The following is a 61,991-nucleotide window of genomic DNA, read 5'->3' as shown; positions in this document are numbered from 1 at the left end:
TTTTCCTTCCTGTTTCTCGATGTACACGGCAGGGCAATCTTGACAAGATACCTTGTATACAACGCCTCGTTCTTCTTCCGGTGGTGTTCTGTCCTTGGGGTGGCTTAGTACGTTCCTCAGTGTTGTCGTGGGCTTAAATGCAGTTTTAATGTTCACCTGGGAGAGCACCCGTCTAATTGGTTCTGACCACACCCTTCAGGTAGGGGATGGTAACGTACATGGGTCTTTCTTGACTACTTTCCACCTGTTCCGGGCGTGTATTCATCATTCGGTGGTATGTATCACAGATAAATTGCTCGGGGTATGCCCTTCTTCGTAGATCCGCTTTGGCCTTTGTTATTTCTTCATGTCTTGTCTGATGGTCTGAAGGGATCTTCATGGCACGTGAAAGCAGGGAACGAACAACCGATCGCTTGTGTTCAAGAGGGTGCCCCAAACCATATTGCAGGACTGACCTGTGTCGCACGGTTTTCTGTAAACCGAGGTCTTCAAGTTTCCGCAAAGTTTCCTTCAAGTTTCCGCACTGTGATCAATCTCTCTTCCAAACGACTGGACGACGACCACACCTCCGTGCTAACTAAAGGTATGAACTACGCCATCATTCCCCGAAGCATACCTGTTAGCGAGATTGTGTCGGAAGTAGAAGAGACAGACTGCGGCAAGTCAAAGATTTAAACAGCAGCCATAGCGGCGAGGACAAAGTAATCGGAATACTACAGAACGCAAACCTTCCGCCTAAAAACATCACAAAAGCTGAACAGAATGCTCTAAAAGACCTTCGCAACGACGATACAATTGTTATTTTGCCCGCCGATAAAGGCAAAGCGACTGTGATACTGAATCGTGACGATTACGACAGCAAGATGGAGTCCATCCTTCAAGACCGCTCCCATTTCAGCGAACTATCGGGTGACCCAACAGCTGCATCTGAGAGAAAGATTGTTGCCGCGCTCAGGAAAACTCAGAACTAAGAAAGTAATTACGGACAGTCTGTACTGGAAACTTTTCACCTCCGACGGAGCGACTCGAAGATATTGGCCTACCGAAAGTTCAAGAACAATTGTCCTCTTGCGCCCCATTGTGTCCTTCATAGGTGCACCGTCCTATAACGTGTCTAATTCCTGGCTGAACTGTTGGCACCTTTAATGTACAAGAACGACCGGTCGGTGAAGAATCTGCGGAATTTTGTGAGCTCATCCGTGACATCGCATAGACGATGGCGACGTCATGATGTCCTTTGATGTACATCTCCTGTTTACAAACGTGCCATTGACGTAGCTCTGTCCGTAGTTCGAACGAAGCTGAGAGCTGACGTTGACTTAGAAGACCGCACTGATCTTTCAGTTTGAAGACATTTTAGAACTTTTAAAGTTATGCCTCGGACAAACCTTCTTCCAATTCAAGGAAGGTTCTTTAAACAAACCGACGGATGCCCCATGGGCAGCCATTTCCGACCATTGCCAACTTAGTCATGGAGTTTGTTGAAGACAAGGCCTTAGAGGACGCAGGACAATTCATCACCTTTTACAGACGTTATGTTGACGACACATTTGTGATTATTAAGAAGAATTTCAACCAATCCATTCTTTGACAAGCTGAACAACATTCATCCTAACATCCAGTTCACGTGCGAGGAGGAGAAAGAAAAAGATCGCCTTTTTGGATGTCCTCGTGCAAAGTGACCCGTGCGGAAACTTGAAGACCTCGGTTTACAGAAAACCGTGCGACACAGGTCAGGTCCTGCGTTATGGTTCGGGGCACCCTCTTGAACACAAGCGATCGGTTGTTCGTTCCCTGCTTTCACGTGCCATGAAGATCCCTTCAGACATCAGACAAGACATGAAGAAATAACAAAGGCCAAAGCGGATCTACGAAGAAGGGCATACCCCGAGCAATTTATCTGTGATAACATACCACCGAATGATGAATACACGCCGGAACAGGCGGAAAGTAGTCAAGAAAGACCCATGTACATTACCATCCCCTACCTGAAGGGTGTGTCAGAACAATTAGACGGGTGCTCTCCCAGGTGAACATTAAAACTGCATTTAAGCCACGATAACACTGAGGAAACGTACTAAGCCACCCCAAGGACAGAAACACCACCGGAAGAAGAACGAGGCGTTGTATACAAGGTATCTTGTCAAGATTGCCCTGCGTGTACATCGGAGAAACAGGAAGGAAAACACGAACAAGAATGAAGGAACACAAGAAAGATATCGAGAAATCAGCAACAAACCCAACAGAACTGTGTGAACACGCGCGCAAAAAGGACACGTGTTAGACCTTGACAACCCATGCATTCTGGCGAAAAAGAACAAATGGGGGGTGAGGAGACAACTGGAGTCATGGCACATAAAGAAAACAAAAGAAGCTATCAATCGACAAACCAGGCCCCTCCCAGAATGCTACGCTCCTCTTCTACGTAAATACCCGGTGACGACCAGGACAGCGTCATTCTGATGATGGGACCCGAATGGGACCCGAAACGTTAACTGTATTTTGTTATGTTTGTTGAAAGCCGGTGCGGTTCAAACTAGTAAAGATGTCTACTCCTGGCAATTGGACTATATTCAAAGGCTGGATCGCGCGTGGGAGAGGGATCGTTGGGGAGAGTCGTGCATTCGGGCCGCCATGTTGGAGGGCCCACTGGCGCCGGCTGCTCCCATAGGAAACAATAGGAAGCGATTTGATTTGGAGTATTTATTGCGGTGTAAACTGGCATGACATGCCCTTTAGTTTAAAGGAAATTTTAAAAAATGCGGGCAGCCCCGCTTGAGCTAAATGCGGACGACAGAATGCGTTGGGCCCACATTATGGCGGCCGGTGACCACGCTGTGGAGCACCCTATGCGCGATCCAGCCTATACTATAGAGATCAGTGAGTGCACCGTTTCAGGTTTTCCATTACGGAGATACCTCGCTCGCACTAACTCGGAAGTCCACCCACGGCAAGGGGGAGCGAGCCTAACCTAACCTGAAGGAGAGCACTGCGGGACATGGAGTTGGAGATTGAGAGTGCGGCATATACAAAGAGGTCCTCAGACAGAAAATTCGGGGGAGGGGGCAGAGCCACCGTGAAAACTCGAGAAACGGTGGACTGTTCCCCTTCCCCCACATTCCGATTGATACCGAAACTAAACAGGAGCAGCTTTCCAAGCTAGGGCTCCGGAACGAACCGACAACAGTAAAAAACGACAAAGAAAAAGAAAAGAAAGAAAAGAGAGGAAGGAAGCAGCAAAAAAGGTATATTCGCTTGAACCGCAACGGGACAAAAACCATTGCAAACACGTTTTTCTTGAGCCGGCCTCGGCATTTAGCAGCTTTTCTGAACCCTGATGTGGATTACAGGCCCAAATAATGACAAATGAGCAAGCAAGAATCCTCGTTGCTCACTTTTTGGTGTTTTACGTCGTTTGAAGTGCAAATTGTTGCGCCCCACCACTAGCGCCACATTCGCGTTCACCTAAAATTGCTCCTCTGTTGAAAACTGTCCTTGTCGGCTCGCATGGCCGCGCCCATGAAATCGGCAATCAGTTGTTCTTGTTTTCTGGAGTGTACACCAAACTGTTTACAGTTCAAGGTACAGGTACTTAATACGAGTGGGAAAGCCTAGGCGGTCTTCCTCTGGGTTCGTGGGTGCATCAACGATGCACCCACGAAGTTGATGAGCATAGTTTTCGGGATGGCTGTGTGTGCGACAGCTGATATCTTTCCTCTCGCAAGTGGACGTATGCTGTAGGTTAGGAGTAGTATTGGATAAAACACGACTTAACGAGCAACATGACACCTTCTCCTCTCTCACCCCCCCTGTTACCCCCAATTTTGCAATTTGCACCCCCACCAAATTTTTTTAAAATTTTTTTTTTTCAATTTTTTCACTTAAAATCGCTCATACACGCATAAGAATGTGATAATAGAGCGTAGAATATAATTTTCAATTAATAAATTCAATTACTTTCATTCCAACGAGAGAGAGAGAGGAGGAAAATATCAAATTATCGTTAAGTCGTGTTATTCTATAACGAGACACACGAAAAGAAGCGCACATACGCATAAATGCACTTTCTAAACTCATTTAATAAATTCAAGTCATTACTATACACATTCAATTCATTAATGTGTCAGTCCAGGTTCGGTAACAGCATCAGCCCATGGGCGCCGCCATTGCAAAGCGTCACACCAGGCAGGTCGGAAAGCATACGTCAGGTGGCAGCACCGCTGTCATCATGGGGACTTCCGTGGAATGCAGAAAGAAACAAAACAAAAAAGTGCTAACGAGGGGAAAAACACGCGAAAACAGGCACACACACACAAATTTTCACCATCGCGAATATGTGCGGGCATGCACCGACGAGTATAGCAACAAGGGTCATTGACAGAATGGCGTACAAGGGAATTGCGAACATGTTTGGGCATGCACGGACAAGAATAATAACAACAAGGGGAAGACTTTCTGCTAATCGCAACAAGGTAATCGACAAAATATCACTACTCCAATACACGCTGACAAGTAATCGCAGTTAGGGGGTAGGTAAACGCGTCAACAGAAGAGGAAGTATTAAAACGACAACTCACCGACATCCAAGCATATCTGTGTGCACACACACACCGCCCTCCATCTTCTCTTTACACGACTAAAGAGTTCACCAGCACATCAACGGTCACGATACGAGCGACGCGCCAGACGTCCGCACCCGACGAGAGGCAAACAGAAAACTGAATCTGGCGCCCTCTCGCGGAGCATACGTCACACGCGCGCGCTCGCAGCGCCACCACGTCTGCCGTCGGACGTTTCGGTTTTGGTCTCGTCGCCCTTCACGTCTCGCGCGCTCGCAGCGCCACCACGTCTGCCGTCGGACGTTTCGGTTTTGGTCTCGTCGCCCTTCACGTCTCGCGCATGCGCTTCGAGCACGTGGTGGTGGTGGGTGGAGGATTCGCTTTCGTTCTGACGCCCATTTCTTTACGTTTTTTATTTGGAAGCGCCGTATAAAGGGAGAGCGCGCTATCCGCGCGTTACATTCAGACCAATACTTGGAAAACACATGTGTGGTTTATTCTCCTGCGTTTCTCGCCGTCGCCAGGAAAGAAAAAACGAAGAACTTCGCGAATTTATTCGCGGCATCGTGGAGGAAGCTTTTCAAGTCCACCGCCTGGAATGGTTGCAAGCACGTCAAGAATGTGTCAGGACAAGATGAAGACGCTCGACCGCATCTTAGCGGCAGACAGACTGACGAGAAAAAAGTCACCTTTAGTCTGGATAAATCTGTTTGGGAACGCAGTTCGGACCTCGAGGACGACGACGACGACGATGTGTAAATAAAGCGATGTATTTCTCTACGAGTCTCAGTCTCTTCTTTTTCTTCGCGCAACGTGTGCACACACGTCATGTCTAACCCCGAACCTTTTCGTTTCCGCCATCCTTTTCGTTGTATTTTAAGCGGCCCCTCCATGTGCGGTAAATCCACATTCGTAACGAACGTGTTGAGGAACCTGAACAACGTCGTGGACAAGCCTCCCTCGCAAATATTCTACGTGCAGAAATATGCTTCACCGAGCATGCAGGACAAATTTGGGGACTCCGTAAATTTACCAAGGAGCTACCTCGCGAGTGGGATACGTCGCGCGCCACGCTCATCATCGTCGACGATCATATGACCGACGCCAATTCCTTGAAGGAGGTGACCGATCTTTTCATTCGGGGGTTCTCACCACGCCAACGCGTCGATCTTCTTACTCGTACAAAAACATCTTTTTCAACAGTAGCCATTTTAGAACTATAATCCTACAACGCCAGTTACGTCGTCCAGTGGCGCACCGTGCGCAGCGTGCAGCCAGATGGAACATTTCGGCCAACAGCTATTCGGCTAGAAAAAGATTAGAGTATTTTCTGGACGCATATAAACCAAGCGATGTCGTCACCCCACGCCTTATTTATACGTGGATCTTCACAACTATACGCACGTGGACCACAGGTTGCGTAGCAATATTTTTCCGGGAGAACGTCAATATATCTACGCTCCGAATGAATCTCCGTCCCTCATCTCACTTTACTCGAAGTACTTTCCACTTTACCCCCTCCGCGCCGTCGTCCACGTCTTTGAGACGTTCTTCCTCCTCCGACATGAAACACCTCTCCCGAAATTTGTCTCAATGTATTGAACGGAAAAGTGTCGTTGGCTCCAGATACGTTCGCGGCGTTTGAAGAAGCACAAACGCTTCTTACGCCGGCTCGCATACAAAAGATTCACAAGAATCCGCAACGTTCTGAAGCACTATCTGTCTCAGCAGCGAGGGCAGTGCGTTCTTTCGTCGGTGGTTCCTCTCCTGCTTTCCGCCGTGTTGAACCTTTTCGACAATGGCCAAGAGAATTGAAGTGACCAGTTCTATCGGAAATATTCTTTCTCTAAGGAGAGTGACGACGTCAAAGTGGAAACTCATACTGCAGGCACTGTACCGCATACTCAAGCAGTAACGGATTCGATCCCTACGACAATAAAAACAAGACGTCCGACGCTACAAATGACTTTGACTATTCGCTCCTCTCTCCAGAGGTTGACGAAGAGGAAGCGGAAATGAGTCGTACTCGGAATTAAAAAAAGTTATTTCCTGGATAGCGAGGGTTGTGTCCTCCGTGTCGGGCAAGCCCCATCAGGCACTCCTCCGTTTACGAACTCGTTAATTATTTGTTACAACGTAAGACGGGGAAGAAACCTTCCTGGTTCCCCAAAGTCTCGAAACTATTGCGCCTGATTTCCCTTCCCAAACCTCGCGAGTCTCAGCAGCAGCAGCAGCAGCAAGCCTCAATTGCGTGGACGACTTATGGAGGGATATGAGAAACCAGAGGGTGGTTTGGGGGGCGTGGACCGCTATAGAAAAGCGCGATCACTGAGCAAAAAGAAGGCTCTTGCCATTCTCAGAAAGCTGGACGCCTACAACCCTTCACCATCCGGTGAGAAGAAAATTTAATAGGAGACGCATCATCGCGCTCAAGATCAACGACGAGGGCAAATGGTTCTCGCCGACTTTTCAAATACAAGAGATATCAACGGTGGCTACCGCTACATTCTCGTGGCGATTGATTCCCTCTCCCGCTTTCTGCGCACCCTCCCGCTAAAGACGAAACGCCCCGCCGAAATGAAAAGGTCCATGATGCGACTTTTTCGGGGGTGGTAACGTACCTACACGCATCTTTTGCGACAGAGGCGGGGAATTCTACAACAAGACCGTCAAGGTGTATCTTTCACGAAAGAAGGTACACTTGTATTCGACCTTCTCTCCAGTAATCAAAGCATCGCAGGCAGAACGCGTGATACGCACTTTACGCGACAGAATATTCCGTTATTTTAGAGTAACGGGAAAATACCACTTTGTTTCCGCGCTTCCCAAGATCGTGCGCGACTACAACAACACCAAACACAGGACTTTGGGCATCAGCCCGTCCGAAGTCACACCCGAAAACGAATTGGAGCTGTTCAATAAGATAAATGGGAAGCCCGTCGTACCCTCCGTGAAAAAGAAGCTCAAACTGGGGGATAAAGTGAGGGTCCTACTACACAGAAAAGGTTTTCATAAGAGCTCGGAAGGGAGTTGGTCGCCTCAGATTTCACCGTCTCCCGCCTGAGAGACACCTCTCCTCCCGTCGTACACCTGGAAGATTACCGGGGTAAGGAAGTGGACGGATCTTTCTACCCGGAGGAGGTACTCGTCGTAACCCGAGACGCCAATCAGCCTTGGCCAGTAACGAAAGTGCTGAGAAAGAAGCAACTGAACGGTCAGAGCTTCTCCTTGGTTCGCTGGTTCGGTTACGACAAAGAACACGACAGTTGGGTTCCGAGCAGCGACGTGGTCAAGATTGGGAAATGACGTCAGACATCTACGTCCACCTCTCTCGAACGCCAGCATGGATAAGTTTCCTTCGAATAAACTCAATGCCTTCACGGTAGCTTTCGATACTCCCCTTCAACTCTCGGATCGCTATAAAGTCGGCCTGATGGATCTCAGCATAAGTAACGATTTTTTAAATATCGGATACGAAAAGCAAGATGCAAAAATCGAGGTTTCTTTCGAGGACACGGTCGAAGCCGGGAGAACTTTTCGCGTCACCTCGGATCTCGAGAGGGATTTGGGAAAAGCCCTTTCGGAATTTAGCGTTTCTTTCGTGTACAATAAATCGCGATACGACTTTGTATTACCCGAAGACGTGAAAGCCGTGGAATTGGACCCTCGGCTCGCACAGGCGCTCGACTCGTTACTGGCATCACGCGAATCAGGTCGTGCGGTGAAGCCTCTTAAAATGAGCGAGCGCGAAGCCACCTCCATCTTATTGGAGCACGCCGCACCCGTCGCTTTCGGCGACGTCACTTTGAATTCGCAAACCACGTCCCTTCGTAACACACTCAACAAGTATTTCCAGACGCACAAGATGGAAGCAACGCTAGAATTCGCGGATAACGTCTACTCTCTGAAAACACCGAAAGAGTTCAACATTCCAGAACCTTTTTTAAAGCTGCTACAGTTCACACCCGTCGAGGGGCAAGAAGGAACTCTGCGCACCTCGCTCCCTGTAACGCGTCAATTTTCTTTCGTGATCAAGACGAAAATTCCTCGATCATTGCAAGTACATCTACCTCCCGGCTATTATGCTACGCCCCAAGCACTTCTGGATGCGATTAACCAACGCGTTGGTGAACGCGTGCACTTCAGCTTCGATCGAGCCGAACAGAAATGTAAAATTCGGCTTTCCGAGGGAACCTCCACCCTAAGACTTTCCGAGTACCTGGCCGTGCTTTTGGGTTTCGAATCGCGTACCCTGTTCACATGGGAGGAGGAGGATGCCACGAGCTCAGTCGAGGTACTCCTGGAACCTCCATTTCACAACATAATCGTCTACACGGATATCGTAGAACCCACCTACGTGGGGAGCGGAAAAAAACCGATATTAAAAATACTACCCTTTTATTACGAGAAAGACAAGCACGTCGTTACCTACACGTTAGATAACATCCAGTATTTTAACCTGTCTCAATTCGAAATTCCCTCAGTGACGATCGTTCTCGCAGACGAAAGGGAAGACGTTTACCGTTGCGAATCTAAAGGTAGAACCAATCTAACGTTGCATTTCAAATATGTACCGTAATTCTTCAAAATAATCCCCGTGTATACGGGTCCCCTTTTTCAAACGCGGGGGGTGGCGGTGTGTTGAGCAACATATCCAAATTTATTGTACCATCTGGCAACAAAATAAAACCTATCGCCAAGAAAACGTTAAAGCGCTTGGCGCGAAATTTGGCCGACGGCGAAGGAATATCGCGCGCAGTAAAAAAAACAGCAATTGCGACGGGGAGAGTCGTGTTGGATTCCATGCAGGGCTCGGAAGAAGAACAATGGGAGGATTACGCGCAAAAGACAACAAAAGCCACACCTGTCGAAGCTCCTGCAGACATCTTTGGTTCTTTTTGAGCGAGAGGGTCACATATCCACTTCGCTCCCGTCATGACGTCAACGAAAGGAAAAATACAGACTCAACGGTCACCGCATTGTCTTACGAGTGACGTGATGATATTCGACCGCCCTTCTGTTCAATACGGAGTGGAAGATACTTCGTACCAACTTTTTTATCCGGTCAAGGAAAGTAAATAATTCCGTGATCGAGTTTTGTATTCAAAATTTACAAAGGGCGCACTTGGATCTCTACGGTAGCTTTGTGTCTTTGACCGCGCGCATTGTTCGCGACGACGGGGAAGAAATGGAAGAGAAAGATGTCGTTTTCCCAATAAACCATCTGTTGAGCGGCATGTTTTAAGACGGTCACCGTTTATGCGAACAACAAGCTCGTCAGTTCCAACGTGTTGTACGCCTACAGGAGTATTTTGGACGTCGTGCTACATTCCACGCCTATGGCTCAAGAAACAGTGCACGCGGCTGGACTCTATGTCGAGGACGGACGAACATTTAAAGAACGATACGACGTCTCGTCTCGCGGTCCGAAACAACGTTACGAAGCGACGAAGGGTGGAAAATACTTTAACCTGGTCGGTCAGATCAATACCGACCTGTTCCAACAGCCGCGACTGATGCTACCTGCCGTCGAAATTCGCATCATTTTCCTATTAAACAACGACGAATTTAAACTCGTATCGGTCCCCAAGACTAGAAAACGTACAATTACGAGGTGGACATTAAAGAAATGAGTTACACTTGAAAAAGGTGACGCTGGCACCTTCCCTGTTTTTGGAATACGAGCGGCGCCTTCAGAGCACACCTGCTATCTACGTCTTACGCGGATTGGAAACCAAAGTGCGGAGTTTGAGTGCCGGGAGCTTGGACGCTCACTTTTGAAAACGTTTATCCGAAAGGGTGCCTTCCAAATTATGCGTCGTCCTGCTCGCCACGTCCGACTTTCTCGGTGACATCCAGTCGAACCCCTACAAATTCCGCCATTACGACCTGTCTCATTCGATGCTCTCCGTGGACGGTCAGCAAGTGCGAGCCGAGTACGACTTTCAGAACGACCTCGTCAAAATTCCCTACTTTAACTTCTTGCAAGAACTGGGAGAGAAACATTTCAAGTATAGCTACGACCGATTTAAAACGAACGGGTTCCTTCTCTACTTCAACTTGGACGTGGACAAGTGTTCTTCTCCTTCGCATTTGAACGAGTGGCGAAAGGAAACGTTCACCTGCAATTACGTTTCGCTAAAGCCCTTCCACACGCGGTCACCGTCCTCTTGATTTCCGAGTGTCCCAAGCTCATGTGCGTCGACAAGGACCGCACGGTCACCTTCCATAGAACAAATGTACGAGAGCGACATCTTGGAACTCGTGTCCGTGAACCCCCTCGCTTCCTCCATGCTGAGAGGCATTTGCGCTTCCGACGAAGCCTTCGTTTTACGCAAGCCCGGCTATTAATCATCAATACCGAAGAGCGAAGAAATCGCGGGCAGCACTGGGTGCTTTACATGAAAAACTACGACGGGTCTGCAGTGTTTTTCGACAGCTACGGACTTCCCCCCATCGAAGCAAACCTTCGAAGGACTTTACTAGTGGACGAGTATAACGACCAGTGTATTCAATCACCCTTTTCGCCTTACTGCGGGCTTTTTTGTATCTACGTAGCCACGCGCATGTCGAAACGCTACAGCTTGAAAAATTGTGTATCCATACTTTCCTGTAACCTCGAAGAGAATGACGAAACAATAAACGTCTCCTCGTGAGCGAACTCGTTTCGTAAAAAATAGTCTATTTATTCACGACATACACAAGACCCTTGCGAGACGATCTTCCAACGTGCTGACCCGACGCTCGCCGTCGTTGCCGGTCACCGTGACGTCGAGGGATGTGTGGAGAAGCCAGTAGCGACGGACGATAGGTCGGTTGAAACCCGCGTTGATGAGACACGGGTCAATTGACAGTCCTCGTTTATACTTTTCCAACAGCTCGAGCTTGTAATCTACGAATCGCTTCATTTTCTTTGTAATCCTCCCACTGGTGCTGAACAGACGTAAGGGTATCGTCTTGAGAATCGAGCGAAAGTCACCCTCGCAGCCATCACCGTGAATATAATCGCGTAATCGTAGCAAGTCCCGATACATTCGCATTTGCACAAAGGTTGCAAACCGCTGCTCGGGCGTCATGACTGAGACATGAATGAGAGTAGACAACCGTTTTTTTTTTTTTATTTATCGTGAGAGGTTACATGAGAGAGAGAGAGTTAGCCTCCAGCTTTGGTTTCGTAGCCGGGAAGACAGCCCAAATACGGGCGAAGGCTCGAGTCTAACCAATGGCTGGGGTTTCTCGACCAAAGTCCACCGCAACGACAGGTTCTCAGCTGATCACCAATCCGCAAAAAGAACGTCTTCGGAGGAGGCTTGAAGGTTAGGACCAAGGGCAGATCTCCCGTCAGTAGCCATTCGTAATCTGCACGAAAGGAGTGTAAGAAGCACGTATTTAAAAAAAAAAAAAAACAGATACACGCACAGTCTTCTTCAGTCACAGAGTGACACTGATGATCCATCTCCTCCATCTTCTTCTTCTTCTTCTTGTTCTTGTTGCTTTACGAGACGAATTCCTTTACAATGCACGTCGAACGGTACCGTCCGACAGCCGAGAAACGGTCGAATCAATCGGTCCGTCCAATGCTTTTGCTCTGAAAAAATGTGACTGGTTATAGAACGCATTAAAAAAAAAAAAAAATAACGAGGAAGCGTACCTTTGGACCACAAACCACCGCAGTTGGTGCAGAAGAAGCGTGCGCTGCCAATCTCCCGAAACACGTGAGGTGGGAAGAAACCGACTTCACGAGCCGCAAAGTTGTTGAAAACTGAAAACGAAACACTTGAAACAAACTTTTTTTCTCAAAACGGTCATCACTTACGAGGATCTTCCAAGCTGAGCATGGTTTTCTATACAATTGCTCAAACTGTCGCTACTGCTTCGAAATTTATACTAACGTTTATTCCCTCTCTCTCTATCGTCCTTGAACGTGTTGGGACATGTTTGGAAACAGCGGTCAGAACCATCATTTGGAAGCAACGATAACAACTGTCTTATTAACATTTGAATTTGCGCGCGCGCGCGTCATATTGAACGAGAAAATGGCGGTTTCCCGTAAGCGATACTATTACGCCGGATGCATGCGAGCGTGAGAAAGCACGGTTATAAGATGGACCGTTCCTCTTGCCACCTCATCTTCTATTCCCTGCCTATCATCAACCAACCAACCAACCAACCTACCAAGCGATATGGCTCGTCGTTTCCAATCCATCTTCGACCTCCTTGTCCACATCCGTCCCCTCTTTGGTAAGTCTGTGCGACATTGTATAGCGTCTTGTTTATTTATTTATTTATTTATTTTATTTCATGCATTTCTGTAGGGTTTACAGTTATCGCAGTGGTAGAAGCGTTCTTCCAACTGATACCGGCGACGGGGTGCGACGTCCCCCGCATGGACGTGGAGGCCTTCTTTCAGTGCTTCACGTTCAGTGAGGACGTTGAAATTCAGGACGCAACGGTGGCAGTTTTCATGGGCTACTACGTGACTGAGTGGACGCAGATTGCTATGCGTCGGGGACTGGACGGAGAGCTATTTTTTAGACTCCCCCGAAACTTAGAGGGAGAGCTCTGTCTTGAAGGTAATCTTCCCCTAAGTTTTGAGGCCGCAGAGCGCCTCCTCCGGTCCCTCACCACTCAGTGGAACCAAGTGAGCAGTGCGGGATGGAGAGACATCCTCGAACGGTGGATGCGAACGCAAATCCCGTAAGTTTTCCGAGAGATCTTTCTTGTTCGATGTTTCATTCTTTTTGTTTATTTCTATAGGCACGACCCTTGGATCCTCGATGAACATGACGAGGAGGAGGAGGAGGAGCAAGGAGGAGACGTCGACGAGGTCGAATAACTGTATATACCGAATAAAAATTTTCCCTGTCTTCATTCTCTCTCTCTCTCTCTCTCGCGCGCGCTAGCTAATCGTTCGTGAGAACCCTGCTCAATAGAGGAATACGAAACCGTGCAACCTGAGCATGACAAGTGAATATGTGGGAGCAACCTACCCAACATGCACTCAGTCAGTCAACCAGTTAGTCTTCATTCGAAACGTCCATCCGAAATTCGCGATGAGGCGTTTCGAAAGTGTGACGCACTTGTTGCGGGTCATGGAGCCGTCGAGTGGTGAGTGCTCATCATCATAGAAAGTGTTGTTTATTTATTTATTTATTTAACATTTGCATAGGGTACACCATCCTGGGTATCGTGTCGCTGTTCTTCCAACTCGTGGATTACAACGACGTCCCCAGGGTGGTCTTCGAGGACTTTTTGGAGTTCCTCGGTTTCCCCCTGGACGACGCCGTTGAGGAGGCCCTCAACACCATCCTCCTCGCCTATTACAGGGTGGAATGGGAGGGCAGGGGTCTACATCGCCACCCGTTATACCAGAACCTTGTGTCAGTGCCCAGGAGCCTGGTGGATGACCTCACCGACCTCGATGTCGATGAGGCCATCCCCCTATCCACTGGAATGATCGAGGAGATTATGCACTCACTGATCTTCCAGTGGAATACCTGCGCGCACAGGCGAAGCGGACCCCAATTCGTAATCCAGTAAGCTCTTTATTATTTTATTTTTGACAAGATAATCACTCTCGTGATTCTATATTAGCAGGTTGATAGTGCACGACCCGGAGGATGATGCGGGGGACGTAGGGCGAGGACGCTAGGTTAGGATACTCGTTAAAGAAAAGTTGTCTTCCTAACGGTGCTTTTGATTTCATCCTAGACCCTCCCTTCTTTTTTTTTTTTTTTTTGCACGTGGTAACGTGCTTCGAAACAACGGTTACAACAACCACAAGCAACGTGATGAAAACAGGAGGCTGGACACGAACCCTCATCTTCTGTGTTCCAGCCTGAGAACATCAATTGCCTTCATGTACAAGCAACGAGCTTCGAAACAATGGTTACGGTGACAACAACAACAACAAGACAACAAAAATCAAGGAGCATCGAAACGACGGTTACGACAGAAAAAAAAAAAAGGTGGAGCTTGGAACGCAAGTGTCGATTTCACTCCGGTAAGACTGAGAGGGGGAGAGAAGAGAGAGCGGTGTCAACTATAAAAAGACAGTCTTCGCAGGAATTATTGCAAGCCCGCAAGGGCCATCCCTCAACGACGTGGACCGTTTCGTTGAAAACAAACATGTAAGTCGAATGTGTTTGATGATTGCTCTGTTTGTTCTAAATTTTGTACTTTTAGGGGATGATAGTCGCTGACACAATCTTTCATCACGCACAAGTTCTACAGGGGCACCGTTAACTGTGTCCATCCTTTCCCCAACAACCACAACATCAACAGAAACAACTACTACCTCAAGTGTTTCTTATCAAGAAGGAAGAGTGAGTATTTTTTTTTTTTTTTTTTAGAGGGGGAATCTCGTATTGATTGTGCTTGGTCGCAGTGCCACGCTGTCTCGTATGCCAGTACGACCCCATCGACGCCATGCTCGTGGCCGTAGAAAGAGAACACGAGGATAGAATAGAGAATCTCGGTAACAGCCCGATAGTCATTTCAGATGATAACGATGATGATGATGATGATGATGACGAAACACTTATCAGTCCGTCTTTTGTAATGAATCAAACAGATGATAAAAACGACGACGACGACGACGACGACGAGCCCCTAGATGGGCACGACAATGCAGACGAACTACTCATGTGGGAAGGGGATCAGTCGTATGCAGATTTCATTCCTCTGTCTGGGTGGGTGGGAGTTGAAACACCAGATGCAAGCCCAGAATTTCGATGGGAAGATGTCCCCGTGGAGGGTCGCAGAATCGTAGAATTACGAGAACACGTCGTAGAGAATCATCCCTCCGTCACGGAGAGACGATTCCTTCCTTTTTTTGTCACAGATGAGGCATTTGACGGAACGGCTACTAGGTACACGCTTCTCTGTTCCCCGCACGACGACAACGTTGACGATTTGCGACTCTATCTACCGAGCATAGCTCCTGTAATCATGCGCGTCCTGGAAGCTTATCCCATGCCTTTCAAATTTTGTCTGTGCTCGAAGGCGCTCATGGTTAAGGACGGAGCCGACGGGATAACTTCGCACCTCCTTCACGTAAATCTTCACATGAGAGTGGTTTATAACCGTCAAGAAATCGAAGGCGCGTTAAACGCTGCCATCGCAGAGTCCTCGCAGCGCGTCGAAAACTATTCGAGAGAAGGGTCGGGCTTCACTTCCAGAGACGTTCAATGTGTCGACCTAAAAATAATACGTTTGAAACCGAAGCGGATTGGGTGCACTATCGAACTTCCCGCGTCCTTAAAGAAAAAAAGAAGGATCCTGACAAACGTCAAGCTACCGTGGAACCACGAAAATGAGTGTTTCAAGTATAGCGTGCTGGCGCTCTTACATCCGCTAAAAAATAACCCCAACGATTTCGTCAGATACAGAAAATACACGGATCCTACGAATCCGGAGACGCGCGTAACGTACTGGCCGCCCTGCTTCCCAGTCACTTACGAAGACATTTCCCTGTGGGAGAGAAAAAACAAAATCTCCGTGTACATCTACGTGTTCGACGAGCAAACGTCGACGGTGAGCACGGGGAGGGTTCCCTCTATGCTGTATACGGATAAAGTACATTTGCTCGAGGTTAGGGGTCATTTCTATGGAATCAGAAAATTTAGCACTTTCATGGGACGAAGTGACTATTTTTATTGCGAGAAATGCACCAAGGGGCATCTAACGAGAGAGGCGTTGGAGCGCCACGAACGCCTATGCCGGGACGTAAATGAAACGATTTTGGAAATGCCAAAAGCGGGAGAAAGCGTCTCCTTCACCAAGATACAGCACATGCATCCCTACCCCTATTTCGCGGTACTGGACACGGAAAGCGTTTTGGAAAAGGATGCGCTCGTTAAGGACGCAGTGAGTGTGCACAGGATGAGCTCGTACTGCATCGTTCTAGTGCGAAGTTGCGATGGAAAAATAATGGACGCAGATGGGTATTTGGGACCTAACGCGCCAGAAAAATGCTTGCTCGCGCTCAAGGGATTTAGCGAACAAATTGATAGGTTGAACCGCCTCCCCTCTCCGTTGGTCATGAGTCCGGAAGACCACCTTTGTCACCAATGCGCAACACACTGTAAATATTGTGGGGTAGAATTTAACCGTCAGACGCGGAAGGTCTCGCACCATGACCACACCCGTTTCGTAGAGCCTGGATCCTCGAATTTTGTCGCGACGCTGTGTGATACGTGTAACCTTACGTGTCTAACACCAAAGAACTCGTCGTGTTAGTGCACAACCTGCAATACGATTTGAGCTCCCTTCTCCGCCACATGCACGTTCTAAATCTGGGTGAACCGTGGATCTTAGCGTCTACCACAGAAAAAATACGAGGGTTCAGCATTGGCGATCTCCATTTCCGCGATACCACTCAGTTTTTCAACCTCTCCTTGTCGAACCTGGTGGAAACGCTACTTACCAGCGGTGGCGAAAGCGCCTTCCTTTGTACGCGCCAAATGTTTGATGAGCGTTTCCGCTGTCTCCTAAGGAAAGGCGTTTATCCGTACACCTTCGTCGACAGTTTCGAAGCGTACGATTTGCCCGCGCTACCGCCAAAGGAAGCTTTCAAAAATGACCTGAACGATGAAGATATCTCGGACGAGGACTATCAGTACGCCCGTGATATTTTTGAATATTTTGAATGTACCAACCTTGGCGATTACACGCGTCTCTACGTCACGCTCGACACCTGTCAGCTTTGCGACGTCGTGCTGTATTTCAGGAAGATTACGCTAGAGACGGATGGGATAGATATCTTACGCACCGTATCCCTCGCCAGTTACGCGTGGAGCAGCGCACTGAAGCTCACCAAAGTCAAACTCGAGCTCATGAGCGATCGTGAAATGTACGAAACGATCGAAAAGGGAATCAGGGGAGGCATTTGTAACAGCTTCCACAGATATTGTCGGGCTAATCACGAGGGATGCGACGATTACGACCCTCAACAAGAGAAAAAATTTATTCAGTACTTAGATGTAAACAGTTTGTACGCTTATGCCATGACTTTCCATCTTCCGACAGGTGGTTTTGAGAGGGTCGATCCTTCCAGCTGGGGCGATATCGATTTTCTCAAAATTCCTCACGATTCAGAAGTGGGATACGTGTACGTGGTAGACCTGACCTATCCCGAAGAACTGCACGCGCTCACGAGGGACTTCCCTCTGGCACCCGAACACAGAACCGTGGACGAGGGTCAACTATCCCCCTACCAAAGGAACTTGAAGGAGGCATTGGCACTGAACGCGCCACCCACGAGGAAATTGTTACTGACATGTTACGACAAAGAAAGTTACGTCGTGCACTATTATCTGCTCGCTCTCTACGTGAGGTTGGGCATGAAAATAAAACACATTCACGCCATCCTCTCGTTCCGCCAAGACAATTTTTTGTCCGCCTTCGTGCATAGAAACCTCGCATTGAGGAATGCCTCAACCACGAAATTCGAGCGTTTACTGTATAAGACCATAACAAATAGCACGTTCGGGAAAACGATTCAAAATGTGAGACGCATGAAGAGGTACACCATAGCCTACGACAAAGAAAGCGCGCTCAGAAAAGCTAGTTCCGTCGACTTCCAGCATTTCCACATCCTGAGTGACAAGTGCATCTTGTACGAGATGAAACAGCGTCGTATCAAATGCACGCACCCCCTTTACGTGGGCTTTGCCATTTTAGAGATATCCAAAGTCCGAATGTACAGCTTCATTTACGAGTCGCTCTTTTCTCGCTTAACCTGTCCAGTGCAGTTGATCTATGGAGATACGGACAGTATAATTTTTGCTCTCACGTGCGAGAGCCTCGTAGAGCAGCTGATGAAAATTCAGCACGAGCTAGATCTCTCCTCCTATCCACTGGACCATCCACTTTTCAACGCCGAGCACGCGAACCAGATGGGGTACTTCAAAGACGAAACGGGAGGAGGAGTTATTCAGGAAGTCGTAGCCATCCGAGCCAAAATGTACAGCATTCTCTTGGCCGGAACACACAAACAGATCGCGAGAGCGAAAGGAGTTAAGAAAGACGTGGTGAGGAGACACTTATTGCACGAAGTGTACCGAGATTCTCTGTTCAATGAAAGGACAGTCTCTCAGAAGCAGTGCACCATCCAGAGCATAAAGCAAACAATGTACACCATTTCGAGAGTCAAGAAGAGCTTGGTCCCCTACGATGACAAGCGCTATCTGGTCGACGCCGTACGTTCCTTTCCTTACGGCAGCTGCGAATACGAGGGTAATTTCCGCTCTGTGTGTCTCAATGCATTGTAACAAAACACTCTCGTTTTTTGCAGCACCGGAAAACCCGGAAGAGAGCCCTCGAACGTCATCGGGGATTGAGTAATACAACAAAGGACCAAGTCTGTGCACGCGTTGTCATAATAATCGAGAGAGTCTAAAAAATAATAAAATTGTAGCTCAGAAATATAGCTTCTGTCTTTCGCGCGCGCGAACGCAGGAAGAGGAGGTGGTTGGTCATCGTGCTAGCACGATGGTGAAATTGACGTATAAACGACTGTCTATTGCACCATCCCTCTAGCCCGGTAGTCAAGCGTAAAGTCGACACTGCGATAAAAAGACGAAGACGGGAGGAGCACGGGTCATCGTGGCAGTGTGGTGGCGGAATGGATGTATAAAAAGAATGACCATTCCGACATCGTGCTGGTTCAGTGACCCGCGCAATGACGTCGCTGCGGTGAAGATTACCCGTACCTTTTTTGGCATGTCCGATCTTCTCGTAATGTTCTGTTCGTGTGGATCGAGCAAGTCAGGGAGAGTGCGAGCATCTATCGACGTGATCAAGGGAAGAGTATATGTTTAGATTCAATAAAGATGTTTCCATGAAAAAAACAACAGAGTCTCGTCAAAGTTATTCAGACTGTTTAATGCGTTCCATTTCGATGACTAAACGGTATTTCAATAAATCAGTGACAAAATTGACAATGTAGACTGCTTGCAGATGATGTTGGTTCCGCAGTGAATACTTAATATGAGCAACGGCGCGAGCGAGGAGGTCCACGATGTCTGCAGACACGTAGTTGAATTCGGTGTTCGTCGACTTCAAAAATTCACTGATCACTCCGAAGGGTCCATCCAGAACGCTTATAGAGACGTTCTTGTAACGGGCGTATATCCGACGCACCATTTCCTGTAGGGGGCCTGGGGATATCTTTCCTATATTGCCAAAAGCCACCATGTCTATGACGTACCGAAAAGCAGAGATGACAAGCTCGTTTCGGGGACTCTCCTTGCTGAAACAGTCATTCTCCAGCTCTTCCCAAGAAGCGTGGATACGAGGACAAGTTTGCAAAGCGTGGTAACTGAACATTTCCAAGTATTGGTCTGAATGATAACGCACGGATAGCGCGCTCTCCCTTTATACGGCGCTTCCAAATAAAAAACGTAAAGAAATGGGCGTCAGAACGAAAGCGAATCCTCCACCACCACCACCACCGTGCTCGAAGCGCATGCGCGAGACGTGAAGGGCGACGAGACCAAAACCGAAACGTCCGACGGCAGACGTGGTGGCGCTGCGAGCGCGCGAGACGTGAAGGGCGACGAGACCAAAACCGAAACGTCCGACGGCAGACGTGGTGGCGCTGCGAGCGAGCGCGCGTGTGACGTATGCTCCGCGGAGAGGGCGCCAGATTCAGTTTTCTGTTTGCCTCTCGTCGGGTGCGGACGTCTGGCGCGTCGCTCGTATCGTGACCGTTGATGTGCTGGTGAACTCTTTAGTCGTGTAAAGAAGATGGAGGGCGGTGTGTGTGCACACAGATATGCTTGGATGTCGGTGAGTTGTCGTTTTAATACTTCCTCTTCTGTTGACGCGTTTACCTACCCCCTAACTGCGATTACTTGTCAGCGTGTATTGGAGTAGTGTATGTTTGTCGATTTACCTTGTTGCGATTAGCAGAAAGTCTTCCCCTTGTTGTTATTATTCTTGTCCGTGCATGCCCAAACATGTTCGCAATTCCCTTGTACGCCATTCTGTCAATGACCCTTGTTGCTATACTCGTCGGTGCATGCCCGCACATATTCGCGATGGTGAAAATTTTGTGTGTGTGTGTGCCTGTTTTCGCGCGTGTTTTCCCCTCGTTAGCACTTTTTTTGTTTTGTTTCTTTCTGCATTCCACGGAAGTCCCCATGATGACAGCGGTGCTGCCACCTGACGTGATGCTTTCCGACCTGCCTGGTGTGACGCTTTGCAAATGGCGGCGCCCATGGGCTGATGCTGTTACCGAACCTGGACTGACACATTAATGAATTGAATGTGTATAGTAATGACTTGAATTATTAAATGAGTTTAGAAAGTGCATTTATGCGTATGTGCGCTTCTTTTCGTGTGTCTCGTTATAGAATAACACGACTTAACGATAATTTGATATTTTCCTCCTCTCTCTCTCTCGTTGGAATGAATAGTAATTGAATTTATTAATTGAAAATTATATTCTACGCTCTATTATCACATTCTTATGCGTGTATGAGCGATTTTAAGTGAAAAAATTGAAAAAAAAAATTTTAAAAAAATTTGGTGGGGGTGCAAATTGCAAAATTGGGGGTAACAGGGGGGGTGAGAGAGGAGGAAGGTGTCATGTTGCTCGTTAAGTCGTGTTTATCCAATACTACTGTTAGGCCAGCCGCCGGCTCTAAAGCGAAACGCACCGCCTCCAAAATACTGTCGCAACCGGCGCCCGCGTTCGGAAGATCTCTGATTGGCTGCCCTTTATATGTATAAATATTTGGATGTTCATTGCTCTCCAAGAACTGGCGTCAGTTTCCTTCGCGCTGATTGGGCGAGAGTTATTTGATTGAGGCGCGAGTATCCAAACGGTCGGTCGAACGGAGGAGAAAGAAAAACGACGGAGGAGACATCACGTCTGTCGGGCCACGCGTGTTCTCTCGGACTGCAACCGTTGTGCACGCAGACGTTAGCGGGTAGTTTGAGGGTTTTGAATGCTTTAGATTTAGATTTTGGCGAACTGCTAATGTGAGAACGGAATGGCACATCCACGTGATCATCACAAGACGAACATGACAGGGAATCCCTGCACCTCCAAAGGACGCAGAAATCGTCAGAGAGGAAGTCTGCACTCTTTCTGACGTACCGCAGGTGAACGGTAAGACAAGTTTGATCACATTTTATGACCGGTACGTTAGCGGCGTTTCATTGTGCAGTGCATTGCCGTAACTTGTACGTTTCTGATATGCCGCTAATCAAATTATGTGTGGTTATGCTAGTTGCCCCTCATGTACGTCGCAGCCGTCCATTCACCGTTATCTACGAACATTTGTGACAAGTGCGCTTTGGTGTTCAAATATGTAATCAAGATCGATTGCCTATCATAGCAGTGATTTTCGTGCAGAGTTACGGATCATCAATAGATTTTTTTTTTTTAGTTCTCCCGCAGCCATGGGCAACAACGACGCACAATAGCTCAGCATTGGCTTCTGAACAGCCCTTCGATGTCGAAGCACCTAAAGCTCCAGTCAAGCCTGTTACAAGACGTAAAAAGATATGTACTGTAGCTTTTTCGAGGCAGTTCCCGAGGACAAATAAACTTGATTTGTCATACACCATCGCTTTTTGATTGTCTGCTTTGGAACACCATGATCGTTGCTCTACAGCAATCGCCGAAGACAAACGGACGAGGCTGGGGGGTAGGGGGGACGAGAGGAGAGACGAAAAAACAGAGGAGAGAAGGGGGAGGAGGTTGAAAAAGGAGGTCGGTCTGCGCATGCGCACTGGGCCCCAGCTTTTTTCCCGCGCTGCAGTTCAAGGACGCTGTGAGTGGCTCCTGGAGATCACGTGGTTTGGGCGCCCGCCATTTTCCCTGGACCATTGCGTAAACGGGAGCTTCCGGAGGATGGTTAGGGCGTCCGTCTTGACACAGTAAGAAATAATGCGACGGACCTGACGGAAAGCACGTTAGCTCGGTTCCCGAGTGTTTGTGCGCTGAACTGAACTTCTATTTTTTAAAACTTGAATATATTGCAGTTGTAGCGAGATAGTTTCCTTGGTTTTGTCGCATATTGCGTTCACTTCATCTGCTTTTTCTTTTCGCCAAGTGGTGTAACCCCCGCTTTGACTATTGCGGCCTCCCTAAGGTTTATGTGTCAGTTTTGGAAACACTGGTATTGTTACATGTGACACATTGTAGTGTACTGCAGCCAGCTTCACTGTTTGACTGATAATTTGCACGGTTACTTCTTTAATATTATTTGAATAACTTTCACCTGATACTGTACCATTAAATAGGATAGGAATCCATCATGGTTTAGAATTATTTTTCCTTTGCAATGTTCCCACACTAATCTTGGTGACAAGTTGTCTCTCATTAAATTCCTTTTGAGTTGTATTTCACACTGCTTACAGCATAATGTGAGAATGAGAAAATGTATGCTTCACATGTTCTCAGCATCCTCTACAGCTCTTGGGCTTAAAATCCTGAAACTACACACGAAAAAAAAACAAATGTAGAACAGACGACACAGCAAAAAGGACAAAATGATTGGGACTGTGTTATGCTATAATTTTTTTTTGTGTGTGTGTCTCTCTGGTTCTACATTTTTGTGAACATGTGCCATGTTGCCGGCACCCTTGCCCTCTTGTCACAAAAATAGCCTCAGACATAAAAATGCAGACAAAAAAGTAGAGAACTCCAACTTAACATAACAAGAGAGAACAAAGATGGGGACACAGGAAGCTTCTAGAGTCTTGGCACATACGCGGTGACCCCTCGGTTTGTAACAAAAACCGTGGCCCCTCCCCAAACAATACTCCCATCTCCTTAAATAGCGACCGGTCGTGCAATCTATCATTGAGTTTGGCACTGATGATGTCCGTCGCAGGACGGACGAAACGACTGAGTAAACCTTGTTATTTTGTTATGTTAAGTCGGAGTTCTCTACTTTTTTGTCTAGTTATGTCGTCTCACGGCTTTTGGAGTATTTTTGCATAAAGATGCAGGTTGTGAGAGGCACATAAGCACTGCTTACATTGCTAACCTGTCTATCACAAGACATGTGAAAGGATTGCCAAATTAAAATTCAATAATACAAAAATGATTCTGAAATACATAATTCCAATAGAAGGAAGAGTAAATATTGGAATAACAGGTAAAGGTAAAGCACTGAAGTGCTGGCATTCTTCTGATGTGTATGATATACTGCTCTATTTAACCCATGACATATATGTTGTCAAACATTAACTTCTTGCATTCAACATCAAGATGCTGTACCTATTCCATCTAAGCGACTCGTCTTTACACGGACACGTGGCACACCATTTTGGCACAAAGGTTTGATATCTCTGCTTGTTGGACATATCAAGCAAATACTGTGCCAAAATTGTGTTACCTACATGACATGCTGCATCTGCTGAGATATGTTACGGAAGAAATACTCCTGAAGCGATTAAAGGAAGTGCGTACGAGTACATATGCTTTGCAAGGTTGTTCCAAAGTTCCAAGTAGTTGCTACAAAGTATGCTCGTGTTGAATTGGCAAAGCATTAGTCATCTCATAACAAAGTGTTGAAAGAAACTAGTGAGAAATGCAAAGCCGCAAGCACTGTTGCATGGCCATGTTCACAATGGGCAATGACGCTTTTCACTTTGCGTACCGCGGACTGACTATGCTCAATGAATGGTTTGCAGTGTTTGATTGATGTAGGCCATGGCAACTACCAATGAACTTTGCAGATTGTGCAATGATACGTTTCGTGAACAAGACAAACCTCAATATATTCCCATGTAATTTTGATCCTACTATTTATTGAGTTGAGGGTTTCAGGTATTTAGGTGTGCACCTCTCTTCTGATATTTAGTGGAAATCACACCGTAGTTACGCATCCTCTAAGCATCTTAAAAAAATTGTCTTCTTGAAGTGGACACGAAAACTAACTTTCGCAGACAGCACACTGCTGGCATACAAAACCCTTGTACAAAGTGCCTTAAAAACGGTACAAATTACATCATACTGTTCATCATAAAAACAAATGATATCATGCTGTTCAACAGAGCCACCAATTTGGTACAGTTGAGCTACGCTCAAAGCTGAGGGGACGAGTTCGCGTCTAAAAGGCACGGTCTTGAGGGGATTACCGTGGTCTCTGAGACAGCACGTGACTTTCGGTCCTACTTTTCTTTCAAGAGGAGGCAGTGAACAAGTGCCCATTCGTAAAACCCAGCCCTCCCCTTCCGATTTGTTTTGGTATCAGTCTGTCTACCAACGTCATGATGACATTTATATTCTGTTGAGTTTCTTACGTGCTGTCCGGGACATGTATGTAGGTAGGTATGCCAAGAATTTTTTTTATTAACCTTTTTTTTCAGTTTGAATCTCTCGAAAAACCATTGTACAGCACCAGAACACAAAGGCTACATAATGACCCAGTTTCACCAACCTTTTCAGCATCTGAACTAAGATGAACGGTGGAAAAAAAGAAGTGTCTGGTAAGTTCAAGAATTGGCAACCCTTGATATTGGTTCAGTTAACCAGAGTTGGTGAAACCGGGCCTATGGAAGTCACCGAAACATTCATCACATCACAAACCAAAGTTTGTAAAAAGAATTGAGTGCTAGCATGAAGTTTTGGCAATTGTGAGTAGCATTTTAACTAGTAATTTAGTTTTATTTAAACTAGTTTAAGTAATTCAGAAAAAGTAGTACAAAGTTTGAGGGTACTCTACTCTATCTGGCAGTCGACGGCGATCACAAGTACTGTATTCATGCTTGTCTATTTTCAACAGGATGAGGAACGGTTCCCGCTATCGTGGTCGCATTGAAGCGTGATTGTGTCTCAAGAAACACCCCCTTTGATAACGGCTTTTCCTCAACCAGAAGTCAACGGTGGCAGCACAGGAGCTGATTGTTTGTTAAAAGCCCCTGCTTCCAATCCTCCTGCGCAGTCGACGGCGATCACAAGTACTGTATTCATGCTTGTCTATTTTCAACAGGTGAGGAACTTGTTGAATTAGTTTGACTAGCTTCAGCTTCTCTGTCTTTCTGCCGTCGACTGCTAACGTACTGCTAAAATGTGTGACATATGTATCTCTTGTAAAAGTGTGTTACCTGCTGACAAACCTTTTGTATCATGTATTGAGTGCGGACTCCCCTACCACCTAGGGAAATGCTCTGGAATTACTGACAGTATGTGTCGAACAAAAAAGTCTTCCATAACAGAAAGCTGGAAATGTCAAACTTGTAAAGTAGGAAATGAAAGGTCACGGCGAAGTCTTGAACCGGAGAGTCAGACGGAAATTTACAAAGTGTCACTGCAACAAGAACTTCATGAAATTAAGCAGATGCTTGCGGATCTGTTACCAGTTAGAGCGAAGATAGATGAAGTTTCCGCGACAACTGAAGAAGTGAAGCGATCAATAGAAATGATGTCTGCGAAATACGATGAGATACTTAAGGTACAAGGAGAGCATCATAAAGAAATTAAACAGTTGGAAAAGAGAGTGTCGCGACTTGAAAGCACTACTTCAAATGAACGTAGATGGGTAGAAATCCAGCGAACCGGTAGAATGTAGGAAGGAGTTGCCTCAGGACAGAAGCCGCCGATATTTCGAACAGAGACTGTTCTTCTTCTGGGCACCGTCCTCCTCATTGGCATGGTATTTAAAGGGTTAGGTGTGACGTGTTTAAAGGTTCATGCGAATTGTGGGTCAACAGCCCGGAGGGAAGAAAGGTTCCGTACGGGGTTTTACGGCCGGAGTGAATGGCTGCTTTGTTGGAGTGTGGAGGGGATTATGTGAACGTAGTGATCTAGGCTACAGACCGGTTACAGAAAAATGGAAGGTTCACGAACACGTGGACGAAACGGGACAACAGGCAAGAATTGGCAAGCATAGCGAAAGATAAGGAGGTTAGTGATTACGTGGGGAAAATTCCAGAACCAGCAATGGGTTTTTTTTTTTGTTTTTTTTGTAATGCAAAGTTGTGGCATGCAATAAAGAAAGTAGAAAGCAGTGGCCATGCAGAACATAACAGATGATAATGGAGGTAAAATCAACAAAACAAGCACCCCGTACACGGTAACACGACCCTGCAACCTCCCGCGCTGCAAAACCTGCAAGCACGTTCAACACGCTAACTCCATCAAAAGCACTGCGAGCAATTACACCCACCCCGTTAACCGCGCATTCACATGCACAAGCTCCAATGTCATATACTGCATTGAATGCGGCGGCTGCTCTATGCAATACATCGGTGAAACCGGCCAACAAATGAACAACCGCCTTACCGGACACAGAACCGACACGTCCAACAAACTCCCCAAAGCACTCGCCGAACACTTTAACGTTCCTGGTCACAATTTTGACAACATTAAACTATATATTCTAGAAACCGGGTTTAGATCCACGCGTGACAGACGTGATAGGGAGTCTTATCTCATATACAAGTTCAACGCTCTTCACCCGTCCGGTATCAACAAATCACAAGGCACCCTAGAAACACTTCACAAATAAAATATGCTTTTCCCTTCTACCTCCATTATCATCTGTTATGTTCTGCATGGCCACTGCTTTCTACTTTCTTTATTGCATGCCACAACTTTGCATTACAAAAAAAAAAAAAAAGAAAACCCGTTGCTGGTTCTGGAATTTTCCCCACGTAATCACTAACCTCCTTATCTTTCGCTATGCTTGCCAATTCTTGCCTGTTGTCCCGTTTCGTCCACGTGTTCGTGAACCTTCCATTTTTCTGTAACCGGTCTGTAGCCTAGATCACTACGTTCACATAATCCCCTCCACACTCCAACAAAGCAGCCATTCACTCCGGCCGTAAAACCCCGTACGGAACCTTTCTTCCCTCCGGGCTGTTGACCCACAATTCGCATGACCCTTTAAACACGTCACACCTAACCCTTTAAATACCATGCCAATGATGAGGACGGTGCCCAGAAGAAGAACAGTCTCTGTTCGAAATATCGGCGGCTTCTGTCCTGAGGCAACTCCTTCCTACTTCAAATGAAGACATGTACAAGTTAAAAATGGATCTAAATCGCATGGAACAATACAATAGACAAAATAACATAGAGATACATGGTGTGAAAGCCATACCGAGAGAAGACCTTTTCCATGTACTTGATAAGATAGCCGAAAAACTAGAGATTGATAAGCCCACACCAGAACAAATTGAAGCGATCCACAGACTGCCTGCGAAAGCTGACAACATACCACCAATCATTGTCAGGTTTGTGAACCGCGGCACAAGAAACAGATGGCTGCAAAACAGGAACAAAATGAGGAAAAACAAAATAGATAATCAGGATATTTACATTAATGAGAACCTCACTGCGCAGAACAAAAGGTTATTTTTCCTGGCACGTGAAAGATCTAAGTTACTGAACTACAGATTTACGTGGCAAAAAAATGGCACTCTGTACATGAGAAAAAAGGATGGAGACGAGCCTGTTAAAATAACATCAGAACTGGATTTGGCCAACCTAATGTAACCCAGCAGAAGACTGTGTTAGGTACAGTGTAATGTATTGTTACCAGTTTCTCTTATGATGTGTCATAATTATGTAACAAATGAAACGTTTCGCAATACAGTCTGTGATTTCCATTCTCATATTTCTTTGATCCACTTGAATGCTCGGAGTCTGCGACCAAAACAGGATAGCATAGAAATATTTTTGCAGTCACTGAATTTTTCTTTTGACGTACTAGATTTTACAGAGACTTGGATTGCACAAAATGAAATTCCTGTACATATTCCTGGCTACTCCCCTATTGCTAGAGGAAGAACAATTAAGCGTGGAGGAGGCGTAGCACTTTATTTGAAACATCAGTATTTAGTAGAAAACGACCTCTCCATGGTTAATGAGGATGTTGAAAGCATAGTAATACTAAGTTGTGGTCTACTGATTGCTGCGATATATAGGCCGCCTTCTGGGAACCAAAAAAGGTTTCTGGAGTACATGGAACTGCTCCTGAAAACGGCTGATAACATGAAAATGTCACTCGTTATTTTAGGCGATTTAAATATAAACTTTTTATCAACTGACGCCACAGCTATCACGAACCTTTATGAATCGTACGGACATGAAAACCTCGTGACTCTTCCAACACGGCCAGAATCCAACTCGTTGCTCGACCCTTGCATCACAAACTGTACACGTGTATTATATTCCGGTGTCTTTTCAACACTAATCAGTGATCATCTGCCTGTCTTCTGCATTTTCTCGTCAACAGCTGCTAATAACATATGCAACTGTCTCCCGCATCATAACATAAGACTTATAAATGACGAAGCATTAAATGAATTCTATGACAAAGTATCAGCTGTTGACTGGGCTGACTATTACAGTGAGGAAGATCCGAATATTTTATATCGGTTATTGTACGACAGGGTTTTCGAATGCTACGATAAGTCTTTTCCGTTGCTAGCTCCACGAAAACGAAGTAAGAAAATTCGCAAGCCCTGGGTGACCCAATCTCTACTCAGGGATATTAGAAAGAGAAAAAAAAGCTTTTCTGCAAATTTCTTACAACACGCAAGGCTGAAGATCTTCGGCAATTTAAACAATATCGTAACGAAGTAACCAAGAAACTAAAAGATGCGAAATCTCAATATTATGCTCGCCTGTTTAACCAGGGACAGGGAAACTCATAAAAAGTATGGAGCACAGTAAGGCAATTAGCTTTTGCACATATTCCTTCTGAAATACCTAGAGAACTTATGATAAATGGTAATACTTACTCTGGACAAGTGCTTGCTGATATGGTTAATAATCATCTAATAGAGGTTGGTATGTTTGACACACCGTCCCAACTCCCACCAGCGAAGGCGTTTGAAGAATATTTAAATTTATCACAAAGCGGATCATTTTTTCTATTTCCAACAACCCCTACTGAGGTTCAACAGACGATTTTGGCATTGAAAAATTCGAGATCCTCAGGCGACGATGGTTTTAGGGTTCAACCAATTAAACATGTAGCACCTGTGCTAAGCAAACCACTGTGTTATCTTATTAACTCTGTACTATCGACTGGTATCTTTCCTGATGAACTAAAAACAGCAAAAGTAATTATACTAAGCAAAGGCGGAGACAAAAATGACAAATAATTATCGACCGATCTCTATTCTCCCCATATTATCTAAAGTAGTCGAGAAGATCATCAATAAGAGACTGCTATCTTTCTTGGAGCATCATAACATAATTACGGAACTCAATTCGGATTTCAGAAAGGAAAATCAACGGAAGCTGCTTTACTTGGAATAAAGGATAAAATTATTCATAATATCGAGAACCGATTGTATACTATTGGCTTATTTCTGGACTTCAAAAAAGCCTTCAAATCCATTCAGCACGACATTCTTTTGCGAAAATTGAATGCGTACGGCATTCGCGGGGTGGCTTATAATCTTTTTCATAGTTATCTTGGCTCGAGATATCAGTATGTATCTGTACATGGCTACAATTCTATAAAACAGGTGATAAGATACGGCGTCCCTCAAGGTTCGATTCTTGGCCCCGTTTTGTTTCTTCTCTACATTAACGACATCATCAATATCCCGCACACAAGTGACATCGTCATGTACGCGGATGACACAAACGTATTTTTTGGACATCAATCCTTAGATCACCTAAATATTACAGTAATTAGTTATCTTAGTGAATTATCTATATGGTTGGATATAAATAGGTTAAAACTAAAGAACCAACCAAACCAAATATATATGTCAAGAAAACCAAATATATAATATTTGTAGCGAAAAATAAGCCGATCGAGAACAGCGCTATAGATTTACGCATCGGCAATGATACACTACAACAGGTAAGAGAAATTAAGTTCTTAGGAGTATGGTTTCAGGAAAATTTGTTATGGAACACACACATAAACAATGTGTCAGCAGAAATTGCAAGGAAAATTGGCGCCCTCTATCGAATTAAACATCTGTTGCCCCAATGGCTAAGAAGGACACTTTATTACGCGCTAATTTATCCTACACTTTATTACTGTTTGTTAGTATGGGGATTAACTAGCTCGACAAATTACACAAGAATTTATGCACTACAAAAAAGAGCCGTACGTTTCATTACAAATTCTACGGCAGCGTCTTCAGAGACTTCTCGGGAATTAAAAATAATGCCAATACGTCATCTATACACTTTAAAGCTTGGGTTACACGCATACAATAGCTTCTATTCAGGTACAATTCAGCTAAACACCACAACTGAGCGCTACCCACTACGGAAGCTTAATTTATCTGTCTACCCCTATAGTCGTACGAACTATGGCATGCAGGCGACTGACTATTTATTACCAAATTTTTGTAACAATATGAGGCACCTGTTTACTTCTTTTCAAACATTTCCTGTATACGAAAGAACACTGATGGAAGCATTGCTGAATGTAGATATATTAACATCTGTAGATTAATTTATTAAATTCATTAAAAGAATGACTGGAACCATTATTAGTAAAATTGTTCTGTGGATGTTTAAGGTTGATGTTTAAGGTTGTTGATATTAGTGACTGGTGATGTTAAAACTGACCAAAATGTATGTTATTCTTGTGTTATATGTTATTCTTGTGTTGTCAAAATCGCTGTGACTGCTTGTAGAGGACCAGGTTCCTCGTCAGGGATTCTAATCCCTTTTGTACCTGGCCCTCATTTCCTTCGGAAATAAAATGAAATCAAATCAAATCAAATCTTCCTCTGCATGGTACTAAAAACTGTGATGATTCCAAGTGCTCATCGTCTTGGCCCAGATTCTGTAGCAGATTTATCAGCCATTTGTGTTCCTATTTTGTGGTACTGTGGCAAACTAGCCACTCCACCCACATAACAACATTCCTAGGTTACACATAACATGTAGTTGAAGTGTATACGAAGAGGGGAGTCAAGTCCTGTAGATCACATATACAAAATACAGAAACCGACACTGAAAATTTTTGTTTAAGTTTAATTTGTACAAGCTTTCGCGTGGAGGTTCACGCTTCCTCAGGTAGGACCTGAGGAAGCGTGGACCTCCACGCGAAAGCTTCAAAAATACAGCTCAAAAATAGCTTCAAAAATAAGCTACAAAAATCTTAAGTGTCGGTTTCTGTATCTTGTCTATATAACATGTAATTATAAGAGTGGTTTAAACCACCTCGCAGAAGCTGCAGATGCTGTTCATCAACTTTATTTTGAGATGGACAGGGAGTTTCATTGCCTGGGGCGATACTCTACCCCATAGCCGCTTGTGGTGTGAGGAAGGAAATAATGTCCCATGGAGTCCAAAATTGCCAAAAGAGCTTTGAGAGCAGGCATTCGTGGGCTCGATTTAGCCATAGGCCAAATAATTTTAGAGAGAGGGGCAGGAGTTCAGATTATTGAGGGATCTGGAAATGGCAGTTTGGAAAGCTCGGTAGTGTGTGCAATGACAAAGAATATACTCTGGGTCTTCTACAGCACTGCAGTGACAGTATCTGAGAGTCAACTTGCCTCAGGTGGTAATGACACTGAGCTGTAAATGCCCCATTGACTTACAGTCAATGGACTGTCACAGAGAACCATCTTGGCGAGAAGTGTTTTGTGGCATCCAGAAACCAAGCTCTGGGTCAACATTGCTCAGTATAGACGGGAGGAAAATGTCAGTTGTCCATTGACAGGAAGACTATTTATACAATCCATTGATGTGTTGGTGAACGAGATCTGCTGTCTACATGACCAGTAACAGTCCTTTGCTATCTTTCACTGTGATTTAATTAAACATCTCCCTCATGTGACGGTATTCCCGCCACAGTTTTACCTTGCTGAACCACTTTTAGCGGCTCTTATCAAACATAACATTAGCGGTTCTTCGTAGGCTGAGGCGGAGGAAAGCAAGAGACGTTTACATGATGTTTACGTGATTACCGTCGTGACAAATGGTCGACACAGCAGTTTTGCGGTACGTTTTATATGTTGGTCATCTTGGACATTTTTCGCTACTCGATTTCCTGTCCAAAACAGCTACGACTGCATCAACGTCACTTCACCCATGAATTCCTTCATGATTTGCACGCGCGTGTTAGCACACCAAGTCGTTACACGTCTGAAAAATACCTGACGAAATCGGCAGAAGCAACATATGCTTTATTAGAGCTTGCAGTGATTATCCTTTTTATGCAGCACATCCCTCAACACCATACGAACGGCTCCGTCGTTACTCCATTTTCTCAAATAGCCTCGTCCCCAATGGTAGCCGAACGGCCGAACCGCTGAAGCGTTGTTTTCCTCGTATTCATACGCGTAGTTATTTACGCATGTAACTTAATTAAATTAATGAATAATTGAGAGACGCATGCTGAATACGACACAGAATTGCATAGACTCGTTATTCTGGAGTGTGACCTTCTTAGACACTGATTTTCTCACGTAAAACCATGCTTAACACTGGACTGCATAGACCCATTGTGATTTATTTTGACAGCTTGAATTTCAAAGGATTGGAATTTGAAGGGTGGATTTCTTAGCGTGGATTTCAAAAGTTTTATTATTAAGAGTGGGTAACAAGGTACACCCCCGAGGAACGTGATGCCTATCCGTAACCTCGATCGTATCACACTGCACAGACGACCCTATGGGTAGTCCCCAAGACAGGAAACCTGTATTGAGAGATTAGAAACGCGATCTCGGGAGAGTCTGCACTATACAGCTGACGCTGTAAAACTGACGTACATTGGTTTTTATCTCACTTTCCATCCATAGCGGTTGTAAACTTGCGGGATTCTCCTCTTATTGCCAGCGCTGAGCGCACATACGATAAGAGTTTTGTGTGGACATGCAAATGCCGACGACGCCGACGTGATCTCGGGAAAGTCTCCACTATTCGCCTCGAGATCGAGCAGCGTCGCCACCACGCGGCTGCTCCGTGAACTGCCTTTAGTGGGGACGCGCCGCTTGAGCCGGTGCTTTCGCTGTGGTCATCGTGCTCGAAAACGTGCCCGGAAGGATCAATTTCTGGACATTTGAGCTTTTAAAATCGCTTCAAAATGAGTGAAAATGATTTGGTGGAAAACTTTTTTCAACTTCTCTAGTTCTCTGCACCAGCGTGCTTAGCAGAGAAGAAAACTACAGAAAGTGCATACGTTCTAGTATGCGGATTCCACTCGGCCTTTGTTATATTATATTTGTCGCTGCTGTTCTGTGTGTCAAACAAAATGTACCAAGAACTAAGGTCAATGTTGTAACAGTTTTTTTATCATAAGCATACAACTATGTCACAGTTATTTATAGAATGGCTTCTGTGCTAGCGGTTTGGAGTTACTTCATAATGCTAAGTTAGGATATTCTGCACGCTCTAAACACAAGTTGCATCGAATATATGAAGATATGGAATATATGAATGCATGAATATATATATATATATATATATATATATATATATGACACGGGTGTTTTTAAATGTGTGAATTTCAAGCTTTCGTCTCATTCTCATCTGACCGTATGACAGGCTAGAGTTTTATCTTTCACATACGTAATCATTGGAACACACGCATTCAAGTAAAATGCACCATCCCTGAACGTTATATGTAAAGCACGCGTGTATTGGGGGGTGTGAAGCACGTCTGCAATAGCGTGTTTCAGAATATACCTGCCGCTCGAACCAAAAACTTAGAATATATGTATTTCATGACCGGTAGCATCCCACACAAAGTCAAGTCCACCACACAGGTGTGGTCATCTGCTAACATACTTCAGCACCATTTAATGAATGCCCGCATGCAAACGAATCAAACCTGGAACCTCTCCCGGACTCGCACGACCTGAATAACCACTGCTGTTACTCGACGAAAAAACTGTAGCGAAGGGCCCTTATATTGCATTCCTGCACATTTGTACATTTAGATTCATTGTTATTGTTGATTGATTAGTACATTGTACATTGAGATCAGTAGAGACAGGAATTTTGAGTTATTTTATTTTTTTAACCCTTGTTGTCGCAATGTAAGGTAGAAAGGTACAGGGAAAGACAGCTATACACAAGCGACGAATAAATATTCTAGCGAGAGCAGCAAAAGACTAAAACAAAATCTCGCTTGGAACAAAGGAGGCAGTGTTTCTCTTCAAAAGCACACAGGAAATTATCTTTTCACAACTTCGCGACTTGAGCGTTTCGCAGTGCAGCACTTTTGTCAACTTCCACACCATATCAGCGTTCTAAATATCGCATTTCAACACATCCACAATATGTGAGGCACTGACAGCAGCATTTCATCCAGAAACACTGCGATATCTGCGCAGAAAAGCAAGAGCCTGCTGCGTTCGATCATGCCGTATCCCCACTAGGGCATCCGTCGCAGCGCCACCTACAGTTCGATCTCGAGGCGAATACAGCTCACGCTGTAAAATTGGGGCTCACTTGCATTGTAACAGTGGTGCACAATTTAGGGGGTGCCGCCAAACATTTAGGGGGGGGGGGGTGTTGGGGGCCTGGGCAAACCACGGGTTATGGCTACAAGCGTGCGTGCAACCAGTTTCAACGACTTGTAGTTCAACTAATATTTAAATTATTAATAATGTAATTCATGTTATTTGCAAGTACTCATGGGAAAGTACTTAGAGGCGCGATGTGAGATACTTTTTCGGTCTTCATAAGCCCTGTTTCACAAGCGTCGCTTAACACTTGAAACGTTCCTCAATTTTGAATTACCACTCAATCATGTCTCCGAAACGCTGGTTAACGTTGAGGAGTTCATGTTAGATCACCAACTAAAATGGGTAAAAAGATTTCACCTTTAAATTCAAGTTTAAAGCAACCTGTATCTCTGTTGAAAATTAATCGGTGTTCATGAAACCCTGCAGAAGCTAGCTGTTGCACGTGGTTCAGTAACCTCGAAAGCTTAGAAGCAGCTTATTGCGTTGCACTGCACGCAGCGGTCAATAGCGGTCGTCGGCGCGGTCCTAAAGAAGCTCTTTACCAAGATGTTTCTAGCGTCTTGTTGTTACTCGTTAAACTTTGAAACACCTGACGTACGCTGCTCGGTATTGAACTCAACTGCATCGCATTAAAGAACTGCATCGCAGAAAGAAGCAAAAACGTTCGTTCTCGTAGCAGTTAAGACAAACAGTGCTTTATTCTAAAACAACTAGCATGTTTACAGTGACAGAGAGAGGGAAAAGTCTTCATTCCTAGCCATGTAGCACATTGTGGGAGAATAGACGTCTAACCCAGACTTTAGGGCTAGGTCTAAAAGTAGACGTCTACTAGACCTCTACGGGGTTAGATGTTTAGTGAATGTCTGCATCTAGATGTCTACTAGACCTCCACGGGGTTATACATTTAGTAGACATCTCAATTTGGAAGTCTACTAGACCTCCGCAGTTTTAGATGTTATGTAGACATGTACTAAAAATGGTTCACGAGACACCACCGACGCGTTCCAGGCTAAAAATATCCCTTTCGCGTCGTATAGCAGCTCGTATGAATTGTGGACCACACTTAAAGTGCAGCTCCGCTGCTGTTCCGAAAGTATGAAGACGTTGTGATATTCAGAACCGTGGTCCCAACTTCATTCATAAACGCACATTGCTTTCCAAATTTCCATACTCCTTCGTGAGAAATTTGAGAAAAACTACCGGGCGGCGGTTCCACTTGTGACGTCATACTTGGAACTGCGCGGATTGGATAGCCACACCTAGCCAGCTCTGCCTGGCAACCAGTGTGTGTTTACACTCCGTCATGGCCGCTGTATCGTGCTGAAATAGCTGTCACGAGCTATCGGGGACCACCGCACCGTTTTATCATGTTTCTTATAAGGAATACTTCGTCTTCGAGCACGTTCTCGTTCTCAATAGCTTTGGTGGTGCTTTCTGCACGCGCAGCAAGTCCGCGCATAGTGCGCTGCCAAAGCTATTGAGAATGCGTAAGTGTACGTCACATGTTAGGTGTTAGGTCTTGTTGGTAGCATAAAGCACAGTGCGGGCACAGAAAGTCCGCTCACGACGGCCGTCGTTGCACAACGAAGCCATCGTGTAAGGCTTGTTAAAGAAGACCGGCAAAACTATCTTTGAGGCTATTAACGACAGCAATTATCACGGAACACAACCAAAACATTCACCTTCGCCCATAGATCTCCGCCATCGCATCGACGATTTGGCGTTAGCCAAGCCACGAGCGCGGCTAAGCCAGGACGAAGCCGGGATTGGTCAGGGTTTGCCGACCACAGGACCGCCGTGCCAGGGAAATTTAAAAAATTGTTTTCTTAAAAACTACAAACAAATGGGTGAAAATTTTTCACATGTATGCTCCCTGTGCGGAAACGAACGCACAGCCCAAGCATGGCTCCATTCTGTCGCAGTCGAAAATCGGCGGAGCTGAGCTTTTTAAAGACTCCCAATGTCGTGCCTTTTCTTTTTGCGTGTGCCGCGGAGATATGTAGAGGTAAAATACGCGGAAAGGTTGCCAGGTTGGTGAGAGCTACGAGGACCTGCTGATCCGCATTTGTTTGCTGAGGCTGCAGGCAAGGCCGGTGAGAGAAGGGGGGGGGGGGAGCCGGAGATGGGGCCCGCAGAACCAAGGCCCGTCGTGATCATACAAAGAAGAAGTACTGAACTATGTTATCACGACGGTATCGTGAGGAGCGGGCCCAGGCATGACCCATCCCCAGGGCCCGTAATTTCGCTTGCCACACCTGGTTGCAGGCAGTGCACGCTGAAATACGTGGTCACTGAGACACTGGAGTAGTCACAGGCAAAGAGTGATAGACAACGTCGAGCCCAGCCTGTGTCTGTCAGAAATCATTGCAGGGCGTCTGCCGCAAAGCGTTAGTATGGTGGATTGTTCCAGCCCTAGATCAGATACTTTCGTATGCGGGTACTATTTCGTATTTGGAATTAATGTTGAGATTGATCTACTCTGTCTGGCTACTTCTATCTCCTAGCTATTGTACTGATCCCACGGGTGATTCCCTCATTCCTTTTCTTTTTTTTTTCTGCCAATAAATCCCCCCCCCCCTCCACGGGTGATGGAGTTAGCAGACAAGCTCGACCAGAGCCGTGTATGAGCTAGATTTTTTGCAGCCCCCTCTTCCCCACCCCCCTCCCGCGCATGGGATCTCAGGAAAACCAGTTCCATTCTGGAGCTCGGAAATGCGACGCGTAATAATTGTAGAAGAAACATTACCTTTTTTAAAGAAAGCAAGTGGTTCAGGTAGCATTGCATAAGCATACGCAAAAAAAACATGTTTTCACACAAAGCGAAGTATCTGCAGCAGGAGTGGAGACGAAAGAGGAGACCATTTGGAGCAATACGCAACATAATTAGCTTATAAGTGAGCCGTTCTTGTGATCTCCAGTTTTTTTAATATAGACGATGAGCACAAGCATGAGAGACCGAAGGAAATCATCGTAACGCTCATGTCAGAGCGTCGCACGTTCAAGTCACGTCTTCGCAATTACGCAGAAGTTTAAAAGAAATGGAGCTGCAGGTGCCAACCAGGGAGACCACATAGCTCCAGAAACCATCCAGTTATTTGAAGAAGGAGGAGGTAGTTGAAAGAAGACAAAACACACACACATTTGCTGCGTGTTACACGAGCACATCCACAGCTTTCGATGCACTAGTAGCATCTGAAGGTGGTCAATGAAATAATAGTGTAGCTGCACTGCAGATGAAATTACAAACGTCAAGGATGCCTTTCAAATTAACCGCCCACAACCAGCAAACTTTCTTCCTACAGTTCGAGCGAGCTTCCGAGCTTCGACAGAAAAGAAGAAAAAAGCCGAACGCCGAACCAGTCCTCCTCAGGTACCCGCGGACGCGGCTGTAGAGTATGTACCACTGCGCCCATACACCATGTTGCAAGTCCATCGGCCTAGACTGAGCGCGCGCTCCGATTGGTCGAGAACGTTTTGAAATCGCATTTTGTAGCGCGCATGTGCGTACAGCGTCTCGGCCGTTCCAGCATAGTTTCGAAATAGCATGGCCGGCATGTTGTCCTCCTGTGTTCGGTGGTGTCAATCGACAGAACAGTTTGCAGAAATATGTTCGCGAGTTTATTAGTTCGTCCTTGTGAGTCTACGCGTGTTGTGCTGTTTCTGGACACAACTGTTATCCCACGAACAATTTGTCAACTGCGGTACCGGAATGCTTCATGAGTTGGAGCGTGAAGAACAAGTTCGAGCGCCGTTGGACTTCGAGGACTGTCAACAAAGACAGGATTACGTGCCACACAAGCGCTTTTCGCTTCGCTATAATGAATGCACCGCAGGCAGCGAAAGAAGATGCCCATCATGAAATGGTACGCACTCATGAGACTGGCTCGGTATTAGGAGTTGAACGGTGTGTTCGTTCTGCTTCATGTTCGAGCTTTGTCCCAGTGTGTCACCAACGCAGTGGGCTTTGTACGCACAGTGCACCCATGTATCAGATCTTTGAATTAATGCTTTGTATCAAATAAATCTTTATTTTACCCCAAAATCGCTTTAGTTATTTTGAATACCGAGTAACGGCGGCAGGCCTGAAATCCAGTAGAAGTCGATGGTAGCCAGGACCGACCGAAAGGCCAGCCAGACATGGAGGCTCCTGATTGGCCGACTGGTTGTGCATAATATCCACCACGTCCCAATTTCATTGGTCGTGTGCCCAGTGTTGTGTGAATTATCTCAAACTATGTGCTCTATGGGGAGCTGTTGGAGCCTGGCCGAACTCCTTTCTGACTTCGTGACTCTCCTGCCTCTCCTCTCTTGTTTACCCTCTCCTCCTCTCTTTCGACCAGCGCAGCGCCACGTGACTTCTGCACCACGTGACCCTCTCCTTTTGAATTTGCAAGTCTGTGCACGCGCTTTTCGCGCTGAGAGCCACCTCGTTCGCGTTGGAAAAAGTCCGCGTGATTTCAAATGTTTGTGAGCAATTCCTTCATGGTAGTACAGGTGTTGTTGTAACTTCGTACTGAATACTGAAGCTCTTACTTCTAGCTATTGTTTTTGCGATCTGTGCAACATTGTACTGCATGTACGCGAAAGCGTTTCAGGCCAGTCGCCGGCGGTTTAATCTGTAATCTGTCGGTTCTGGAACGTCGAAGTTCGTGGTTGTCTTGGATGCTAGTTCCGAACCTGAAGCTATTCCCGGGTCCGTTTACAGGATTTCAGCCATTTTTCAGGTATGTAGACGATGTATCAAATATGCTTTTGTGAGTGACAGGCATTCCCGTTCTTCTTCTTTTTTTTTTCTTTTTGCTTTTATCTCTTCTTGCAGGCATTGTGAGCGCTGATAATGAGATCGCAAGATGCAATGCGGTGTGACTGTTACTAATCGCTCTCTGTGCAACGGTATGTTACATATTTTCATGACTCCTTCGCACTGACATGCAGTTCTAGCAATGTATTTTGAAATGGTCTTTCGTGAAGGTTAAGTCCGTCCGAAGCGGCAGGCAATGGATGGTTTACAGGATTTCAGCCATTTTTCAGGTAAGTAGACGAGGTATCGGATATGCTTTTGTGAATGACAGGCATCCCTGTTGAAAAAACTCATATAACTTTCTATGTGTAAAGAAATGAGCAATATGTGTAAAGAAATGAGCAATATGTGAAAGGCAATGAGCAGTATGAGCAGCGCTATGGGCAGTATGAGCAATGTTATGAACCGCACGGCGAGGCCAACGACGCACTATGTGCGCAGATATAAGCAATACGAGAAAAGCAATGAGCAGTATGAGCAACGTTATGCGCAGTATGAGCTGCATTTCGAGCAATATGAGAAAGATATGAGCAGTATGAGCAGTATGAGAAAGGCTGACCGTTTAGTTAACCAATTATTCACCTAGAAGTGCTGGCGCCACAGCGTCTGGTGATGGCCTTTCAAGAGACGCTCGTCACACTCGGCGGGCCGTAACGGTCGCAGCTCCATTCCCTTTCGTCCGATTCTGTTCAAATTTTAGGTGCATATTTCCCGTTCCGATCGTGTCCTACATTCTCTTTGGCTCCTGGATTCTCATCCAAGCCGTTGCGAGTGCCATCTTAGTGCTTGGACGCTTACTTGCTTATTCTACCCTGCTTCTCGGAGCCGTCTGGACGTATTTCGCTCCGCTCTGCGTGGGACTCATATTTTCGTCGCCGTCTCCATGCTGTGACAGTGTCTTTGTACCGTTTCAGTGATCACTGAAGATGTTTTGTGTGTGTACCTTAGAATCAAACTACAAAAGCCGTGGCAGGTGTGTGCGCATTACAGGTACGTTGCAGTCCCGTTTTTCCGTTATCGCTCTTTATGTCTGTCGGGTTAGCTGTCTGCAACTACCATATTCGTGCTTTTTTTTACTTTTTGTGGAAAGCCGGTTCGCTGATAGCCTTTGCATGTGTGTATAGAGTGTTTCAAATAAAGTCGTGCACAAGGGCATACCGAAATCGCAAGTTAGCATGCAAAAAAAAATAAAAAGTCTATTTCGATGCCCCAAAGTCAAGTAAGCCACGAACACTCTGTGTCAGTAACCCGCTGCTGCAGCGAACAAGTACATGCACTCAGTTTTGCAACCACAACGCAAACATACTCAGATGTTTCAGAACCGCGTTCATTGGACATCACCAGCATTAGAGGAAGGTTACGTTAAATTTTAATCGACAAAATGACCTCGTGCGTTATTCTGACTGACTAAATACAACTTAATGCTTTGAAGGTGTGATCTACGCGTTGGGATGAGAAACAGGCCCCAGTCATGTCCATTTCAGCATGAACCCATACGTCTGTATAAGTTGTGGGAACTGGAATACTTGTAGGCGCAGAAATTTAGCGCAGTTCTAATTTTGTTCGTTCTTTTCAACAGATACCTTCGTCAAATATGCAGAAAACGGTAAACTATCGCCATCAAAGGTGCCTGTACAGAAACGGAAAAAGCTCATCAAAAGCATTTGGCAAGCTTTCTGAGGGACCTACGTCGCGCCAGTACCTGAATAAACCGGTATTTTGTAATCACGTGTTGTCATTTTAGCCTAATCACGCCATGTTGCACGTTTGTTCAGACGGTTGTGCATTCATGTACATGAATACGCTGTATGAGAGTGCTCATATAGCTCATACGCTGTTTGAGAGAGTGCTCATATAGTTCATACATGCTCATATAGCTCATACATGCTCATATAGCTCATACATGCTCATAGGAGCTCATATGATTGCTCATACAATAAACACATATACGAGGCTCATATGATTGCTCATACAGGTGGCTGTATGGTTTTTTTCGACAGGGATTCCCGTTCTTTTTTCTGCTTTTACCTCTTCTTGCAGGCATTGTGAGCGCTGATGCAAGCGGCAGGCAATGGATGGAGTCGTCGCGAGCTGGTAATGAAACTCGTTCTCCCCGACGTTGGATCAAAAAGGCAAATTGGACGGGAGATCACGAGTCCCCAAGTCTACGAAAAGACAGAAGAACACCATCGCCGACGAGATGACTGCTTGAAGTAAAATGTTTAGTCGCCGTTATTCCTTGGTTGGACATTGCGGATACGTGCCCCATGAGTTTAAGCTTTGTTGATTACGGCGTGTGTGTTGATGATCAACGGTACGCTTTCAAGGACATGTAAGTGCTGAATCAAGTTTGTGTTGTAATTGGTTACTGTTTCGTGTGGTTTCTTGTAAGCGATCCCCATCTCGATGATGAATGCTCACGCTTCTGAAAGCCATGTAAATAACAGTTGTGTGATTTGAGGCTGTTTTGATACTCCTACTAATTTGAGGACAGCGCCAGAGGCGCAGTGCAAACGAATGAATTTGGACCTTGCTGTGCCAACGTCACAGCGCATTTAGGTAGCAAATTGTTGCAGACTGGTGTTTACGTCAGGGTCATTTTACGCCAAATGGTTCAAAGGTTCTGCGCCCCCAGTTCTTTATAAAGAAAAGAAATGGTGCGTCTTCGCAATTGCGGTTAACGGAACCCCCCCCCCCCAAAAAAAAAAAACGACAGTGCTTCACAGCTCCACCCTATAGTGGCTACTTATAACGTAGAGGGATTGCAATACAGTGGCAGTACTATTTTGAATGCCCAAGACTAATGTGTCCTTCCCTTTCCCCGGTCGCACTGCGGGCAGTCTCCCGAATTTTGAGTTCGTCAGGTTGGAAGGTATGCGAACGTGACGTTCGGATCATTTGGCGAATGAATGACGCATAAGGATTGCCTGGTGTCGTTTTTTCATAGAGTTAATTTACATTTGTCAGCTGAACATAACAATGTTCAACTGACAAATATTGGACTGTGGTGTTATGAGTGGTGTTGCTATCTAGTCCATTCCTTTCTGTATGTCACTTGAAAAGCATTATGCATGCAGGCATTCTATTAAAGGGTAGTTCATTCGACAGCATTTTTGGGCGCTCAGTATCTATTGGAATTTGTTCGTAAATTATTGCGACTTGATATTTTGCGTTTGAGGAGTTACAGAGTCAGCCTGATCAGGGAATATAAGTAACCGGAGTTTAATATTTCAATATTATTTCTACAAGTTCAACAATATATGTTGTGATATTATGGACATTACTATGTAGTCATTGTCTAGCCGTTGATAAGCGCTTGTGCCATTATTGGTTTATCGCATGCTGCGCGATCGTAAAGTGCATACGCTGGTCACTTTTGCAGTGTTTTAATAGCTTTACTTAAAATAAAGTTTTGTCAAAATGTGCTTCATGTGAGCTACTGCATGTCACTTTCACACACACACATTCCTGAAACAGTACACACGTACAGGGAAGCTTTTAGGTGTGGTCTAAGTAAAGGCTTACGAAGGTATAATCCTAGATATGATGGCTAATTAAGGGCTAGTACAGGGCTAGGAGCCGCCTCTGTGTGGTATATAAAAGGTCTAAAGTTGGGCTAGGGGTAGACGTTGGATGTCCAAGTTGAGACGTCTAGGTGGCGTAACCTTAGCTATTCTAGAGGAAGGCTAGATGAACTCCCCCGGACATTAAGGCTATTGAGAGACATCTACTAGACCTGCCAGTCGTCCAAATTTAGACGTCGATTAGTCATTTGTTATCCCACCTTTGGCTACATGGGTAGAAAGACCGGGAGCTCACTCGCCTTCGTGGTTCCCACACACGGCTGTCACTCCTCCCGTTGTGGATGTCCTCAGGGCGCGTTATACTAAACCCCACGGGTAAACACTTCGTGGAACAATTCCACAACAGCCTACCCCCCCCCCCCCCCAAAATGAGTGTAGGTCATCTTCTAGGTGCGTTCTAACGGAAATAGTAATTGGACGGGTCAGCGAGTCACATAGCCGGAAGGCAGCTTGACAGCGCAGGAACGGACTTTCCCGTCACGGCCTTTGTAGAGTTCCGTCATTCGTACCACCTTCCATAAATGTCGGGGGACTCTTTTCTATCCCGACTGGGCTCCCCTCACATGCAGCAGTATGCGCGGATCCTAGCTCTAATAGATACCCGCGTTTCTACCTTCGCTAACAATGATCGGCGAGTCTTTGCAGATCCCCAAGAGCACTTGCGATCCTCAGGACGTCCTCAAAGTCTCATCGCGTCCTCGTCCGTAATGGAGATTGTCATCATGGGATCTTCCAGTGATAGTCATTTGCGTACGTCCTACGGCCGTCAGCCGGAGGACATATATAGAAGAAGTAAATTAGTTTAATACTGCGTTGTGCATTTCAATGCCTGCACCCTTTAATTAGTGTCCCGATTTGTTTGTTATAACACAATTCAACCGAAACAGCAGTGATCATGTATTAACTACATAAATACTAGAAAGAGAAAAAAAAATACAGGAATACAAATACAAACTAAATTATTTCGGTGGATACTCCATGCACTGGGTTCAATGTGCGATAAAGTATAGCTTGCTACATCATTCATTGTGACCTTGTTGCCATGAACATCCAAGTAAGGTCCCTGACGGGATGATGTCACACGGAGCATTTCCGTGGAAGATACAGAAAAGTGATGGCATATTACAGCGCGTGCTTGACTTTACGTTTTAAGTCAACCAAGTAGGAAACACGGATGTTACCTTGGTGGTAACCTAATACTCCAAGGAACAACAACTACTACTTTATTTCGGGATGATGGGTGGGGAGTTTCATCGCCGGGGGCGATGCTCTACCCCATTGCTGGAGGTGATGCGGGAAATGAAGGAATGGGTCCCGTTACAATGAGGATCGAAGTCCTGTGGCGTCCAAAAAGGCGAAGAGAGCCTTGAGGGCAGATCGTTGGTGAGCTGCATGCGTCCAGGGGCCACGCAATTTTGTGAGGGAGAGGGGGCGGGAGTCTAGCTCGTTGACGGATGCGGAGAGTACGGAGCGGGAAGTGTGGTAGTGTGGGCAATGGAGAAGAATGTGCTCGAGATCTTCAACAGCACCGCATGACTGCAGTGGGGAGAGTTAACTTCTCTCAAGCGGTAGCGCCACTGAGCTGTGAAGGCCACGTCGAGGCACAGTCGATGAACTAATGCGGCGTCTTGACGAGAGATTTGTGCTGGCATGCGGAAAGCGAGCGCTGGGTCAACTCTGCTCACCATGGCGGGGGGTAGTATGTCGGCGGTCCGTTGGCGGGTAGCCAGAGGAGTCACAAGGCTTCGAAGTATGGACCGCCGATCGCCTCTCAGCAGTGCAATACGCGTCCGTGTCCGAGACGAGAGAGCTGCTTCGGTGGCGCTGTCCGCCAGTTCATTGCCTTCGACACCGCAATGGCCGGGAACCCATTGGAGAGCGAGCCTATGTCCTGCTTCGTAGAAAAGTTTGTAAGCGGTTAACACATCCATAACCAACGGTGCGGAGGAGCCTCGGATGCCAGAATTTTCAATTGCTTGCAGCGCAAATGCTGAGTCAGTAAAGACCACCCAATTCCGGGGGGGGGGGATGGAACGATGAGATGCAAAAAGAAAAGTATGGCGTAGGGTTCCGCAGCTGTGGATGATGTACAATGCCAAAGGCGACGTCTTTGAACTACGCCTTCGTCGGGGATGACAAATACTGACGCGGACTTGCCATTTCGAGATGCGCCATCGGTGTAAGCGGCGGTAGAGGTGGAAAACTTCGCGTCTTTGAGAGCATAAAAATGGGCTCGAAGGACTTCATGGGGAACCTGAGCTCTGCGGACCTGGAGGTCAGGAAGACGTGCGAAGGTGGGTGGCACAGGCAGAGACCAGGGGGCGTTCGGCGGTGTGATAGTCCCGGGTGTGAAGTCGATGAGAGCGTGGTGTGTCCTATGCGCTACGCGATGGAAATCACTTTCAGGACGGTATCAAATTTTTCTGAGGAGTGGGTGACGGGGAACGCTCGCACGCAAACGTAGGAAGTGTCGAGCCGTTTCCCGCTCACGGAGGACCTCGATTTGGAGTTCTCCAGCTTCAGCTAGGACTTGCCGTGTTTCAGCCATTCTTGGAACGCCAAGGAAGCGACGAAGGCTTCGGGCGAACAGGGACCGAAGGATATTTAACGATATTGTAGAAACCCTATGCAAGACTGGAAGGCTGCAAAGCACAGTCGCCCTCCCAAAGCCGCGTGAACGGCTAAGAGGGAGCGTTGATCACAGGCCCAGCCGAAGCCAGAAAGATGTTGAATGGCAGGAAGCCATCGCTGCACTTTGGTTTCAAGGTGCTTAATGTGGCGAGCCCAGCGCAGGTGGGAGTCCAGGATCACACCAAGGAAGCGATGGGAGTAGTAAAGAGTGGTTCAGAAACAAGCCGGGTGAGAAACTACGGCGCCCCCCTGCCCTGAGTCCTGCGCGTTTTCTTCCCCGCGCGACGCGTGTGCGGAGGCTTGTCCGCGCGATTATAACATGCAGAGACATGCAAAGAAGGGTCATACACAAAAAGTACGAGTCAAAATATATTTATTAATGCCAATCAAGTTGAGATATATTTATTAAAGCCACTAGTGCTGGGAATTGTGATGCCAATCAGGTGAAGGAGAAAAACCCAGCCAAAAAACCTTCACCACCTGTAACAGGGCGGTGCTCGGGTGGAGGGCTGCTGTGGTGGGCGGAGCGTGACCGGAGGGCTGCGTGCGCGCTTACCCTTCACCCTGGGCTGACTTCTTTCACCATTTTCCTACTTGGGCCGACTTCCTTCTCGCGACAGGTGGGCGGTGCTCGAGTGGAGGGCTGCTATTGTGGGCGTCGCGTGGCCGGAGGGCTGCGTGCGCGTTTACCATTGAGCCCGGGCCGCCGACTTTCGTCATTTTTCAGCCAGAGTCGACTTGAATCGTAATTTTTCCAGCTACAACAGGTGTGCAATTTACATGCAAAGGATAGCCATACACAAAAGTACAAGTTAAAATATATTTATTAAAGTCATTAGGAATTATGTTATGACTCTACGTGAATGGGAAAAACTTAGCCAAAAATCTGAAATAGAAGGAACACAATACACGTAACAATACTTATTACAGGTACGATACAATAGCATTGAATAGGTATCACAAATCAAACACAATATTTTTTATTAGTGGAAGTTTTCAATGAATCAGAATTGATAGTGCATTTAAGATATTCTTAATCAATACGATTACAATGAAAATTATAAAAAGTCTGAGATGTGAGAATCTGATAGGTGTAAGTAACTTCGAGCACAATAGCTAATATTCCAATGTGACACAAATTTAATTTCTATTGAAGTGAATAGCACAGACATAAGGCAATAATTCGAATCAACACATAGCATTAATATAGAACCTAACTGACATGTAGGGAAATAATAGCTACACCATATCAAAACGATCACCACATTCAATCAAAGAAGATATTCTTAATCAATATGATTATAAAGAAAATTATAACTTGTATTATAAAAAGTCTAATATTCCTATACGTGAGAACCATCTTTGCAATAGCGGGAAGTTCTGATAGTTGTATGTAATTAACTGTGAACAGCAGAGACACTGGAAGACTATGGGACACGAACACAAGACGAAATAAAATCTATACCACTACAATCAAGATATTCCACTTCACCACATAGCACACTCCTAGCCAACAAACAGAACAAAGAACGACGTGATCACAAGAGGAAATAAAATCTATGACAATACAAAGAAGATATTCCACTTCACCACATAGCACGCTCCTAGCTAACAAACAGAATAAAGAACGACACGAACACAAGAGGAAATAAAATCTATACCACTACAAAGAAGATATTCCACTTCACCACATAGCACGCTCCTAGCCAACAAACAGAACAAAGAACGACACGAACACAAGAGTGAATAAAATATATAACACTACAACGAAGATATTCCTGATCAAAACAACAGAGTAATCTATCATTCAGAAAATCAGAAGAAGAAAAAGTCAAACTCATCAGAAAATAGACACGTTAAAAATGAACTTCACCACATAGCACGCTCCTAGCCCACAAACAGAACTGATGATATCTATCTTGATTTGTTGAAGACAGCTGCCAATAGATGTATGGAAGACCATGGAACACGAACGACAAGGACGACACGAACACAAGAGGAAATAAAATCCATACCACTACATTGATTAATCAAAGCAACATAGTAATCTATCATTCAGAAAATCAGAAGAAGAAATCAAACTCATCAGAAAATAGACTGAGACGTGAGAACCATCTTTGCAATAGCGTGAATATCTGTTATAACATTTCGAGTATTCATTCTTCATATAACATTCTTCAGTTCTGTAGTTTGTACCATATCTCCGAATACGACCATGTCTAGGACGTATTGAAATGCAGCTATAATGAAATCGTTTCGCGGCTCCTCCTTTTCGAAGCAGTTTTTTATCACATCTTCCCATGACTTATGGTATCGAGTACAAAATCTGTCCATCTTTTCAAAGTAGAGCAATTGTCTCTTCTGTTTTCAAGTGCACGTCTACACTTAATTAAAAGCATATCTATGTTTATTTTATTGATTAAAATTTTATTATCTGGTTTAGAATGCTATAATCTCCACCTGTCGTGAGAATTATTGTTTTGACTTTGTTTCAAGTATTCACTCGTCTGATACTCTATGATTTGTGAACTTACTGCCTGAAATAATTATTGTCTTGCATTTGCTTCAATTGTTCACTCGATTGACATAAGTAAGTATCTCTAAGATTGGAATGCCTCATAACTCTGAGTTGCATTTCACATTTGATATTTCTGTGTGGTTCATTAGAAATTTCTATTGCAAGATATTACAAAAATTGATGTAATTAAATCGTTGCTACCAATTAATAATTTGGACTTTCTCTACATCTTCAATAACAATGTCGCATCTCTACAAACTTAGCCGACTTGTCAACCACTTTGACGAAAGATTTCCGTTTCAGGGAAAGGATGCGAAAAGATAGTGGCCCCAGCGAATGATAACGACGTCTATTTGCGCTGCACAATAAATATATCGCTTTTGAACTCTCTTATCTTACCTCTAGAGCGTCCCGTTTGCTGGACGAAGTAATATAGCCCCTAACCCTTTGAGTGATAAAGCATGCGCGGTGCTATGGTCACATAGGTAGAGACATAAAGTCTCCTGGCTTTGAGGAAAAGAGTGAAAACAGTGCATATTTTCTATGTCTTGGATACCTCCATCAAGGTTCGTAGTGTTTGTTAGAATGAAAATTGTATATTGGTCGATTTTATGATGGTTCAGTGATTGATTATTTTCCTCTGTAGTTGTTTACGTGTCGCCGCGTGTTCCTCTGTTCTTCAGCGTTAAGTCTGTGCTATATTGTTAAGTCTGTGCTATTTCGCCTTTGATAGATTGATTAGCTATTATTTCTCTATGTGTTGGATGGTGCGCTGGTTTTGGCTCTCTATTAATTGTAGCTGTTGATTGTGTTGTTTCTCGTTATTTCCTTACGTCTATGCTGTTCACTTAATAAGAAATTAAAAGTTGAGTAATGTTGGAATATGAAACTGAGATTCCCTATTGCGCTCGAAATGTTATGACAGATATTCACGCTATTGCAAAGATGGTTCTCACGTCTCGGTCTATTTTCTGATGAGTTTGATTTTTTCTTCTGATTTTCTGAATGATAGATTTCTATGTTGTTTTGATTAATCAATGTAGTGGTATAGATTTTATTTCCTCTTGTGTTCGTGTCGTCCTTGTCGTTCGTGTTCCATGGTCTTCCATACATCTATCGGCAGCTGTCTTCAACAAATCAAGGTAGATATCATCAGATCTGGTTGTTGGCTAGGAGCGTGCTATGTGGTGAAGTGGAATATCTTCTTTGTATTGGTATAGATTTTATTTCCTCTTGTGTTCGTGTCGTTCTTTGCTCTGTTTGTTGGCTAGGAGCGTGCTATGTGGTGAAGTGGAATATCTTGATTGTAGTGGTATAGATTTTATTTCGTCTTGTGTTCGTGTCCCATAGTCTTCCAGTGTCTCTGCTGTTCACAGTTAATTACATACAACAATCAGAACTTCCCGCTATTGCAAAGATGGTTCTCACGTATAGGAATATTAGACTTTTTATAATACAAGTTATAATTTTGTTTATAATCATATTGATTAAGAATATCTTCTTTGATTGAATGTGGTGATCGTTTTGATATGGTGTAGCTATTATTTCCCTACATGTCAGTTAGGTTCTATATTAATGCTATGTGTTGATTCGAATTATTGCCTTATGTCTGTGCTATTCACTTCAATAGAAATTAAACTTGTGTCACATTGGAATATTAGCTATTATGCTCGAAATTACTTACACCTATCAGATTCTCACATCTCAGACTTTTTATAATTTTCATTGTAATCGTATTGATTAAGAATATCTTAAATGCGCTATCAATTCTGATTCATTGAAAACTTCCACTAATAAAAAATATTGTGTTTGATTTGTGATACCTATTCAATGCTATTGTATCGTACCTATAATAAGTATTGTTACGTGTATTGTGTTCCTTCTATTTCAGATTTTTGGCTAAGTTTTTCCCATTCACGTAGAGTCATAACATAGTTCCTAATGACTTTAATAAATATATTTTCACTTGTACTTTTGTGTATGGCTATCCTTTGCATGTAAACTGCACACCTGTTGTAGCTGGAAAAATTACGATTCAAGTCGACTCCGGCTGAAAAATGACGAAAGTCGGCGGCCCAGGCTGAAAAATGACGAAAGTCGGCGGCCCAGGCTGAAAAATGACGAAAGTCGGCGGCCCAGGCTGAATGGTAAACGCGCACGCAGCCCTCCGGCCACGCGACGCCCACATCAGCAGCCCTCCACTCGAGCGCCGCCCACCTGTCGCGAGAAGGAAGTCGGCCCAAGTAGGAAAATGGTGAAAGAAGTCAGCCCAGGGTGAAGGGTAAGCGCGCACGCAGCCCTCCGGTCACGCTCCGCCCACCACAGCAGCCCTCCACCCGAGCACCGCCCACCTGTCGCGGGAAGGAATTCGACCCAAGTAGGAAAATGGTGGAAGAAGTCAGCCCAGGGTGAATGGTCACGCTCCGCCCACCACAGCAACCCTCCACCCGAACACCGCCTTGTTACAGCTGGTGAAGGTTTTTTGGCTGGGTTTTTCTCCTTCACCTGATTGGCATCACAATTCCCAGCACTATTGGCTTTGATAAATATATCTCAACTTGAATGACATTAATAAATATATTTTGACTAGTACTTTTTGTGTATGACCCTTCTTTGCATGTCTCTGCATGTTATAATCGCGCGGACAAGCCTCCGCACACGCGTCGCGGGGGGAAAAAAACGCGCAGGGACGCACCGCGCTGGGAAAAATACGCGCAGGGCTCAGGGCAGGGGGGTGCCGTAGTTTCTCACCCGGCTTGTTTCTGAACCACTCTTTACTACTGATGGGAACGCACAGGCTCGGGCTTCCGTGCACCAACCCAAAGAGGGAAATACTCATAGCCTTGTGGGTGAAAGGGAGCTCGACGCACTTTTCGCGCGAAAGGTCCATTCCAAGTCGCGTAAGGTAGAGATGAACATTGTTTAAGGCTTGTTGTAAACGACGCTGAATGGATGGTCGTGACTTGACTACTGCCCAAGGGCAACGTCATCGGCATACACGGAGAATGCGACCTTGCGTGGAACTATCGATTTTAGTCCTGCCATGACCACATTAAAAAGTGTAGGACTGAGAATGCTTCCGTGGGGTACGGCTTGATGGACAGGATGCTTGGGGCGTTGGCCGTGGGATGTGCGGACAGCGACAGTTCGGTCCGTAAGGAAATCGTGAAGCCAGCTGAAAAGTCGACCAGATACTCCGAAAGACCGCAACCCGTGGAGGACACAGATGCGCGAGACGGTATCATAGGTGCGCTTAATGTCAAGGAAGACCGATACAACGATCCGCCGATGAGCACGAGCATGTTGGACCGTAGAGACCAGATCGAGAAACTGGATTCAGAGAGCTCCATCAGTTTTCCCACACAGCTTGTCAGGCTCACGAGGCGAAAGGAGGATAGGGCATATGGGGGTTTGCCTGGTTTCAGGATTGGAACAACTGAAGCCTCTTTTCAAGTAGATGGTACAGATTCCTGTCGCCAAGACGTATTATAAACATGAAGGAGAGCTAGGAGTGACGTCTCGTCAAGGATTCGTAGTGCGGCGTAAGTGATTTTATCTGGTCCTGGGGACGATCGCACATTCACAAGTTTCAACGCAGTCTGCAGCTCAATTAGAGTAAAGTCGCGGCCCATAACCGCCGGTGGACGGGGCCAGTCTTGGTGGAGTTCTGTCTGCAGGCTCTGGACGAAACTGTGGTGTACGGCAGACGTTGAGGCAGCCACTGGTGTCGTTAGGACGACGGAGAAATCTGTCGCGAGCGTGGTTTCGTCTGCACCCTTAACGATAGCCAATGCGGCGAGAGGCAATTCAGAGAGCCAATTCGTCACTGCAGTGTTGCTTATACATAAAATTGAATTAAACTTAGGTACCTCACCCTTCGTTTTTACTGAGATGCTAGGAGGACTCTCGCACATGCGGTAGTTCGCAAAACAAGCAATATGTAGTATATGGTTTATCTGCAAAAGGAAATGCCATAGCCGCATATTTCTTTCAAAGGGCTGCCTTAGGCTTAGTGGCACAGGACCTTTTATATTTTTGCTGTTTATACCGTGGCACCCATTCTTCGTCATCGAAAACAATCGAAGAGGGGAAACGGAAAATGACAAGCTGGTGGCCGACGTTCAAAAACTTCAAAAACGAGTTGGTTTCTACTGTAAACGTCTCCTCACTTCTAAAACAGAGAAATGAAAGAAGATTCAGTATAGCTACGTGCAGAAGAACATGACCCTATAGTGCTCCTGAGACTATCCCATTTTTGTCCCCAGATGTTGTCTCTTGGATAATCTCTGGAGTCTCATTCTAACACTTGTATACCAAATTGAGGATCCCGTGGGGATATTCCCAGGTTGTCATTTCTGTCCCTCAGTGACACCCTCAGGATGAGTGAGGGATGTCAGCGTGTTCTTGGGGATGTCTCCATCGTTACCTCAGGCTGACCGCTGACGAGGGGGACTCGTCGTGGGAGACATCGAAGGTAACGCTGTCAGCGTTCGCCCAATTACAAGATGAGCCAGGGTCAAGACAACCGGTTCGTCTGGTGTTGAAGGAAGAAAGGAAGGTCAATGGACAGTAATCAGGTCAGGGAATAAGGTCAGAGACCAACTCGAGATGAATGGCCATCGTTGTCGCACCTGGGAAGAGTGCAATGTATGACTTCTGGAGCGCGCCGCCTGTCTTTGCATACACGGGGCCGGCGAAGCCGATCCCAGTGGTGTCAAACCGATGACTTCGGTTAATTCAGTTGGCAGGAAGGGGTGCAGTCGGCGCTGTAGCACGGTTTGCTGGAAAGCGGGCGCATACTTTACACTGCAGCAAGATGGACTTACCTCACGAATTGTCTGGCCTGGGTGATCCACCACCTCTGTCGGAGGTCTGTGAGGGTCGCTTGTACCCCTCCATGCAAAGTGCGGCGATTAGCTCCTTCTGCAATGTGTTGCGTCAATGGGTAGTAGAATGGGGTGCTTGACCTCCTCGGAATCATCGGCGTACTGAAGTCTTCCAGTGAGACGTAGGAGACCAATGTCATGAATGAAAGGCTGTAGTCTGACTATATTCGATGGCTCAGATACTTTCTCGCCTTGGGAAAGAGCGATGATTTGTGCGGATGTGTGTGCAAACTTTATGAGCTATTTTCGCTCCTGATTTGCAGTTGAACAGCATTCTCTCCCTGTTTTCCAATAATCTCGTCGCTAAAATCAATAAAGATGATGAAAAAATTGTTTATGGCACAAAAACACGGTGTCCTTTATTTACAACACTAGGAATTGGATAACCCCATTTGGAACTTCTTTGAAACCAAACTGCAAAAGCGAACCCTTTGTTTTTGGTTGCAGAAAGCTTGTTTCAGCATGTGGAAATCAGTAGGCTGTGATGTAAAACAGGTGGTCTGCTTTGACGTGGGCTCATAGGGATTTTTTTCTTCACATAGAGTTGTCTGATCAGGCAGAACAGTTTACTTTTGGTATACGTTTTAATATGCGACCTCAAACGAAAGCTCAATGACTAAACATGATTTACAACCTTAAACTGCGGAAGCAAGCGAGCTTTGATATAAAACAGATGGCTCGAACATGTTGTGGCATGCAGTCGGCTCATCCTGAAAAGCTCGGTGACCCCATTTCTCGAAAAACGTGATTTACAACCATGGGGGTATGCGGGAACAAGCGAGCATTCATATAAAACAGATGGCCCCAACATGTTGGGACAGGACCTGGAGGGGTATATTACGCGCCTGTGTTCCGGCTATCTAGTTTCCAGTGCGGCTGGCATTCATCACGGTAAGTTGAGCGATCCTGTGTTGACATGGGGGTACACTCTTAACTCGGTACCCTTTAGTAAGGGTAAAAAATCGCAATATTTTACCCTCTACTTCAGAAGTTACCAAGTACCTCTGAGCAGTACCTTTTATAAAAGTTACAAAGGCACCCACTAATTAGAGGTTACGGCCTGCACCTGCCCGTAAAGGTTACGCCAACGTGCGGCTTTTTATACAGGATGTTCATTTTTATTCGCAACAGAGTAGCGCTCATTTGGCAGGTGGGTTATGTGAATTTTTGCTAATTAATCGATCCGTAGTTACAAACACATGCGTCAGGAAACATCGGAAATGTTTGTAACTACGGGTGGGTTAAAGGGACTGTCGCATCCGGAACCGTGGTTACGAATCCAATACCAATGTGTTCGGTACACTACCACCGAGCTATTTGCCAAATTTTCTCCTTCCAAAACGGACCGGGTGATGAGGAATCGAATTTAAAAGATCCGGTTTCGTTTTGATCCTCGAAAGCGCCAGCGCCAACAACATCGCGTGACGCAAGGTCGAATCTGGCTAATCCGCTGTGAAGGACGCTGTCGTCTGCCGCCAAGTCTGGGGCTGCTTTGTTTTTTTCCGGCACGTCGCCCGTATTCACATGTGACACTTTCTAGTGACTCGGATACTATCCGCTTGCATCCTTCGCGTGGGATGTCGTTTGGAAACCGACGCAGCGTTCCCGACTCCAGGAAAACTTCCTTCGAAAACCTCGATGTTTGATTTCGCACGCCAAGGATACAGCTACAGCCAGACCCCAGACGAAGCGAAAGTTGGAAGCAGCTACATCACTAGCGGGTATCCAGATGAAGCAAGGAGTGTTCATGCTGTCCGTGTATGCTCCGCGCATTTCACCGATAATGTGTACCTGGATGAGAACATCATGGAAGTGCAACTTGGATTGACACAAAAAAGGAACGAATTGAAACTTGACGCCGTTCCGACAGTGTTCCACGAACAAAGCGAGCCAGCAACTTCGACAGTAAGTCACAATGTCTATGTAGTTTCCCAATCGGGTCTGTCACTCTTGCGCGTGAGTAACTTAGCAGCAAAAGACGAAATCGGTACAACGTAAGGTATCCCCTAACCTATGATTAATAACTAGATAAATAAAATACTATAAACAAGTTCAAGTGATGTCATTCATATGAACGTGATTGACTTTTCTCGTTGTCGGACGCGTTATCATGAAACTTTCACTGTTACTGAACCTGTGACTTTTGTGGAATGTGGTAGACATGATTGGTTTTCATGTGTGTTACAGCTGCAGGCAGTTCGACAGGGTCAAGCGCAAGTGGTACGTATATTACTTAAATACATATAATGTGTTTACAATTTTTGGACACAGAACAATTCGCAAACTATGAACCCCGATCACTAAAAGGAAGAACTGACGCTGTTTGTGTGCTGGTGTTAGAAACAGGCACTATACAAACAGTACCTCTGTCCGTAACATAAGCGCCATAACCCACTTCCCAGTTAACTTTTATCTCTCTGTTTGTGAACTGTTTGTGTGCTGTAGGGCGGCGGTTTTTGCGGTTGTCGTAGCCAACTTGAGGTGCACTTTTGACGTTCTGTGTTATAGAAGGACCAGGTGCTGCTGATCAAGTGCCATCCATCCATGAAACGGCATCAAACAATGTACGTGTGTGCACGGCAATTTGGCTGAGAGACCTGGTTTTTACACTAATGCCTTTACGACAGACTTGTACGTATTTGGAGTATTGTATTTAAAATACTGTATTTTAAATACAATTTGCGGTATTTTGGTACTCTACTCAGTACTTTTTGCTTTGTGTATTTGTACTCTATTTAAAATACATTTTATGGTATTTTCTACTCAATACTCTAATTACATATTTTGGATCTCCCTCTCAAATTTTCTGTGTCTCGTCTTTCCACTATCTTCTTTGTTCAGTGGAAATTTTCCGAGTCCCTCGGACTTGACCTGGACAGCGGCCCTTCTTGGAAGTCTCCATTTAGAGATCTTGCCCCATGTGCAAGTGAGGGTTCTATTATGTGTGCCCTGACGCGGTGACGCCGAATTCTGACCTCGCCGAGCAGTGACCTGCTAGAACTTTGCTTTGTTCTGGGTCACGTATACTCAGTGGAGTTATGTGACTCTTTGTCATCTTTTTGGGACTTGTGTTTAGATTACTCCTATCACACAGCGGTGGCTTGTGTAGTGCGCAGGGTTTCGGTGATTCATGTCACCTAGCGGCGACTTGCCGCATTGACCAGTGACCGGTGACTTTTTGCGTTCAAGGATAAATAGTATCTTAATTGTATTTCAAATACTTTTTGAAGTATTTTGTACTCTATCTTAATTACTTTAATTTTCATGTATTTATACTCTATCTTAATTACATTCTAACGTTAGTATTTACTATCTTATCTTAAATACATTTTTGAGTATCTTGTACATGTCTGCTTTACGACGCCTCTGACAAATTAGGATCTTCCAGAACAGTGCTTTCTTCATCCAAGTTCAAGAAGTAAAGAGAATGACTTCATGGCTTCTACTGACATCTCACAGCTACATGCCAAGACAAAATAACTTGACAGCAGGAAATGAAAAGAAAAAAAAAGGTCCGTTTCAGGTCCACCCAAATCTTTGTGCAGAGGCTGACAACAACAACGCTATTGTGAGATGATGAATGATGCTGATGTAGCGTTGAGATTAAGCCCTTGTTTCCTTTTTTTGCAATGCTATACATTACTGCTGGTTAAATGTAAAATGATGCACCTACCTCCAGACATTAAAGGGGCTACCAGAGATGTAGTGTCAATTCAACAGAAAACCTGCATGTTCTACGAGGCACTGTCACATAAGCATTGGCTAAATTTGCTGTCCTGTGTGCTTTGATAGGATATGCCGTAGATAGTAAGAGGCCTCTTACTGTAAAAGGGAGGTGCATTAATCGAGTAGTGGGGTCTGAGGCATGAGGGCCATTTCAGGATGTACTAACCCTTCTAAAATTTTACACTTGGTTATGCCCAGAGATCGATCCAGATCCCCCCCAACACCCCGAGTTTTTTTCCTGTGTACCACTGTTATAATGAAACCGTCCAATTTACTGTCCAATCATCCCGTTTTCATTGCAATTGAAGTACTTACAAAACTGTTTATTTTATTTTTTATTTTTGTGAGTCCCCGCTTCAGATCCCAAGGGACATTGCTAGTGTGGTGCACGCTGATAACTGCCTGTGCACAGCAAATAATAAATATCTGTGCGTGAAGAGTTGGATGTGGACTTGTGCAATGGCTCTTGAATGGACAACACTCAGTCAACACAAATATTTATTCACATTTGCGTAACTTATTGCCTGTCATTATAATAATTATTATAATACATAGACAAGAGGTAATGCTCTGCCAAGGATATCTGAAGTTACAGTCTTGAAAGCTGTTTTCAAGACAGTGGTGCTAAAAAATTGGATCAATGGCAGGTATCAAAATTTGTTTTGCTGTATCAAGGCAGAACAATCTTCCGTGGGAATGACAAATTTTGGACATTCCCAGACAGATGCATCACTTACTATGATAATGAGGTGTAACTGTACCATTAGTGAGTTATGAAACGTTACCTGAAATTATTTGACGTGTTATATCCCTCACATGCTATAATACTGCCAACGATAAGAAGCATTACACTATCATTAAAAGTATAACTGTCACTTATGGCCAGGTAGTTTATTGCTCCTGCCTATTCCTTTGCACTTCTCGGGATTACTGTGGTAACACAGATTCTGTTTCACACTTCTCAATTGGAAACTACGCAAGTCTATTATGGTGTAGGTGTGAACAGGAAATGAGGCACACTAAAGATGATAGTCCTGATAGGACCAGGATGGAAAAACGTTGGCGAATCATGCGGACGACACACCCAGGTATCTGTCGTCTGTTTTTCGGTCCTAGGAATCTCCAAACTCAGCTTGTAAACACACAATAAGCAGTGAACCTGACGTAGCTGTAAAAAGAAAGGACACTTTCCTAAACACGTAGCATAGTAATTTCCTGACAATCATTCTAATTCTAACCCGGCCCTTGAGTTGCACAGTTGGTTAGAGCCTTCGTAACTTTCATGGGGCATTCGTCGTGTGTGCAAACAACGACGACAACTACGAAAATAAGGATTGATGGACGTGCCTATCTATCGTGGGCGTGTCTTCCCATTTCGCCTATTCCCATTTTGCCTAATGCTTCTTAGCGGATTATCTCGCCATCCCTTAGCAGGTCCACCGACCTCGAACTGCAGGGGGTCCCATTTGGCCTAATGTATGCTGCAGACAGTCTCACTTCGCCTACTAATCCGTGTTACGTAAGAAAGAAGGCGGTCCTCTAGCATGCTGCCAAAAGTCAATTTCGGATCTCTTATAACTTTATATGCAACCTTGTTGATTTCACTGAAGCATGAGGTCTGTATTTATAATTCATATTACATTAGGGTTTCTTCCCTCATCTGTTGGTTCACAAATATAGACTGTTGCAAGAGTGAAAACATGATTTTTATTTACAGTTTTTTTAAATTAAAAGGGCAGCTTTCATTTCGGCACTTCAACATTCTTCCAAATTTGCAGCTATACTCAATATGCATTAGATGTCCCACGGCATCGAGGTACGACATCATGTCTCGTTCGCCATTCTGAATTATAGACTGCTCAATGACATTCTTAAGCAGTATCACAACTTTTTATTAATTCCAATGCCCTTAACGCCGGCTTTTTCAGCTTTTTCAACTGACCCTAAGTGATTTGGGAGAAATTCACAGCACACCCTGGAAGAGACTAAAATTTGTACGACACCGACCAGAAAAGGAACCCTGTTGGAAAATATTTCCATGTATAACTCCCACCGTTAGATAGCGCGCAGGCCCTCTTCAGAGCACTTTTTTACTGTATAACGCGCGCATTATACACCCGAAAATACGGTAGTTAGGTTGAACGTGGGTTAAGGCGTCTCACTCGGTGGTGTCGTGCTGACTGGGAGGCGCTGGGTTCAAATACTACCACCGGTAGTGCAGTCTGAGGATTTCCCTGGGTTTTCCGAAGACTTTCGAGAGGAATATCGGCACAGTTCCCCCTGAAGTCTGCCCAAGACGCATATTAACCCCCTGTCCCCCCACTCCTTCCTGCTGTCCTCTCTCCATCTGCCTTCATCTGTACGTCGCTCATAGCCACCGCTCATCTCCACATAGCCGCATCTCGCTCATAGCCACCTCGCCGTCGCTCATAGCTTCGCGGCGCTAACACGAAAGTAAAAAAATAAAAACATAAATAAAAAGTGAAGTTAAACACGACCATAGTGACACCAGTTTCCATATTTAACATCGCTGAGGTGACACTGAACATGGCTCGAAGCCTTGTTTCATTCGTCATGCTGTCCATGAGGAGTCACCATGTAAGATGTTTGTAAAATGTTTTGTTTTTGTTATATTTGTAGATTATATTTACACCTTATATTTACAAATGTAAAGGGTCCTTGTTTTTGGCAACGTAAGGTAGTTGTCGGACGAGCACATTCATTTCTTGCACTCGTCACCATCCGGGCGGAGCGTGTAAGTCACGCCCACTTGCTGACAGTCCCGTTTTGCCTAATAAGATTGCACGGCAGTCCTACTTCGCCTAACGGCTGTTACCCCTCCCGCCTCTTTAATCCGATAATCCGAGTTAGGCAAAATGGGAATAGGCGAAATGGGATGTAACCATCGTGGGCACAGTAGGCGAAGACTGTGATCGTCGCTGCAATACTGCGGTAGATACACCACTAGAAGTTCTGGCCGATGACAGGGAGCTGGGAACAAAGTGTGATGCGTGCGTGTGGTGCGTGCCGTCATTGCACAACTCTACCACTTCACCAGCACTGCAGCATATAGGTACTCATCCAGTTCCTGAGGAACACAGACGCCGCACAAACACTTGGATTGTTTCTTGCGTCGTAGTGTGAATGTCACGGGATTAAGTATTGAGCACTCCGAATATGAACGTACCTAAAGCAGTGGTCCAGAGGCTCGTTCTGTTGCGCTAACGCAGCTGCGGCACGTACATCACCAGCGACTTGCAGAATAAGCGGATCCGTCGAATATTGGCCGTCATCAAACATGTATATTCGTCACGGGAGCTATTACTAAAGGCATTTGAACAGCACGATTCGCCACTTCCGCGTTCTGAGTCCGCCATCTCCGTATGTGCCTTCGCCTTCGTCTCCCTGACCTTGCTCATGCAAGCTGCAAGCCCTGCAAGCCGCGGGGACTCCTCTGGCTCGCCGCGTTCTTATTGGTCAGATTCCATGTGACGTTGCTAAAGATTCTCAGCAGGGAGTTCCGCTTGACGCCCGCTTCCGTCGTCTGCTGTAGCGCCGCTTACACACGAATTATGCAAAAAGTATTCCGTCGATCGGAACGGGACTTTCGGAGTCATGGTCAGTGAAGGACGGGGAATCTCATTTCACTGTGGTTTCAGAATCGATCTGTGGTCGATGCGACTGTCCCTTTAATTTGCGAAAATTAACACAACCCACCTGTCAAATGAGCGCTGCTATGATGCGAATAAAAACAAACACCCTGTGCGTGGGATATGGACAGACATTTACAGAACACACCAAGGTACCAAAATGCACGAGCAGAAAAGGAGATCTTGCACATATGTATATTACAAAAACAGAAGTATAGCTAGAGGTGACACATTGTGCACAAGTGCGATTCTGATGTGAGGAGGAACCACGATCGCTTTACCATAGGTATGTGGAAAAAAGAACTATCTTCTAGGTGAGAAGCAATGCATAGAGGTGCGAGGAAGCCAGCGAGTCAAAACAACTGACCTGTGTTTGCTAAGCTGAACAGACCCAACGAAATGGAGAATTGCAGCAGAAAAAAATTTATTCCACATTCGTGTTGCAGAGGCGAGCGCAAAGGGCAATACAGTATTACATAAAACGCACACAATCTTGAGGAGTATGAGTGTACAGTAACGCAGGAGACACTACATTACTGCGTTATCAGCGTTGGAGGCACTCTGGGACGAGTTTGTGAGGTACTGCATTTTGCGCTGGTTGACGGTATGTGAACCTGCATGTGGGATCCTGGGAACAAAAGTTTGGGCAATGAGAGTAACATTTACGGAACCATTCAAATCCGTACAAATCACAAGGTACAAAGCAGCATAAATGCGGGAAGGCGTTCACTCCGCGATTGAGTCTTAGAATATCGTAAGAATACAACAAGTAGGAAGCTGCGAATTATATATCTCGATGCATATATCCGCAGCTCGCAAAATGCACGCCGGTGTACTGACTTGGCGACAAAGTATGAGCAGAAAAGTAGCAAGCGTAAGTGCCGTTCATATGCAGGACCGCAAAACGCTTGCCATAATCACAACAAACATGCGCTAAGAGCTCTTGCTATCAAAATATAACGCACGTACCTAGCACAAAATATACACTTACCCAGTGTATGAAGTGTGTGGTAGACACTTACCCGGTAGAAACTCGCGGTTTGCAGCCAAGAAAGCACTGCTTTAGTTGTGGCAGGTGTAGGCATCTTGGCTATAGCTTCAACCTTTGCCGGATTGGGTAACTTGCTATCTTTAGACAGTATGAAGCCCAAGAACTTGAGTGACTCCACAGCAAAGGTGCATTTCTCCAATGACACATTAAGAGGGGATACCAGCTCCAAAGGCCCCATGTATTTTCTATGGAACATGTTTCGTCCTTAATCTCTGT

At 45.4% G+C, this 61,991-nt stretch overlaps 2 protein-coding genes and 2 long non-coding RNA genes across 5 annotated transcripts in view; 3 read left to right on the top strand and 1 right to left on the bottom strand.

Moving 5' to 3' along the window:
* The window catches only part of LOC135398489 (uncharacterized), a 9,412-nt gene extending 3,287 nt beyond the window's left edge, over positions 1-6,125 (bottom strand). Inside the window, exon 1 of the mRNA XM_064629890.1 lies at positions 6,049-6,125. Coding sequence (XP_064485960.1) covers positions 6,049-6,125 — 77 coding nt within the window. The remainder of the gene's footprint in view (positions 1-6,048) is intronic.
* A 14,063-nt stretch (positions 6,126-20,188) lies between these two features.
* LOC135397854 (uncharacterized) lies at positions 20,189-20,876 on the top strand. Its single transcript, XR_010423806.1, has 2 exons — positions 20,189-20,351; positions 20,700-20,876. It is a non-coding gene; the product is annotated as an uncharacterized LOC135397854 (long non-coding RNA).
* Positions 20,877-25,508: 4,632 nt separating this feature from the next.
* Positions 25,509-31,264, top strand: LOC135398488 (uncharacterized). Its single transcript, XM_064629889.1, has 2 exons — positions 25,509-26,084; positions 27,458-31,264. The coding sequence occupies exons 1-2, from the start codon at positions 25,595-25,597 to the stop codon at positions 28,021-28,023; spliced, it is 1,056 nt and encodes a 351-aa protein (XP_064485959.1). The 5' UTR covers positions 25,509-25,594; the 3' UTR covers positions 28,024-31,264.
* A 7,118-nt stretch (positions 31,265-38,382) lies between these two features.
* Positions 38,383-43,154, top strand: LOC135396541 (uncharacterized). 2 transcript variants are annotated; one of them, XR_010423424.1, is made up of 3 exons: positions 38,383-39,821; positions 39,900-40,719; positions 41,309-43,154. It is a non-coding gene; the product is annotated as an uncharacterized LOC135396541 (long non-coding RNA). The 2 variants fall into 2 exon arrangements; XR_010423423.1 differs by having other exon boundaries at positions 39,900-43,154.
* The last annotated feature ends 18,837 nt before the right edge of the window (positions 43,155-61,991 follow it).

This window comes from Ornithodoros turicata, chromosome 6 (genome assembly GCF_037126465.1).
Source record: "Ornithodoros turicata isolate Travis chromosome 6, ASM3712646v1, whole genome shotgun sequence".
In the NCBI taxonomy this organism is placed as follows: domain Eukaryota; kingdom Metazoa; phylum Arthropoda; class Arachnida; order Ixodida; family Argasidae; genus Ornithodoros; species Ornithodoros turicata.
Note: the sequence above shows the minus strand (reverse complement) of the source record. Positions and strands in the feature narration are given on the sequence as shown.

Bases quoted from the DNA above. Each gene is read 5' to 3' on its own strand.
- LOC135398488 (XM_064629889.1), top strand. From the start codon at position 25,595: ATGTGTGACATATGTATCTCTTGTAAAAGTGTGTTACCTGCTGACAAA. The intron at 26,085-27,457 runs GTAGAATGTAGG...GCCAATGATGAG, and splicing joins GGTAGAAATCCAGCGAACCG to GACGGTGCCCAGAAGAAGAA.